This window comes from Brachypodium distachyon, chromosome 3 (assembly GCF_000005505.3).
Source record: "Brachypodium distachyon strain Bd21 chromosome 3, Brachypodium_distachyon_v3.0, whole genome shotgun sequence".
NCBI classification, from domain to species: Eukaryota; Viridiplantae; Streptophyta; class Magnoliopsida; order Poales; family Poaceae; genus Brachypodium; species Brachypodium distachyon.
Genome location: NC_016133.3, coordinates 37,748,683 through 37,814,679, shown reverse-complemented (window position 1 = coordinate 37,814,679; position 65,997 = coordinate 37,748,683). Strand labels below are relative to the sequence as shown.

Sequence of the window (65,997 nt, the reverse complement as noted above, 5' to 3'; positions counted from 1 at the left end):
TAGGAGAATTGAGGCAACGCAGGAGATTCCATTGATGCTCAAGGGTATTTATACCCGTACAGGAGAGGTTACAGACAGTGGCCACGAAGTCAATACATGCACAGGGAGTGGCCACGATCATGCAAAACTGGTTGACTAAGTCCTGTCGCTAACACCCCCCCCCCCCCCCCCCCGCAGTCCGTGCGTCGCCATCAAAGATGCACAGACTGGAGCGAAAGGAGATAAAGGACGCTGTCGGCAGACCCTTCGTCATGATGTCGGTGAACTGCTGGTCAGTGGGCACGTGCAGCACGCGGACAGAGCCGAGCTGAACCTTCTCGCGGACGAAATGAATGTCGAGCTCAATATGCTTCGTGCGCTTGTGATGCACAGGGTTCGCCGACAGGTAGACGGCGGAGACATTGTCGCAGTAGACCACCGAGGTGCGCTTGATGCCGGAGTCCAGCTCGCCGAGGAGTTGCTACCGCCATGAACATTCAGCGACGGCGTTGGCCACGGCTCGGTATTCTGCCTCAGCGCTGGAGCGAGACACCGTAGGTTGACGCTTGGAGGACCACGACACGAGCGAGTCGCCGAGGTAGATGCAGTAGCCCGACGTCGACCGCCGCGTGTCAGGGCAGCCGGCCCAGTCGGTGTCGGAGTAGGCAAGAAGCTCGGTGGAGGACGAGGCGCGGAGCTGCAGACCGTACCCCGGCGTGCCGCGGATCTACCGAAGTACACGCTTGACAAGCGCCCAGTGGGCGTCGTGCGGCTCGTGCATGTGCAGGCAAACTTGCTGGATGGCGTAGGCGATGTCTGGCCGTGTGAGCGTCAGGTACTGGAGCGCTCCGGCGATGCTGCGGTACAGGGTGCCATCGGCAGCGACGCTGCCAGCAGTAGCAGACAGCTTAGGCTTGGTGTCGACGGGGTTAGATGCAGGCTTGCACGAAGTCATCCCAGCTCGATCCAGCACGTCCAGGGCATACTGTTCCTGTGAGAGGAAGAAGCCGACGGCCGTGCGGCGCACATTGATGCCGAGGAAGAAGTGCAGCGGCCCCAGGTCCTTGAGGGCGAACTCCGACCGAAGACGAGCGACGATGTCGGTGAGGAACTGGGCCGAAGAAGCGGTGAGCACAATGTCGTCGACGTAGAGTAGAAGGTAGGAAGTGTGGCCACCGTGCTTGAGGATGAACAATGAGGTGTCTGATCTTGTTGGAGCGAAGCCGAGCGTGGTGAGGAACGTGGTGAAGCGCATGTACCACGCTCTGGGCGCCTGCTTGAGCCCATACAGGGACTTGGAGAGAAGACACACGTCATCGGGCCGCGAGGAGTCGACGAAGCCGATGGGCTGCTGGCAGAGCACACGCTCAGCAAGCACTCCATGCAGGAAAGCATTGTTGATGTCGAGCTGGTGCACAGGCCACTGGCGCGAAGCGGCGAGGTGCAGCACAGTGCGCATAGTAGCGGGCTTCACCACCGGCGAGAAAGTTTCAGCAAAGTCGACGCCTTCTCGTTGGCAGAATCCACGCACGACCCAGCGAGCTTTGTACCGCTCGAGCGAGCCGTCCTGCCGGAACTTGTGACGGAACACCCATTTGCTAGAGATCACGTTCGAGCCTCGGGGACGGGGAACCAACGTCCAGGTCTTGTTGGCGAGGAGAGCCACGTGCTCAGCTTGCATGGCGGCGAGCCAGTTGGGGTCGCGCAGAGCCTCACGAGCTGACCGCGGAATCGACGAGATCCCATCAGTCAACGTGGCAGCATTGGCGTGGCGCTGTTTCATCTTGAAGATCCCACGCATGCCGCGGGTGGCCATCTGGTGTGTCGGAGCAAGAGCGCCGGGCGGAGCGGACACAACATCAGCAGCAGCATGTTCCTCGCAGGCGACAGTAGGTGTTGACGACGGTATTGTTGCAGCAGATGGAGTCGACGGTGGCACTGCACCAGGCGTGGACGGGGAAGACATCTCGCGATCCATAGCTGAAGAAGTGGCCGCGCCGGTAGTGGGGCGGCCAGGCACGTCGCAACGCCGAGCTGGCTGAACCGGTGCTGCTGGTACAGGCACGTACTGGACCTGCACCTGCAAGGATGGAGGTGGCGCAGCCGCAGTCGTCGGCACTGCAGCGAGTAAGGGGAACACCTGCTCATCAAAGTACACATGGCGTGAGAGTATAATGCGCCGAGTCGAAGGATCATAGCACTTGTAGCCGTGATGGTTTGGCGAGTAGCTGAGAAAGATGCATGCTACAGAGCGAGGCGCTAACTTGTGTGGAGCGGTGGCAGCTGTGTTGGGATAACACAGGCAGCCAAAGACTCGGAGATGCGCATATGAAGGTTTTTGATCGAACAACAGCTCCTGGCTTGATGTTGAGAAGGTGAGTGGCTGTGGCAAGCGTGTCAGGCCAGAATGATGGGGGCAGGCCGGCCTGGAAGAGAAGAGCTCGGACACTGTCGTTCAGGGTGCGCAAGATCCGTTCGGCACACCCGTTTTGCTGGGACGTATAAGGGCAAGACAGGAAGAAGTCCATGCCGTGCGCCACCAGAAAGGAGCGCATGGCAGAGTTGTCGAACTCCCGGCCGTTGTCCGTGTGGAATGCGAGGATAGGACGCTGGAACTGAGTGCGCATGAAGGCGTGAAACTGGACAAGCGTGGAGATTGTGTCAGATTTACACCGGAGAGGGAATGTCCAAGCATAATGAGAGAAGTCATCAAGAACGACAAGATAATATTTATAGCCGCTATGACTGAGTACAGGGGAGGTCCACAGATCACAATGAACTAATTGAAAAGGAAATTTAGCTACACTTGATGACAATGAGAACGGCAGCCGAACATGCTTGCCAACACGGCAGGCATGACAAGTGTGCGGCGCAGATTTATTACACTGAAACCCTAAACTGGAAGCAAGACGCGAGAGGACATCCTTGCCGGGGTGGCCGAGACGTCGATGCCAGACATCCGATGAGACACTGGCGGAGAGACTGTGGTGATGACGCAGAGCCGAGGATGAGCAGAGCGGGTACAGATCGCCGATGCTGTTAGAGCGGTGCACCACCGTCCTGGTTCGAAGGTCCTTGATAGAGAAACCAAACGGATCAAATTCCACAGAGACATTGTTATCACGAGTGAGAGCTCAAACAGAAATGAGATTTTTAATCAAAGAAGGGGAAATCAGAACATTGCGCAAATGTAATGGAGAGTGAGGGGAAAGAAGAGAGGAATAGCCGGAGTGAGTGATCGACAGATGGGAGCCATTGCCAACCACAATGCGAAAGGAAGGAGGAATAGAATCACGAGCAGTGAGAATACCCGGGTTGGACACCATGTGGGAGCTGGCGCCTGTGTCGAAGTACCAGTCGCCGCCTCCTCCATACTGGTTCGGCGGCGAAGTGTTCAGCAGCGCCTCGTAGAGCTGGGGATTCGCCCATGCAGTTCCAGCAGGGGGCGCCGGGAGCGGCGGGGGTGCTCCGTAGGAGGTCGGCGCAGGCAGGGACGCGCCAGGGGCAGGGAAGGCCGCCAGTCCTTGGGGCGCGGTTGGCCGAGGACTGAGGATGCCGCGCCCGGAGCACGGAACGGCATCTGCCAGGCGTGGACGTAGCCAGACCAGGGGTGAAACCCGGTCGGTGCAGGTGCGCCAGTTGGTGTAGATGATCGAGGCGCATTGCCGGACGAGCAGTTGCGCCCGTCGCCTTGCTGTTGCTGGCCGCCCTTCTTCTTCCTCCTAGACTGGCCGCGGTCACCACCGCCATCTTTCTCCTTGGCAGGTGCGGACGGGACTGGGGACGATTGTCCCGCTACCATCGCCGAGGACGCTTCCAGCTTGGCGGTGTGGAGAATGCGGCGCTCCTCCTGGATCAGGTACGAGCGGGCCTGCAGAAAGGTTAGCGGCGCCATCGTGGGCAGCGTCAAGTTGGAGACTGCGTTGGCGAAGGGCTTGACGAGGCCGCGCAGGAGGTTGACGAGGAGCTCCTTGTCGGAGACGGGGTAGCCGACGTCACGAAGAGTGTCGGCCAGCGTCTTGAGGCGGGTGGAGTACTCCAAGATCGTCAGATCGCCCTGAAACAGTGAGTGGAACTCCTGCTTCGCGTAGACCGCCCGCTGCATGTTGTTGTCGAGGAAGAGAGAGTCGATCGAGGCCCTGAGGGAGGCCGCCGTGTCGTCGGGCTCGAGGACGAGGTCGAAGATCTCCTTGCTCACTGTGCTGTAGAGCCAAGAGACGATGTACTGGTCGATCTGCACCCATTCTTCATCAGCGACGGTGCGGGCGTTAACGGAACCGTCGATGTGGTCGCAGATGCCGAACTTGCGGAAGGCGTTCATGAACATGATGCGCCAAGAGGAGTAGTTGGAGGTGTGCAGATCGAGGGTCTCGTGGACGTGCAGGCTGATGTTGGTGTGCTGGACAGAGGCAACAGTCGGGGCCACGGCTGGGCGAGAGGCATGGGCAAAAGGGTTCTGGAGAGCGGCGGCATGGGTGACGCCGGCGACGGTGGCAGTCTCGTTGTCGGAGATGGAGCCGTGGCTCGCCATGGGTGCGGAAGCTAGAGGATCGGGAAAGTCTGATACCATGTAAGAGGAGAGATAGGAGAATTGAGGCAACGCAGGAGATTCCATTGATGCTCAAGGGTATTTATACCCATACATGAGAGGTTAGAGACAGTGGCCACGAACTCAATACATGCACAGGGAGTGGCCACGATCATGCAAAACTGGTTGACTAAGTCCTGTCGCTAACAATTAACAATATTGTAACATTCAATTGTAGTAAGATAAACTATGTTTTTGCTACCACGCCCTAAAGCTGAACCCCACTATACCTCAATTGCATATACTTGGTAGGATCTGTTATAACTTCCAGGTGAGCTTGCCAATACATTCAATGTATTGACCACGTAGTGGTTGCAATTAATAATGCAGGTGAATCTGACGAAGAGTGAGGTTTCTCGATGTTCTTTGGGTCATGTGCTTACATTCCAACATGCTCTCTCCTCTGGGAGTAGATGAGACCCATTTTCTCTACCTTTCCGCTGTAGCTTTTATGATACAATGTTATCATGGTTTTGGAACGATATTTGTTTATGCTGGCCTGAGAGGTCATGCAAGTTTGTAAGTACAATTAAGTTCTGGATGATACGATGTAATAAAGTACTTTTGACCTTTGTATCTTGGTATTACATCTTGAACTGTGTGTGCTAGTCAGTCGATCCAGGGACTAGCACAAACAAGCACAGAGATCGAACCCTAGTAAGGGAGCGGTCGCTTCAATAATAGGAGCTGCTCATCTTCTTGTGGGGCGATGAGGATCAATGAGATTGACAATAGGCGCTTCAAGTCAGCGAAGGCAGCACTGGCCTCTAGCGTACATGCGAAGTCGTCTTTCTTCTTTTTCAAAAGGTGGTAGAACGGCAAAGCTTTCTCGCCTAGCCTCCCGATGAATCGGCTCAGGGCCGCGAGTCGACCGGTGAGCTGCTGGAGCTCATGAATTTTAGTCGGCTCCTTCATGGTTAGGATGGCTCTGATTTTTGTTGGGTTTTCCTCGATGCCTCGGGCCGACAGAAAGTATCCAAGGAGTTGCCCGACGGGTACTCCAAAGGTGCACTTGGTTGGCTTCAACTTGATTTTGTACTTGTCCAGATTGTCGAACGTCTCCCGTATATCGTCAAGAAGCGTTTCTTCCTTCTTTGTCTTTATGACTATATCATCGATATAGACTTGGACATTGTTCCCTAGTTGAGACTCAAGGCATGACTGCATGCAGCGCTGATAGGTGGCGCCTGCGTTCTTGAGCCCGAAGGCATTGTTGTGTAACAGAAAACTCCATATGGAGTGACAAATGCTGTCTTTTCCTCGTCTTCGACCTTGAGTCGAATCTGGTTGGAGCCTCAGTAGGCATCCAGAAAGGATAGTCGATCGCAGCCGGTGGTCGAGTCGAAGATCTGGTCAATCCGGGGTAAAGGAAAGTGATCCTTTGGGCAGTGCTTGTTAAGCGATGTGAAGTCGACACACATACGCAACACTTTGGTATTCTTCTTGGGGACAAGGACGGGGTTTTCTACCCAAGTCGCTTGTTTTATCTCCCTGATGAATTTAGCTTCGAGGAGTCGCTTAACTTCTTCCCCGATGGCTTTGCGCTTTGGCTCCGAGAAACACCGCATGGGTTGTCACACCGGCTTTGCATTCTCATCCACTTTAAGCGCGTGCTCTGCTAATTCCCTGGGAATTCCTGGCATGTCAGCTAGCACCCAGGCAAAGATTTCCTAACGCTCACAGAGGAACTCGATGAGCGCGCTTTCCTGCGCAGGAGGAAGGCTTGTAGATATTACAGCGGTTTTGCCGAAGTTGGTCGGATGGACCTAAACCTCCTTGGTGTCCGCTTTCTTGTTAAACTCGGCTGATGAGACGGTTTCTTGGATATTGGTGTTTGCTCTAAGCCGGTTGAGGCTTGTAGCTGCTCAAACTCTTCATGCATGCCGAAGGACTCAGAAATTGTATGGAATTCTTTGTCGCAGATGTCTGATCGCGTGAAATTTCCTGAAACGGTGATCACGCCGTTGGGTCCTGGCATTTTGAGCTTGAGATAAGCGTAATGCAAGACCGCCATGAAGCAAGCCAGCGCGACTCGGCTTAGCACCACGTGGTACTGTGAAGGCCAGTCGACTACTTCGAAGTCGAGTCTTTCACGCCGAAAATTGTCGGATGAGCCGAATACAACATCCAGGCTGATTCTTCCGAGTGGCGTGGCTACTTTGCCCGGTATAATGCCGTGGAAGGTTGTATCCGTTGCAGGAACCTTTGTCACGGAATGGTTCATCTCGCGGAGGGTGTCAGCATAAATTAGATTGAGACCACTTCCGCCGTCGACAAATACTTTGTTCATCATGTACCCACCGATCTGGGCTTCTAGGACCAGAGCAGCTTGTCCGGGTCGTGGGACCCTGGGAGGGTGATCTTCTCGCGAGTAGCTGATTTGGGTTTCAGACCAATCAAGATACTGTGGCACTGCTGGTGGCCTGGCCACGGCCATATGTACTTGACGGGTTATTAACTTCTGGACCCTATTCGTTGGCCTGCTCTTCTGAATCATGCAGACATGGCCTGTTGGCGCTGGATACGACTCGACAGTAACAAGTGTTTGCTCCGAAGAGTGGCTCATTACCTCGACCAAGTTAGCCTGTAGTACGTGGGCCGATGGGGCTCCAATGACCGGAATCGCTGGTGTCGTCATGACGGCCCTATTGCCGAGGTGATGGGGACGACTCATTTGTGAGTTTGTCTGTTGCACTCTGGTGAGCTCGAGGTGCAACTCCTTGAATCTTCTACACTCCCTCAAGGGATGGCTAGGCTAGATGTTGCCTTGTTCGTCTTTGTAAACATGGAACGGGCAAGCAGCCATCAACTGCTGAGAGAGCGTAGGTTGCCCTTCCTTGCGTCGCCCCTGAGGTTTAGACTCACGGATTTCACCGCTGCGGTCACCCTCCGAGTGGGAAGTGGCTGCGATGAAATCAGGCGAGGCTAATTCTTCGTGTGTGCGACCCTTTCGCCTCCTTCATCTCCCGAAGGCGCGCGCTGTTAGTTGGGGACCGACCTCGTTCATTGCGAACTGAGTCTTCTCCATCCGCCCATCAGTTGGCGATTTCCATCAGATATCTGATGGTGGAGGGTCAAACGCGACCCAATTCTTCTTTCAGCTCGACTCGACGAAGGCCTCGTTTGAATGCGTCTATGGCGTTTTCATCTGAGATTTCTTCGGAGGTGTGCTTCGAGTTGGTCCATCGCTGGATATAGGAGCGGATAGACTCTCCCTCGCACTAAACGCACGACCGGAATTGTTCGAGAGAGACTGGTCACTTATACGTGGCTTCAAAATTCTGTGTGAAAGCTTGTACCGTCTCGTCCCACGAAGTGAGCTCGCCGTCGCGCAAGCTGTTTAACCAAGTGCGAGCCGGGCCCCTGAGCTGTAGTTGAAGATACTGCATAGCGGTGGTTCGAGTTCCACCTTGGCATCGAACTACGGTGAGGTAGTCCTCCAACCAGGTTCTGGGCTCCTGAGTTTCGTCATATTTGACTAAGTCAGAAGGTGTCTTGAAATTTATTGGCATCCTGATTCGGCGAATCCGACGACTGAAGCATGGCGCTCCACACGCCTCGTGGTCTGAATCAGGAGAGTCCTCTCTGCGGCCGGCCAGGCGGCTATCGGCTCGATGAGGAGATTGACTCCTTCTGTGAGTGTTTTGCTTGTTTTGACCCGAGTCAGGCACTCGGTGATCATGCTGAGGCTCGCCATCTTTATGAGGCAGGGCGGTCAAGTTTTGCTTGATACACGAAGCTCCCGCTTTAGCTAATCCCTTAAGGATTCGCTCGCGGACGCGCCAGCGCGGGTCATTGTTGGGCAGTGGGATTGACTGTAGGTGAGTGCTCGCAGCGCGTAGTGCCTCTTCAGTAATCCCAAGTGTCGCCTCGTTGCGATCATCTGCTGACAAGAAGCTTGAAGAAAGATCACGAACCGCATGTGTTCTGTCTTCCTCAGGTAATTTATGAAAACGAGACCCGCGATGGGCGTTTCGAAGAGGGGGAGCACTTCTGCCCAAGGTGTCGGATGACACCGATCGAGCCTTTGTGGATGCTTGAAGTTCCTTCTCTATCTTCTTAAGTTTGTCAGCTTCGAACTTCTGTTGCTTAACAAACTCTTCTTTTTCTTTGACCAAGTTGAAGCGGTTCCTGGCCAAGGAGTTCGCATATAATTCCAACTCTGCAGGAGTTGGGTCATTCATGAGAACTCCCGAATCAAGGGCTGCTTGAACCCGCGACTTCTCCGCTGCTGGATGACCACCTTGCGGATTTACAATCGTATCCGCAGTCGAAGGAGTTGAGGTGACAGGATTTGTCATGAAGACTTGGGTGATGGCGCACTCAGACACAGAATTGATGTTGTCATGGCAGCCTTCTTATTCTAGGCAGTCGCCAACGTCGCTTGGGACGGGGCTTTCTGCGTGAGAAGGCGAATTGGCTTCGATCCCGGAGGGAGTCTCGGGGGAGTCCTGCCCTCCGAGTGTTTTTGCCAGATCCGTCAGCGGGATCCTACCTAAAGGTGAAAGAAGAAGCATCTTCTCCTGAGTTGGAACAGTTAGATCTGGTAGTCGAAGGATTCCAGTTCGGTCGGCTCAGAGATGGATTTCCCCGAATACGAGATTCATGCCAGTATCAAGCGCGCTGAATACCGCGTGGCTGGCGGGAGGGTGAGCGGTAAAGTGAAAGGACCCAAAGGTCATCGACTCCGCCTAAGTCGACGACGGGTTTGAAGAATCTGAAACCGCCGAGGTCGTGTTTCCAACACACTTCTTTCCCACAGAGGGCGCCAATGACGAAGATGTAACTTCCACAATGTCCATATTGATGGACTTGTATCAAGGAAAGAGGAGTGTGTGTTGGCGAACTCGTCAGCTAACAAGGACATAGGGGACACGATTTACCCAGGTTCAGGGCCCTCGATGAGGTAGTACCCCTACGTCCTGCTTGTCGGATCTGTATTGATGAGTCGATTAAAATGGGGTGCCGCAGAGTCTAGATGCACTGAGTCGTCGAGTGCGTCTAGGCTACTTGTATCTAAGTTGGTCTCTCCTTGGCTCCCCTTCCCGGTCCTTTATATATGCAGGAACTCAGGTCTCAGGTAGAGTCCAAGTCGGTTACAATGAAGAGATATACTCTAATTAACCTTCCTTGTCTTGAGTCGCAAGATTTGGCATGTAGACTCCTGGAGTCAAAGTAGGCTTCCTTGTGGGGCCCCAGCTGGGCTATACCGAGTATACTCGAGTCAAGTACGTGGTTAGTCATAACCACGTCACTAAGTTGTGCCCGCCGCCTCGCTCGCCACGTGCGCGCCCCAACCGGCACCCTGTGCCGTCCCCGTCTTCGCCCGCCCCGCTACGGCAGTACTTGTCGCTGTCCTCACACGGTAGCCTTCGGCGCCGTGGCTGCTTACTCATCATGCCCCGCGGGTTGTGGGGGGTGTAACAATGATGCTCGCCCACAAGGACGGAATTGTCCGTCGGTGCCGTAGCTGCTTCGTTTTCTGTTCTCGGGCAAATCAGGTTGCTTGTCCGCAAATCGTGACCGATGGGTGGATCGAGCGGTGGTGCCTCTCCTTCAAGGCTTGCATTGGGGAGGAGTTTTCCACACTTGCTACACCAGGCGAGATTCATGGTCGCGGCGATGAAATCAAGCGAATGGAGCGAGCAGTGGGTGCTAGATTTGATCGAAATGGACAGAGTACAATGGTTAATTGTGTTCATTAGAATGTGGCAATTTGTGTTCACCAAAGTTGGCAATTTATCTACATTATGCATGGCAATTTATGTTCATCAAAGGTGGCAATTTGTCTGCATAAGAGATGGCAATTTTTGTTTATCAGAGATGGCAATGAGTGTGCATTAGGAGTGGCAATGAGTGTGTGTCAGTGTAGAAATTTATATGTTTATCAGAGACCGGCAATTAGTGCATTAGATACGACAAGGAGATGAGTTTGTGTGGGTCGTTTTAAATAAAGGTGGTAACTCAATTTGGAGTGGAGGAAATGTGAGATGCAATGGTGGGTGCTAGATTTCAACCGAAATTGATGGACGTACATGGTTATTTCTTCATTAGGGGGTGGCAGTTTCTATCTATTACCGATGGCAATTTGTGTTCATTAGGTGCGGGACTTTATGTGGGGTGGCAATTTGTGTTCACTAGAGGGTGTCAATTTGTGCTCATTAAAAATGGCAATTTGTGTGCATTTGGGTGGCAATTTGTGTGCATTAAGAGAGACATGTATGTAATGTTTGTACGTGGTCGTTTTAAATCAGGATTACATGGTTATTTTTGTTCATTAAAGGGGTACTTTGTGTTAATTAGGGGTGACAAATTATGCTAAGATTTTAAGGGGGTTTTTAGCTTGTGAAGTCTTATCGCGCATTGTGGTTAAAGCACGGCCGTCGTGCAATGTTGCGACTTTATATATTAAAGAGTGGTAACTTTATATATTACACGTTGGCAAATTTATATACTAAAGGATGGCAACTTTTAAGACGGATATTTTTTCTGTCGAAACATATCGATATGAGATCTTGTTTCGAAGATCTAATCGAGATAAAATTAACCATGAAAACGAATCGTAAATAGAATATACTGTTAGAGAGATATAACATTGTAAATTTGCATTTTTGTAAAATAAGACATACATGCATTAGCAAGTTCGTGCATGCGTTGCCACGATGGACCGCTGCCATGCTAGCTGCTCTGCCACGGCTGTGCTAGATGCTCCTGCCGCCGCTGAGCTAACTGCTGGACTGTCTCTGTGCCGTACGCGCAGATACGCTAGCGCGGGCACGCGTTATTCCAGTCCACGGTTACTAGCTGGCCACTTCTTGCACATGACGATCTGGAACTACCCAGATCAGCACTTTTTACAGGGCCGACTAATTCCTCAAGCATTCTTTTTACAGGGCCGAGCACACAGTGACAAGAATGAACTGTGAACAGTTCAAATGGAGTGAATAAGCTGAAATATACAATTAAGGAAATCCATTTAGACACCAGCAGAATAATAGGGCACTTCACATTAATTGATAGACTGGCCTTTATAAACAGGCAGTTTATATACACAAGAATTGCAGAACTCAAAAGAGCCCATTCCCATTGTTCATGATTATATACAGAAGAATCAAGATCACACAAATGGCGCGACGACATTATTTATATACACTCAGTTTCAAATTTCAATGCTTAGAAGCAAATGGAACTAATTAAGAGCACTCTAGCAATTTGTATTATCCAATTGTCATCAGTCAGCAGATCTCAGTAAGCTTCTCAGCAACACACATCTCATGTTGTTCATGACTCTTTAACTTCTCCAGCAGAGTACCATAGCCTTGAAACCTCAGGAAGGAAACACCCATGCATTGCTGCTTTAAAACTTCTGCCACCCCTCTTGTTTTAATCTCTCTCTTTTTTTGTACTTTTGGGTTTTATCTCTTCCTTCATCGATATATTACAAAAGCTGAATACAATAGGTTGGATGGAATGATACTATATACATCGGATCGGAGCCACAGAGAATGAAGACATCATCAGTTCTGAAGGGAAGAAAGCCACTGCTCCACAAAAGTATTGCCACCTGCAGAACAAAGACAAGAAAGGAACTCAATGATAGAAACAGTGATTCTGTCTGACACCATGCAAAGTATTCAACAAAAAAAAAGAGAGGATTAAAGATATAACTATATTAGGAAGCTGACTTCTTGTGAACAGCTTCTTTACGGACACAAATTTAGTTATAGAACATTTGAACTGCGATGGAAGAAATCAGACAAGATGTCTTGTCAATATATTTCATTTCGGCAGGCAGTTATGCACTTAAGGTAACACACATTGAGCATATAATATTATGACACCATAATACCATATCTATCAACGAAGTAAAGATTGCAAGAAAAATGATAACAGCAGAACAAGTAAAAGAAAGAAGCATCATAGGATAGTATAATTAAAACAATCAAGTGTGACTACGCCAAAATACTTGCTCTAGCAAATTTTCATTTGAAGCGATAAGCCTCAAGAAAATCTGGAGTCTTGAATACAGAGAACCGGTAGAATACAGAGGGGAAAATTTTGCTATCTTATAATCTTATAGGTACTGTTTTTTCTTGTTTAACTATCCAATATATGCCTATGTAACTGAATGAAGAATAAAGTGAGAGCATATACCAGATACATTTATTGCTCATGTCATGTTCATCTTTAGCTCTCGTGTTAGGTACATGACCTTTCCTCAATGGTATAGCAATATAATAAGCCATAACTAAGACCTATGGTAGGACCATGCCTGGACCTACAGAAATAAGGTCGAAGCTATCCAGTACCAGAGCAACGTAAGTAGAAATCATGAACAGCTACATCTCTGGAAACAGATAACTCTAGGGCCACTTTTCCATCATTGATAAAAAGGTGAAAATAGGCACATCCTACTGTGCATTTGAGGATTATGATTAAAAGAAATCATGCATGAAGTAAATACAGATTTTAAATCTACAGTGCAAAATGAGCCATCAAACTCAATAGCATGAAATGGTTGGTATGCCAGAGAAACAGAGAGATACTGCAAGCATGATATACTGATATATGACACTTTCAGGCAAATGCCACCAACAGTCACATGTAAGGGAGCAGAAGTAGATCCTATTATAGGATAACAATTACACAACCATTACACAACCATTTTATTATGCCGACGATGATCCTTCAAACATACTTAGTTACAAATTAACAGCCACTGGGATTCTTTTCCTTCCCCTAACAATGCAAGTGCTTCGCCTAATACTTCAATTTCAGCAGTTACTAACTTAAATTATTACTGTCATAGGCATATCAACACTAAATTCGTCAACCAGCATCATAACAAAATTCAAAGCCTGAAACTGGGCATCTCACCTTATCAGGCCCAACCCAAACTATATATGGTAACAGTTCAATTATGCAGTTTAATTCGTTGCTTACGTAGTACTATAAACAAGACAACAAGAGAAGCATACATTAAAGAATGCAGAGTGAGCTCACCGGTAAGACTGTCGTCGGGCAGAACCCTGTGAGCAGGAATGCGGCTGTTGGGTTGCACAGGCTGCTCAACACGGCCATGACGGTAGCAGGGCACAAGGACGGCGAAGCTGCCCTCAGAGTCACCATCGCTCTGCATCTCCGGCGCCTGCGGCTCGAGCCAGCCGATGGACCAGTCGGAGTTGTCAGAGTCAGAGTCCGAAAGGTACCCCCCGCCATCGGATGGAACGATGACCATGTCGTGCTCCCTGTCTATCATGGAGTCCTCTCGGCTGGGCCGGCGGTTCCTGCCCTTCCTCGGCCGCGGGCCGCCGCAGCCTGAGCTCGGGAGCCTGACAGCGTTGGGCTCTCGGAACCCGGAGGGAGAGTCCGGGAACAGACCGTGACTCGCGGCCGTGCTTCCCGCCGGTAGCTCGCGAGCTCTCCGGGTTCTATTCCCCGGCCATATCCAGTGGGAGAAGCGGGCCAGAGACATGGCCATTACGGGAAACAAAGCAAAAGAATTTCTTGACTCCTTGTGATCCGAGTTAAAAAATTTGCGGAAACACTCGTGAGATCTAAGAAGATAGACGAAGACAAAAGAAGGATTCTGAGGTTGATCGTATCTTCAATTAGAAGATGTTCCAATCAAATATCTTTTCCGCCCAAATTAGAGCACAAGGCAGTGGCAGTTTGGGGGCAAGATAGATCGAGGAGGGACAAAATTCTGCTCACAAAATGGGTAAACGAAAAAACGGCTTTTGTTTGTATCTCTAAATCTCTCTAATCAAAGCAGGGAAAGGGAAAGCAACGAAAATTAGAAACCCAACCACTTCTCTCCTCCCTACTCCACAAACACGTACACAAACACCAAACTAGAAAGCGAATCAACTACCCATCAGAGGAACCCAGAACGGGGCTCGAACCAAGAACGGACGGCCCAACTGCCCAAGGAGCGGCGCCGGTAGGATCTCGCGAGGATTAGAACGAGGGGGAGATGGTACAGAAACAACTACCACTACTAGTAGGTCGGTTAAGGAAATAAGGAGTCAGTGCGAGAATCTGGAGAGAAACCCGCTCCCGGATCCGGATCTTAGGTGGTTGGGGGGAGGAAGAAATAGGATCGGAACAAATCGAGCTGGGGGATCCGGTCCAGGAAGGGGAAGAAGAAGAAGAGGAAGGAGAAGCGTGAGGCCAGGAGAAGAGGCTTCTCTCTGTAGGTAAAAGCCAAAGCCCCGCAAACCACCGGCCATATTCGTCGGTTGCCGCACGGCCGAGATCGGGCCCTGCGGTTGCAGGAGGGAGATCTGGGCCGTTGGATGGGGACCGGATCCTAGCACAACTGGTTCATCATCGGGTCCGGTGGGGGATTGGCATTGGCTGTCCGACGTGGCACGTGTCAGGCGCTTGCAAGCCAAGTCTTCGCTTTCGCGTGTTGTCCTTCCTTGTCCATTTGCGCGTGGCTCGGCCGGATGAGCTTGATAGTGTACGATTTGCTTAAGTGCTGTAACTTATTTGGCTTATCTATCCTATCTATCTATCAGGCTGATTCCACCACCACCGGACGCAATTCATGACACCTTTTTAGCTCGTGTATGTGATCTCATCCGCTTGCATTAGACTTGCCCATTTATAACCATATTTTAAACTCAAAGTCCACTTTAAGCAACATCTTCAAAACGAATAGAGATTTTTTTTAGGGACTGGATTGTAACTAGATTAAAAAAACTATTCCTTCTGATTCTAAATTCTTGACTCAAATTTGCCCAAATATAAATGTATATATTCTTAAAAAGCGTCTAGATACATGTAGTATTTCGACAACAATTTAGTATCGGAGGGAGTAACTAACACCATACACCAACGTGATAGCCACTGGGAGAAGAATTCAACAAGAGTCTTTCTGGATTATCTACCGCTTTGTTTTTCTTTGCTTTTGACACGTAAGGAACGAATTTGAATCTGACTTCTCGTGCCACGGTAGATGCATGCCGTGTGAATGTTGCCCGGTTATTTTAAATTCTGTCATGACTTTCTAAAAATCATGAAATAATTTGACAATGTTCAGACAACAATTATCTACCGGGCCATAAATCATTACCTGCGCAGCGCTGACCAAGAATAAGGAGTGTTCTATTTTCAGCAAACACAAAGGGGAATGATACCTAGGTGTGGCTGCTGCCACAATGGATGTTTAACATTCGAATGTACAATTTCAACATTTTTTTTTCTGATGAATTTAAACAATGGGGGTCAAGTCACGTGACTCAGTTTCCTGTTTCACCCACCTCAGAATATTGGCACGCCTAACTATTAAGCTATCTGGGAAGTTCTACTAAGTCAATATTGGGATTTGAAGTCTTAAATTAAGTTTTTTACAGCATGTGAAACATGTGAGAAGAACCTATGTACTGCTCTATTGCTTCGTGTTTGAAAAAAGAGAGAAATTTTCATGTCAATATAAAGTGTCCAAGGGAGTGCTTGTAGTAGAGGAGCACTAATTAGACATCATGAGATATATTTACAGTTTTGGTCCCACAAGGACAGATGCAGAAGTGCAATCTCTAAGAGCAGACCCATTATTGCTGTTCAACCGTTCGTTTCAAAGAGCCACCAGAACTACAATTGCTATCACTAATATAGTATGTGCTGTTTTATAAGTTGATTGTCAGAAAATACATGATGGCATGCACTAATGTCGTGCATATTACGGACGATATGACCCGATCTCTATCCTGTATCGTCTCCATCACGGAGGGGGTGGAACAATTATTTTAACATTAAAAGTTTACAACCACGACACCACATGGAGTTTAGGCAGAGTTTGTGCCGTTTACTGACAGTTCTCCCTTCTCAGTTTCTCCGGAATCAGAGGGCTGAAACAAATGATCAGAGCTGCTCCAGGAATCCCAGCAGCCTACTGATACCAAGAATCAGGACGACGTTGAATTTTCAGAACTCAGGCTAGCGATAGCGCTGATACGTCCTCCGTAGGTCTCTGCAATGTATGCACGTCCAGGGAGTCAGTGGAGGATCGAGGCAGTAAGAGTGTACCCACCGTGACCGGCAGACATGGCAGCTCAGCAGAAGCTCTTCAGGCTCACGGCTGTGGCACTGGTAGCAGGCTCCTTGAGCAGACTGCAACGTGGGTTTGACAGGTGTCAGCACTGCGAAACAGAAGAAACTCAAGCAGCAGAAAGGCAATTGTGGAACAAGAGCTCACCGATGATCCTGGAAGGTCGTAGCCATCATCAGCAAACACGAAAACGTCAGTAGAAGCTCCGCAAGGAATGGTCTGCGAGTATATCTTTTGATCTGACGTGCCGGCCTCATCCACCTTGCTGATCCAGGAGAAACTTGCTTTGCAAAGAGGGCATGTTGAGACCTTTCCCCTAGAAGACTGAAACAGAAGATGCAAGTGTGTAAGCAACAGTTTCTACAACGAACAGTTCTGATTGAAAACTGGTGAGGGGGCAAATATAGCAAAATGCTTCCCTTCTATTGTTAATTGGTTTTGCTCAAAACGTGCCGAGATTCTAGTGTCCAAATATCCACTCCAACACACAAACAACTTGGGTATCTAAACAACAAAAATAACTAGGAATAGCAAACCATAATGTTATATTTTGTATGCACAATAGCATGCAAACTTTAAGCATGGGCTTAGTGGGTTATATGGTAGAGCAAAAGATATACTGCCTCCATTTCACAAAGGTTGGCGTATTTTGTTTCGTTAAGACAAGGTTTTGATCAAGAATTACACTATTAATATGTAACATATATGATACAAAATCATGATTATTAGAAAGAACTTTTAAAGACGAATCTATTGATATAAATTTCATGTATGTAAAAACGCATATTAATAGAGTTATCATTGGTCAAAGCCTTGTCTTAACAAAACAAAATATGCCAACCTTTGTGAAATGGAGGGAGTATCTCCAAAACAATAATGTGCAAACAACCACAGTATAAGCAGATTTTAAGAAATGAAGTTGAATGAAAAAAAATATGTTGACACCACGTACCAGACAATCTGCCCATCCTTGAATGCATGAGTAACAGAACCGATGTCCACACGGTAAGATGCCCCTTGTGGAAGAAAAATCGGTCCAGCAAATGACACAAGAAAGTTCTGCTTGTCTTTGCAGGTTGGATGATTCTTCCATGGTAGGCTTCTCCTCATCTGTCTTTTCATGATCAGCTACAATGTCAAGGTTGCTTTGATCTATTTTCTCTTGAGTACAGAAAGGTGGCTCATCTCCAAACAAGTCACCAGGTTGCAAGCTTCTTGAACTCTGACCAATTTCAACATTTACTTGCTCCTCACTTTCTTCTGATTCATAAACATGTGAACTATTTTCTCCAAAACTGTATATACTGTCCAATGTAGACTGTCGGAATGATGCTGAAGCATTTCTCCTCCCTATTTTTGTTCGAGCTTCTGTAGTCGGAATATCTAATATTTGTACTTCCTCGAAGCTGTCAGTGGAACCATCATCATCAGAGATTTCTGTAAGATAACGGGCATGCTTGCTTTGCGATTCCTTTCTCATGAGATCATTTCTTTCACCCATGCGTCCAGAAATCTCATTGTGCAGGAGAGCTGACAAGTTTCCCTTCTGTCTTGACATGCCCCGAGATGAAGTATGACCTTTTTGGCCAGGAGATGAAGTATAACTTGACATGTGAAGCCCTTCTCTTATCTGTGATCTCATTTAATATATGTGTAAGTTTACAAGCAGTCAGCCTAAGAGGCAAAGCAACAAGGCAACAAGCTGAAACATGAAATCAATACTGCCTCCATTCAGAAATAGATGATGTTCTACAATGGAGTCAAACTTTTTAAACTTAGATAGACATAAGTTAATAAAAAAATGTAGAAGTTTATAAAAGCATAAATATATATATGATATATGCCTAAGTCTACGAAATTTGTTGTGCAAAGTATTGTTATAATATCAAAATTTTATAATGTTCAAATAACATATCCATACGAAAAATAATGGTGAAAATTGCATGCTGGAGATCGTGAGAAAACTTAAGACGATAGGTTTTCTTGAAATGACGGAGTAGAGTACTATCTATTCATCAAATATCACATCAGGATTTTCTCACTTGGGCATGGATAACTCAAAAAATTGAGGTCATAGTAATAACAAAAAGCTTCATACATGTAGACATTATTTCCAGTTTTGGTCGTTAATAGGTCCTTGAGTAGTCGGGACTCTGGACTTCACCATGTAACAAAAAATATTGATAATAAACAGAATGAAGACTTAGTTTTCATTCTGTTTGGAATTGACATCAAAATTTTATCAGGCTAAGCTAGACAATTTTTATATCTCGAACACTTCTAATAGAGTATGATTTGCAAAATACCATGACACTTGAGGCATTGTCTCGCGGATGTAGAATATCTTTATCTGTTGATTTCCGTGCACGCTTTGAACACTTCCTTTTTTGTTTGACATCTCGTGAATCAATCTTCTTAGCATTCCTACGAGTGACAAAATTCTGAAGCCAACAGGGAAACCAAGCTCTGTTAGTAAATTCACAGGATAAGCATACTGCATTACTTTCAAAGGGTAGTTTTTTTATTTACATTAGAAATTCAAACTTAAAAAAAAATCTACATGAAAATGTGAAGAGAAATGGCAGTTTGACAAAATAATCCTTTTTCCTAAGACTGTCATCTATTTGGGGAAATGGAGGGACACCACTCAATGCAATGAAATAACTCATAGTACTTCTAAAAATAGAATTGATAATCACACATAAATTTAGAAAACTTCTGAAAACATTTAAACAATTATTTACGCTATGCATGGTTTCACATGTCGTTAACATGCATAATTCCGGGGAGTGTGTGACATATTCATAGTATCTTTTGTCTAAGATTCTACTATATAACAGTTATATGAAGGAAGAGGCACACTATTATTTGAACTGAATCGACGAAAATAGAATCTGTGAAATTTAAATTATGAAGATTGAATGTAGAATCAAGGGATTGAACACAGAAACCAAATTCAAGTAAAAATAATGGTTCTTACTTCTTTTAAAAGGGATGAATCCAACAATCCCTGGAGCTCAAAATCAGAATCAGAATCACCAATGTTGAGCACATCCTTAGCATATGAAGTATTGCAGCAATCAGTAGGTAACTCTTCCAAACATGTATCCTCCATGAAAGCATTTCTCTTGGACCGCTTGCCTGGCAGAGTGGGTGGCTCTTGGACTGGCCCTGCTTCTTCACCACTGGACATCAAGCAGAACAGAAGATTTCCTGAGAATCACATAGTAAACACTTTGATAAAGAAAAATAGCAGTACGCATATACATCAAATACACTGCTAAAAGGCGTGTTGCACGGTTCAAATCATGCAAACTAGAATCTAGAGCGAAAGGCAATAGGAGGATTAGAAATGCCCACAACAATGTGCATCATTTTGGCACTGCAAAACTTCTGCTGCTGCTGCAAACTTGCAACAGATCCAGTCACAATTTTTATCAGAAACAAACTTTGAATGTCATTCCTAATTTTCGCACTTCTCCTAAAATCTCATTACCAATTCTTCATAATTCATTCATTTGTACAACAGAAGCAATTACCAAGAGTACATGTATGATTGTCTCACAAAGCAGAGGAACACATCGGATACCTTTCCATCATGTAGGGACCCTCGGGGAGGCGCCTCCCTTCCTTGAGGCAGTCCTGGAACCACCGGTGGCTCACGACGCGTGTCCCAAGCTTCTTCGCGATGTCATACTTCTTCCCCTCGAGCCTCCAACAAACCTAACCACAGAAGAATCCGTCCGATTTAAACAACAGAGCAGAACGGGGATCGAGACAAGCAAATAGAAAGTACCAGGTGGGTTATTGATCTGCTCATGGCGCCGACGTAACTCGCGCCGGTCTCCGAGATGAGCTTGACGAGCCTGTGCCGCTCGTCGGCGTGGTAGCCGCTCACCGTCGCGACCACCTTGTCCATCCCCTCCACCGGCATGGTTCCGGCCGCGGGATAGCGGGGCACGGAATTCTTAAGGCGAGGTGGGCGCAGCGAAGGAATCGGTGCCGAACGGTGGCGGGGCGGCGGCGAGATCGCGCGACGCGCCGCCGGTGTGTGTGGGGGGGGGGTGGGGGGGCGGGGGGGCGGGGGGGGGCGAGGAGAAGACTCTAGACTTCTAGAGGCGTCCGAAAATCGTTTCCCTCCCTTCTGCACCGGTGAAATTCAAATTTTCTGGGTACCACTGCCCGCCGTGTCCGTGTCTTTTCAGAACGAGGGCCGTATGGCGTATGCGTAATTGCGTATTTTCTTTGTTGGGTTTGGCGTGGGGTTTGGCTGAGTATGGTCCAAAATTTCTCAAATGCTCCAAATTGAATTGACTCTCTGAAGAACTCAGACAATATGCTTATGGTAACATTTTGTAGCGTGCAGTGACCCGAAGCCACGGTACCTAGGAATAAAAAATTGAAACATTTTTTTTTCAAAGTTTTGGACTAGATTCAACCTGAATTCCTTGCGGTCGTGGTCAAAATACGTCAAAAAACAGAGTAAATTACAGAAAACCTCCAAACCGCCTCCTGCGAGCCGCCGCACGCCGCATGCACGGCGAGGCCGATGGAGGCGCTCCGGGGCGTGGTTCCACGGGCGGAGATGCCCGACGTGTGCACGCAGACACAGCGAGGCCGATGGAGGCGATTGCTAGGCGAGGGGGTGGTTGGAGGTGGCCCGCGACGAGGAGATGCGGCGGCAGAGGAGGAGCACCGTGGCTGGGGCGAGAGCGAGGGCACCGGCAGACGCGCGGGGGTGCTCAAGGAGCAGACCAAGGTGTCAGGGAGGCGGCGGGCGAGTAGATCCGAGGGCGGCGGCGCTCCGCCGGAGATGAGGAAGATGAACACGAGCGAGCAGTTCGGAGCGCGAGCGGCGTCCACGAAGAACGGGGCAACGCTCGTCGGCGCACAGGCGGCGCGAATCAGCGGTAGGATTGGTTAGCACGACAAATGGCCACTGCCGCAGGCGACAAAGAGCTGAACAGAGGGAAGAGGGAGAGAGATGGACTGTGGTTCAATTGAGGATTGCCACGGTGGCAAGCCACGCTGGCATGACCAGTGGGCCATTCCTGCAGTTTCGCGGTTATTCGCTAGCAACCGCACGTTTAGTTTAATCCGGTGGTTTTTAGTAAATAAAACGTAGACTGGCAACAAAGTGAAACCCTAGCCCCTAATATGGTGGTTTTAGTAAATATGTTTTTCATTTTTTGAATTGATGAACAGTTCAGCAGGTACCGGAATATTTGTGTTTTTGAAAATTCAAACCCCTGACACCCATCATTGCCGCCACATGTTTTCTAATTTTTCTTTTCCATGTGACATCTCATAATAGCCCCACAAGTCTGCATTTTGTGAAATTCCCCTAATATTATAATTTGGGTTCCTCGTAAGTAATTTTTGCAGTCCCTACAGTTAAAGTGTTTTCCCATGATTGTGATTTTGTAAGTCTTTAAAAATGAGCAATGCGCTCATTCTGCAGTCGTACCGCGGACTTGTGCTTAGCAAAATTTTGAGGAGAAATACTCCTATCTAAGAGCTTATTTCGTGAAAATATTGGTCGCTCGGTGAACGGGCTAATAGCGGTCACGTGGATGGGCGTGTCTTTATGGTGAGCTCAGGAAGATGTTGGAACGGTTGGGAATGAGTATGTTATGTCGCGAAGGTTGTTTTGATATGATGCAAACTCGTATATGGTTTGTTGCATACACACAGATAAGATGTTGCAATGCTTCTACGAGTTTACGGCAAACATGTTTTTCAATCACATATGTATGTTTTCCTCGTTGAATATGTCGTGACCTATTTTCACGGCATTCTCATGAGAATGAATAGGATTTGCTGCACACATAAAAAATAGACTGATATGTCTTAGATGTTGCAAAAAAATTACATGTTTTAGACAGGGCACGGAAAAAAAAATGCTGTAACGAAGTTGTAATTTTTTTTCGTATACTCTATGCTTCTTTTTTTTGATAGGAGCAAGGACACAGAAAATCAGACTGGCCGCCCGTGAGGCCAGCCGACGCCTGCATTGCCCAAATTCTAAAACCCCTCCTCCCCGTTTGAGTCACTTTCCCCTTCCCTCGCCTCAAAGGCTCAAACCCTCATCTCGTCGTCAGGAGAGAAAGAGAGGCTTTCGGAGCAAGCGGCCATGAATAACCTCATCGTAGCCGGTCGCGCCGTGGGGCTCGCCTCGCACTTCTTCATATGGCTGCTCGGCGCGTGCCTGCTCGCCATCGTCATCGGGCGCCGCGCCGGCGGCGAGGATTCCCCCATGGCGATGGCGGGGAGAGAGGTCGGCCTCGTCACATTCATCCTCTGTGGACTGCTCTGTATCCTCCACATGGTGCTGCTGACGCTAGGCCTGGTGGCGGAGCCTAGAAAGGTATTGCTTTTTACCAAGAAGTTCACCTTCATTGGCCCCAAGAGAAGTATTGCTTTCGAGCAATCATATTTGCATTTATATTTCCCTGTGAAAAAAAGACGTTTGTTTAGGACGAGATTTACAAGTGTACATATACATATTGTGCTAAATAGGCAGCACGACTCTACCAGTGCGCTTGAATCCCCTTTGAGCTTTCACTCACTTTACTTGGGTCGTTACCATTTTACTCTGATTCTAAAATGTTGTGTCATGCTAGCTGTGAATAGTACAAGGATCCTGCTCCTGCAGTGGCGTGGTGGAGGTTATTTTCCAATGTGTGCTGTTTTTGCCGTGCTATGCCTCATTATGCACATCGGTTCTCAGATGGAGGGTGAAAACGGCCAGCTTCTTGTCGATGTGGGGATATCTGGTATTGGGGCATTGTTGGTGTTCATTATCAGCCCCACTCTGGCACTAAGGCTGTACAATTACTGAGGTAGCTGCAATCCTGATTTGATCGTTTAAACTCATCTAAGGTTTGGATGAATGTCTTTTTATCTGTCCAATACATTTTCTTTTTGTGTCAACCACTCAACCCAGCTGCCCATGAATATAACATACTTATGGCTGAGCTGCAAGACCTTTTATGTTTTATCCTATCCTGTGAATTTACCTCTACCATAGATTTGATAGATATGGTGCACTCATGAACAAGGTTCTTGTAAATAGAGTGTATATTGCAGTCGGGATTTTTGTGGTTTCATTAGTAAATGAACTCCATGTTACTTTTGGCTGTTCAGTCATTCAGATGCTTGTGTAATTGAAGTAAGGCACTCTTTTGTGCAATAAAATGAAGGTGTTGTTTCATGCTACAAATGGAAGACCGGTCTTAAAATTGGTCCATCATGACATTTTATCTGCATACCTTCATTGTTATATATAATTGATAACAAATAGAGACACTTGAGGATCATAAGCGTTAAATGCATGTCCTATTCGTTATTAGTTTCTATTTTGTCAAGAGCTAATCAAGAAAGATAAGTATTAAATAAATCATTAAATCATTTGAGTTATTTTCCCTCCACCCACAAAACATGATTTTATTTTTGTGGCCATTGTTCTTTCTGAATATAAGTACTTCTACCTTTTCCAAGTATAACTTGCTACTTCCTTTTGCCTTGTACCCATACGTATTCCGTTTGTGTCCTATCAATATTTTACCTGTTGTTTGTAAAAAAAAGGATTTTGATCAACAAATAAGATTAGGACTGTGCATTGATAGTAAATTAGCTCCATATTACTATTAGTGGCCATGCATTTAGATGCTTATTATTTGAGATATTATTTTTAAAATTTAAAGGGAAGGTGTATCTTTTTTGGAACAAATGGAAAATGGCTGTTGCTGTTTGGCAAGGCAATATTTATCTCTATTTGTAATTGATGCCAAATTGCCAACCATAGGCAGTTAATGAATGGTAGTAGATGTTAAGTTATTCCCCAATTTGACTTGTTAATGTTCTTCCTTATGAATTGTAGTCTTAGTCTTTACTAATGTGCATGAGTGCATCTAACTTTATCCTGGAACTAATTTTGTACTAACTCTAGGCCCAAACCGGGTACATCTTTTGATTTGAAATCATATGTATCTGTCTCCAACTACTATGATTCATGTAACACCTTTGCTTCATATGATGTTGTGCGATAGACTGATGATGAATAATCTTCTGATTGGTGAAAAACAGCTAATTATTTGTACCCTTTCCATTGACAGTTGCTGGGATGTGGAAATATCTTATTCGGTTACGGCAAGAAGATGATGTTTTTTTTGACCAAAAAGAAGATGATGGTTAATCAGCCAACTACTACAAGTTGCTTATTTTCTAAATCTAATCCTGGACGTTCACTTGTCTAACGCACTTACTGCTGCTATGCCTGCGCTGCACACTAGTAGCTGTTTCTGAAGAGGTTTTATCATTGTTGGCAGCGGCGACCGTTTGCCAGTGATTTATGTTTACTGAAGAAGTTTTCTCGATAGTCGATAATGCCTGGAGTTATTTTGGGCTGAACCCTGAGCTGCTTGAGCCAAAACAACAACTGTTAGTTGATTCTTAATGTAGTTTCAAGTGCTTTAAGGCTCGTCCGCTTGTTCATGGGTTTTGTTTTTGTTACGAGCTCTGAAACAGCGTTATCTTGAATACTTCTGATTTTTAGTCCAAACAGCCTATCCACCTCGGGGATGAGTATCTAGTTTCTGGGGGATGTGCTTCAGTCTAATGCAACCTCAACAGCTTTCTACTGTTACGGCCTTGAGTCGAGACGTGACCGGCCCGGAAATTCGTGCACGCCGCATCACAAGGGAAACAGACATGAACCGGGGGAAGAGAACCGACTCGAACACTAAAACCATAGTACTCGCAGAGCTCGGACGGAAGCCGATCGATCGAGAGGGGATTCCATCTGGGACAAGATGGGAAGTTAACGTAGCGATGCCGTCTCGTACTCCCATATGTCGGTACGCCGGGCCGACGTCACGTATATATATTCCACCGCCACATCGCAAAACCCCTCGACTCGAAACTAAACCCTATGCGGCAGACAATCGATCGATTTTAGAGCAGAAGACGCCCGGATCGGCAGAAGCTTGATCGATCTCGGCAACCCTTCAGGCAAGCTTAACTAGATAGGCATGGATCAAGACCAAGAGTAAGCACATGATCTAAACCCACGCTCGCCATATCTTCCTTTTGCTCTATTTTGCAGAGCTTAACTGACAATCGTCTTTCGATCTCAATCTCTTGCTTTCAGCATGGGCAGCAGCGGCGGCAAGAAGGACTACAGCACGGCGATCCTGGAGCGGAAGAAGGCGCCGAACCGGCTGTTGGTCGACGACGCCGAGGGCGGCGAGCCCCTGGACAACTCCACGGTGTTGCTGAGCCCGGGCACCATGGAAGCGCTGAGCCTCTTCAAGGGCGAGCCGGTGACCCTCCGGGGCAAGCGCCGGCGCGACACGGTGTGCTACGCCGTGTCGGACGAGTCGTGCCCGGACTCCAAGGCGCGCGTCAGCCGCGTCGTCCGCGCCAACCTCCGCCTCCACCTCGGCGACCTCGTCACCGTCAACCGCTGCCCCGACCTCCCCAACGCCAAGCGGATCCAAGTCGTCCCCTTCGAGGACTCCGTCCAGAACATCACCGGCGACCTCTTCGAAGCCTACCTCAACCGTAAGCACCCCATCGACCCCCCCCCCCCCCCCACCCCATTAAAATTAACCATCTTCACTAGTACTCCAGTAATTCATTACTGCTTTTTTTGTACAGCCTACTTCACTGATGCGTTCCGGCCGGTGCGCAAGGGCGACCGCTTCGTGGTGCGCGGCAACTTGCACCCCGTGGAGTTCAAGGTGGTGGACACGGACCCCGGCGACCGCGTCATCGTGGCCAACGACACCGCCGTGCACGGCGAGTTCGAGAAGCTGCTGAAGCGCGAGGACGAGGATAGGCTGGACGGCCCGGGCTACGACGACGTGGGCGGCGTCCGCAAGCAGCTGGCCCAGATCCGCGAGCTGGTGGAGCTGCCGCTGCGCCACCCCAAGCTGTTCCAGACGCTGGGAGTGAAGCCTCCCAAGGGCATCCTGCTCTACGGCCCGCCCGGCACCGGCAAGACGCTCCTCGCCCGCGCCATCGCGGCCGAGACGGGCGCCAACTTCATCGTCGTCAACGGGCCGGAGATCATGTCCATGATGTCCGGGCAGAGCGAGGCCAACCTGCGCAAGGTGTTCGAGGACGCGGAGGCGCAGGCGCCGTCCATCGTGTTCATGGACGAGATCGACGCCATCGCGCCCAACCGCGACAAGACCCACGGCGAGGTGGAGCGGCGCGTGGTGTCGCAGCTGCTCACGCTCATGGACGGCCTCCGCCCGCGAGCGCAGGTCGTCGTCATCGGCGCCACCAACCGCCCCAACAGCCTCGACCCGGCGCTGCGCCGCTTCGGCCGCTTCGACAAGGAGCTCGACATCGGCGTGCCCGACGAGGTCGGCCGCCTCGAGATCCTCCGCATCCACTCCAAGGACATGCCGCTCTCGGACGACGTCGACCTCGAGCGCATCGGCAGGGACACGCACGGCTTCGTCGGCGCCGACCTGGCCGCGCTCTGCTCCGAGGCCGCCTTCCAGTGCATCCGCCAGAAGATGGACGTGATCGACCTCGAGGAAGAAACCATCGACGTGGCGGCGCTCCAGTCCATGACCGTCACCATGGGCGACCTCAAGCACGCCATGGAGGTGACCAATCCGTCGGCGCTGCGCGAGACGGGGCTGGTGGAGGTGCCCAAGGTGTCGTGGGAGGACGTGGGGGGCCTGGAGGACGTCAAGCTGGAGCTCCAGGAGACGGTGCAGTACCCGGTGGAGCACCCGGAGATGTTCGAGAAGTTCGGCATGGATCCGTCCCGTGGCGTGCTCTTCTACGGCCCGCCAGGCTGCGGCAAGACGCTGCTGGCGAAAGCCATCGCCAGGGAGTGCAAGGCAAACTTCATCAGCGTCAAGGGGCCCGAGCTGCTCACCATGTGGATCGGCGAGAGCGAGCACAACGTCCGGGACCTGTTCGACAAGGCGCGGCAGTCGGCGCCCTGCGTGCTCTTCTTCGACGAGCTCGACTCCATCGCCGTCAAGCGCGGCCAGAACGTGGGCGACGCCGGCGGCACCTCGGACCGGGTGCTCAACCAGCTGCTCACGGAGATGGACGGGATCAACGCCAAGAAGACGGTGTTCGTCATCGGGGCCACCAACCGCCCCGATATCCTCGACCCGGCGCTGCTCAGGCCGGGCCGGCTCGACCAGCTCATCTACATCCCGCTCCCCGACGAGCCCTCGCGGCTGCAGAGCTTTAAGTCGTGCCTGCGACGCTCGCCCGTCTCCCGCCGCGTCAACCTGCCCGACCTGGCGGCCTCCACGGCCGGGTTCAGCGGCGCCGACATCACCGAGATTTGCCAGCGCGCGTGCAAGCTCGCGGTGCGCGACGTCATCCAGAAAAGCACCCTGGTCGGCAAGGCCGTGGCCATGGCCGGCGCCGAGATCACCCGGGAGCACTTCTTGGGGGCCATGAAGCACGCCAGGAGGAGCGTCAGCGACCTCGACGTGCTTAGGTACGAGTGCTATGCGCAGAAGTTCAGGCAAGGCGGGAGCTTCGAGGAGGCGGCGGCAGCGGCGCCGAAGGTGGAGCCGGTGGTGCCGGAGGGGCACTTGATGCTGAAGGCGGCGGAGGACGCCGACGCTGCCATGGACGATGACTTGCTGTATTAGTCTGCAGGATTTAATTACATTTTTTTACATGATTTAGTTATAATTATTTGCCATCCTATGGCTCACATAGAAAATACAAATACTAATGCATCCATGACGTGCCCACCATTCTATTGTGCAAGCATAATTTACAAGATGAAATCGATCTTGTTCGGCAATTAATCCGGTCACGAGTCACGACTACACGTTGTCACCGTGACGTAGTTTGTCCTGTTTTCATGGTCACATCGGTCTGGCCCTGTTGAGATGCACAAAGTCAAACGCCACGGCGACGCTGCCATCCATCCTCTTGACCGCGAACCTCTCAACAAGAACCGACGACACGCCGGCGGCGATCACCGCCCTCTCGACGCCGTCTTCTTCGTCGGCCCACCCGCCTCTGCGCTCCTCCCAAAGCATCTTCTCCCACATGCTTCCCAACACACCCACCCTCTGCCCAGCCGCAGCCCTGAACCAGACGTATCCATCGTCCTGCGAGCTCCCCGACGACTCCAGATTCCCCGCGTCAACCCCGCCGACGAGCGCCATCTTGCTGCCACGCACGGCATCGACGTTCTCCCGTCGTTGCTCCAGGACGACCTCGTAGAACGTGGCCCGGTCCATCTGCTTCTAGAGTGGCACGCCGTCTTCCTTGACGTAGAAGAACGGGCAGTACCACCTCCCAACCACGCCCTCCGCCGGCGCCGGGTGGAGCGACAGCGTCAGGTCCTGGGCACGCAGCTGGCGCGACCGGAGCGGGTCGTTGAGGCCCAGGGCCTCGCCGAGGTCGAAGTTCTTGGGCCTGGACGCGTACGCCTGCCAGTACCTTGTCCGGTACAGCTCGTAAGGGTGGCCGTCGGCGGCGACCGACCTCGCCTTGAAGCTGCCGCCTTTCCTGTGCGGCACGATCTCCATCTGCTGGTACACGTCGTCCGGGTCGAACGCGCGCGGCGACGCGTCCCGGATGACCCGGCAGCAGAAGCAGCTCGTGGCCACGTCCTGCTCCCTGGAGCACGGCCGCACCATGCCGCGGTGCTTGCCACGGGCGAGGACCGCGTAGTAGCGGTTGAAGGAGAGCGGCTGGCCGGGCACGGGGATGAACACGACGTCTTCTTCGTCGTCGCCCTCGCGGACCGTGATGACACGGTTCTGCGGGAAAGGGAGCCGGCGGATCTGCGTGTCGTCGCAGCAGCCCCAGCAGCACGTCTCTCCGCCGGCGCCGTCGTCGTCGTCGGTGGTCTTGATGACGAGGTAGCCGGGGCTGCCGCCGGAGGGAGGCGGCACGGACGCGGCCTCCTCCGGGTGGCTCCTGAACGCCGAGAGCGGCTTGGTCGTGTACATCGCAAAGTTTAATTTGGGATTGGATTGAGATGATCACTTCTCTTGCCGACTTAACTATGGGGATTATGCGAATACTGTTGTATTTATACAAAGGAGGTCAAATCTTGAACGCTGAGTAATACGTTTGGCAAACGCCTATACAAGTCGTGCAAATACGCGTTCCATTAAACACACCGGGGACTTTCGATGCAAGTAACAACAACTCAGATTTTTCTACCCAAGTCGCAACCATGCATGTCTGATTTCTCTTGAATGTGTGTTATATCTCCATCACATCTTAATTGGTACTGTTGACATTTTGTATGTCGATCAATTCATTCACTGTCACCCAGTGTGAGAACATGGATATCCTATTCCGTGTTAATTGAACATATATTTTAATGAGAATTCCTGCAGCGCGGGCCTGTCTGGGGTCTTGGCCGGGGAGGCCGGCTGCGCGGGCTTGATAAAGGAACGAGTTGTTTCTGTCAGGACAGCCTCTTTATTGTTCCGGTTATCGAAGAAGCATAATTCTGTCTATCTTTTTCTGGCACATGGATCTATTTCTTGTTCGGCGTCGTTGGAGCGGGAAGGGTTTCACTTTTTCGGTTGTAGCTCGTTTTTTTGGTTTTGCCTTTTTCGTAACCAGGGTTTTCGCACGGTCTTTGTAGAATAAGTCGTGCATTCTATCGAGTTTTTGTCCGGCTTTTTCTAATTAATCGGACAATTCTATTTCTTCTACAATGAAATGCAGAAACTCCCTGCACCTTTGAAGTGACCTATTTTTTTTAATGAGAATTGACTATTTGTGGTTGGCCTGAAAGAATATTTCTAGTTATATTTAATGTGACCTGACTCAATATACAACACTCAACACTGTATCACAATGTAATTTTTTAAAAATTAAGCAATACACCTGGGTACCATGCCAGTTAACACCAAACTATGTGAAGATTCTGATCAGATGTACACTCTGCAGTGCAGTAATGAAATCTCAGATTCTCAGACCTGCTTTCCCCTGACCTTGTTGAGGTGCACAAAGTCGAAGGCCACCGCGGCGCTGCCGTCCGTCCTCTTCACGACGAACCTCTCTGCCAGCACCAACTCTCCAGCCATAGTTACCTTCCCGGCCTCCTCCTCCTCGTCGACCCACCCGCCCCTGTACTCCTCCCACAGCATCTTCTCCCACACGCTGGCGCAAACCCCGACCCTCTGCCCGGCCGCCGCCCTGACCCACACGTACCCGTCGCTCTGCCGCGAGCGGCTCGGCACATCCAACCTCGCCTCCAGGTTCCCGCCGATGAGCGCCGTCTTGCTGGACAGCTTCGTGCCGTCGTGGACCGGCTCCCAGCGCTGCTCGAGCACCACCTCATAGAACGCGGCGCGGTCCATCTGCGCCGACGGGGACACGCCGTCTTCCTTGACGAGGTAGAACGGGCAATACCATCTCCCGACGGTCGTCGGCGTGATTGGGGAGGCGCTGTCGAGGACGCGCGACCTCTGCGCGGCGTTCAGGCCCGGTGCGTCGCCGAGGGCGAGGGCGAAGCTCTTGGGCTTGGTGGCCTGCACGGTCCAGTACTTCTGGCGGTAGAGATAGCTCGGGAAGCCGTCTGGCGCGACGGCCTTGGCCGTGAACTGGCCCCGCCGGCGCCGGACGACCTCCATCTGCTGGTAGATATCCGTCGGGTCGAACGGCCGCGGCTTCACGTCCTTGATGCACCGGCAGAAGCAGCACGCGGACATGTCCTCCTCGCGGGAGCACGCCCTGACGAGGCCCTTGTGCTTGCCGGAGGCGATGACGGCGTAGTAGCGGTTGGACGAGAGCGGCTGGTCGGGGACCGGCACGAACACGACCTCTTCGGTGTAGGAGGTGCTCTCGCTGTGGTACGCGGTGCTCCTGCTGGTGCGCTTGCCGTGGTACGAGGTGCTCTTGCCGGTGCTCTGCGACTGCGAGTACTGGACCGTGAGCACGCGGTTCTGCGGGAACGGGAGGTCGCGCACGCGCGACTCGCCGCACTGACCCCAGCGCCAGCAGCACGTCTCGTCGTCATTTTCGTCCTCGCCGGCGCCCTGTACCACGAGGTAACCTGAGTTCTGGCCCAGCGGCGGCGGAGGCCAGGAGGACGCCTCCTGGTTGCTCTTGAAGACGGAGAGCGGCTTGGTGGAGTACATGGCTCTGCGCCACACCGTCCGTAATTGGAATATTTAACAGTTACTTGAAAAATCGTCGAAGGATCGTAACAAAAATGTCTCCCTACGGAAAATAATATGAGCAGTTAATTATGTACGTGGCGCGTCATAGCGGCGGAGCTACCCAATGAACAGTTAATTATGGCGGCCGCCCTACCTAGAATTTTCCGAAGAAACTATAGCCTGGGCATCCTTCAAGCTCAGCCATGTGGCATGGTCGCCGGACTGCAGCTTCAGAGATCGAACCAATGAGTTGGGGCCTCTTGAACTTAACAGTTTTACAGAACTTGGGCGTTCAATACAAGCAACGCGTCTTTGATTTGTCTAATCGCGGCTCGTCATTGTGATCTGTTACTGGTATTGATGATACTCTAAAAAACCAGTCTATCTGTTACTGGTACTTGCCAATTGGGGACGCTTGTACTGGTTTTCTTCGGCCGTTTTGGATGGAGCGCCAACCGTAGGCTAGGAGAGTGATTTTTTCTAGCTTATTGTAATCTCGCGTTGTAATAACCGACGTTTGAATTCTTCAATAATATAAAGGTTGTGTGCATCCTTGGATGTAGAGGCTAGGGACATGTCCTCCTTTTGAGAAAAAAATGCGCTCTCAAAAATTTCTATGCAATAATTCTCATTTTTCTGATTAGTTCGGGAAAACAAAAGAAATAGAATCTACTCCGTAAGAGTTAAAAGACATTTTCTCTCCTTTCTCTAGTTATTTTTTCCGAAGACTACAAGTCAATGTATGTTTCTCATTAACATTTGCAGATACATTCCAATAACTAAATGTGATGAACAACGAAGCCTAAAAGCTCACACAAAGTCACAACCTTAATTTCTCAAAAAAAAAAGTCACAACCTTAACGGATTTATCACTAGCATCTCACGAATTTATTTATTTACCATGGCATCACACAAAATCACTGTCCGGAAATTCCGTGATGTCACACTTGCTTCGCCCTGACCTTGTTGAGGTGCACAAAGTCAAAGGCCACCGCAACGCTGCCGTCCATCCTCTTCACCACGAACCTCTCCACCAGCACCGATCCCCCGAGCCCCTCCCCGCCGGCCTCCTCCTCCTCATCAACCCACCCGCCTCTGTACTCCTCCCAACGCATCCTCTCCCACACGCTGGCGCACACCGCCACACTCTGCCCGGTCGCCGCCGCCCTGAACCACACGTACCCGTCGTCGTTGCTAGACACCTCCTGCCTCGCCTCGATGCTCCCGCCGATGAGCACCCTCATACTTGCCATCTTCGAGCTTCCTCCTTGCGGCGACGCCGCCGGGACAGGCTCCCAGCGCTGCTCGAGTTCCACCTCGTAGAACGTCCCGCGGTCCATCTGCTCCGACGGGGACACGCCGTCTTCTTTCACGAGGTAGAACGGGCAGTACCATTTCCCCACAGCCGTCGTCGCCATCGCCGTCGGTAACGCGCCGTGGAGGCTGGCGTCAACGAGCTGCCGCGACCGGAGCGCGGCGTTGATGCCCAGCGCCTCGCCAAGGTCGAAGTTCCTGGGCTTGGACGCGTAGACGCGCCAGTACTTCTTGCGGTAGAGGAAGTGCGGGAAGCCGTCGGGCGCCACGGCCCTGGCCGTGAACCGCCCGCGCCGGCGCTGGACGACCTCGATCTGCTGGTACACGTCGCTGGGGTCGAACGGCCGGGGCTCGGCGTCGCTGACGCACCGCCAGAAGCAGCACGGGGTCATGTCCTCGGCGCGGGAGCAGGCCCTGACGAGGCCCTTGCGCTTGCCCGTGGCCACCACGGCGCAGTAGCGGCCGGAGGACACGGGCTGGTTGGGGACCGGGACGAACACCACGGCGTCGGTGTACGTGGTGCTACTCTGCCCGTGGTGCTCCGTGTAGCGGAGCGTGAGGATCCGGTTCTGAGGGAACGGGAGGTCCCGCACCCGGGTCCCGCCGCACTGGCCCCAGCAGCAGGTCTCGCCGTCGTCGTCTTCGTCTTCGTCGGCGTCCTTCACGACGAGGTAGCCTGAGTTCCGGCCCTCCGGCGGCGGCCGGGATGCCGCCTCTGGGTGGCTCTTGTAGAGCGAGAGCGGCCTGGTCGCGTACATGGCTCGGTTGGTTGGTTGTCTGGTTTTGCTTGCATTGACATTTGACAGCGATGAGCAATTGACTGTACGGATATTTGTAGTAGTCCATGTGCGACCTGTAGCATCTGAAATCGTTTGTTCAATGATTACATTAGAAAAATGTTTCCTGTCAAATCCTTTGATTAGTAAAATGAGTCAGGAAGGAAGTCGCGGGTTTGTTCACTGGACCAAGAAACGCGTCTTTGATTTTCGATTAGTCGCAGCGCGCACGTACTTAGCCGTATACTGCAAGTTTACAGATGTTAATTAACTACCAGTATACCAGTTATATATTGTTCTTCATAGGGCTTTTTTTGGCAGCTCTCTATTGTTTCTTTCGGATTAATTTTGGCAGCTCTGTTTTTCTTTTGGATTGTAGTGAGAATAAAACATTGGTGTGGAAGATCGTTGCCCCTCGCTGAAGCTAGACAGAGAAAGGCGTCGATGATTTCAATATACAGTACAAGTTTGATAAGCTAAGCCTCCTTCCGAGAAATTTACCTTTGCAGCCTGTTTGTCACCCATCATTTGGCATAGAATTCTGGAATTCAATTTCAGAAACCAATTTGTTTGGCTGGCACGGAATTGGTCATAGAAATCCAATCTCAAATTTCATGGAATTACACTATAACTAACCATAATTCTTTTCTAAAAGCCATCATTTCTCTAAAATTGTCTCTCACTCTACAATTCCATGTGGTAGACAAACATGATTTTTGAACCTGAAATTTAAATTCAACCAAATGAAATCCTATCAAAAATTGAATTTACGAATGAAATGAATTTTTGCTTGCCAAACGGGCTGTTATTTAACAAACGGAATCTCCGCGGCATTTCTCATTTTGCGTATTGACCGAGAACCACGACTTGATCGGCATCACGGCACTAGGTACATATACATCCCGAATTTTGCTGATCCGATGTGCCACCGCGTTGGTTTTGACCCGTGCACATATTTAGTGTTCAATAGTGGAACATATTTTGTGTTACCTTTATTTTCTGTTTAATGGAACATATTTTGTGTTACCAGTATCACTTCACTAGGTTACATATACTATTAATATACTCTACTTTTATTACCGGAATGAGATATAAATAAATAGAACACAAGATGTTTAAATACTCTAATTTTACTCAATTCCAGTAATTCATGGAGGGGCCCATGGAAACCCCGAGGCCTGTCCGTAGATTTACTGTTCATGAATCAAAGTTCTACTTTCCGTATCCCTCAAAAAAAGTTCTACTCTCCGTATAACCATCGCAGAAATTAGAGACAGAAATTAATCGACGTTCCATAAGGAAAATAAATCTTCCTATTTCATAAATCTTTCGAAGATATGTGGTCGCCCACTACAAGCAAACTCTTGAGAACAAATCCGTTTCGTAAATCTGAGAATGGGACGCTTGGAACGACGACCAAGCATGGACGACGAGAAACGGCCTTTTTTAGTGCTCGAAACGCAGCTAGTTCTAATAAAGAATACGAAAAAAGAGACGCGTTAGCCACGTAGGATCGAGTCAAGGCCCCACGTCTAAACTCTCTCTCTCAGATCCACCCCCGCCTGGCCGAACCTCCTCCGCTCACCGCCGGCCGTTGGCCCCAGCTACTCCCATCGTCGCCCCGCGTCCGGCCTCCGCGGTCCTAAGCAACCCTCCGAGCCTGCGGCCGCCACGCATCCTTGCTCCTTAGCCGGGGGATCCTCACCCTAACCCCTAGCCAGCCGGTCACCGTCGCCGGGGAAGAGTAACCGCGGTCGGAGTTGGTAGCGCTACCGCGGGCAGCTCCCTCCTGTCTCTCAGGTTCCCTTAATCTCTTCATCAAATCCAAGCCTTTCTCCTGCATTTGATTCTCCTCACCTGTGCGATTTCGGCCTCTATCACCTCCCCCATCCCGCGCATTCGTCCTAGGTAAGGAAGCCCATGTCCTGCTTGGATTGAGATACTAGAATTTTCTTCTGGTATTTTCGTTGCTGTGGGTAGTTAATTCCGGACGGAATTCTACCTTACTTATCTATTAATTCAACAATCCACGGTTTGTTCGACCTCAGCTGACCCCATCATGCAGGTGGATCCAGCCCATGCCCATGTTCACGCGAACATTGAGTTTGAATGAATCTAATACCGCTAACCAATAATTTTTCGCCAAAAACACTAATACTGCAAATACCAGCAAGTTCATCCTCAAAGTTTGAGGGTTCAACTGAACCCCATGCCCACATTAAACCAACCGCCGGTGTAGATAAATTGTTTGTAGGAGTTAACTTGTCGTTTGCAACAGCTTTTTTGTTTTATACAGACGGTCATCAGTAGGATAACTCGGTAACCGTCATGCATCTTTTGATTTAGCTATATGAACTTGTGAATATGAACGTTCATTTTACAATTACTTGGTGATTTTTCACCATTGGTGCTGACACTGACAATTAATTCACGTGGTGTTTTATCCTATCAACTTTATTTAAGATGTTATTTTATGGTTCATGTTATGCAAACTCAACAACGTCAGGTAGAATTTACAGTTTACGGTGATGGACTGTTATTGAATATAAATGGCAGGGCATCTTTCTTGAAATACAGCAAAGGCTCCCCCAAGTACTCAATAAAATGGATAAGAAGAAAGGGGTCGATGACACTGAACCTGGACCAGCTCCTTCTCGGCCCGTGGATAGATTTGGTTTTATCAAGACGGAACATAGTAACTCCCCTGAGGGAATTCTGAAAAGCAGATCCACACATGAACATGAAAGGTAGGTATGCCATACATGAGTCTCCTGTCATTTGTAGCCCCTGCTTGTTTGACTATTCGAGAAGTTGGAGCCTTGGAGGCTTCTTGACTAGTTACCTTATGCTATTTATGTGAATAAATTAGTTCATTCCTATGCGTTGCGGTATAACCATCTGAGTTTCTGGTGTCTGATACATCTTAAATTTCTGTGTTTATACATGGACCCTCGCTGCTCAGCGATTGCTTGAGAATTGTTCTCATATATTTTGTCGCTTGTGTGATAAAGCATACTTGTTATTTACTATGTTGATGTTACTCTCATACCTTGTTGCCATTTATGTGACATATCAGGCTAGTTTACTTATGGAAATTAGCTGCTTTGTGCTACTTTTCTTTTCTCTAAGCAATCTGCCTCGCATGCATTTTTTGGGGGTTGTTGTAGGGAGGAAAGGAGGATAAGAAAATGGAGGAAGATGATCGGAGTTGGTGGTAGTGACTGGAAGCATTATGTTAGAAGGAAACCTCATGTGGTTAAAAGAAGAATAAGGAAAGGAATTCCTGATTGTCTTAGAGGACTTGTTTGGCAGTTGATTTCAGGTAGCAGGGACCTCTTGCTGATGAACCCTGGAGTTTATGAGGTACTCATGATCATCATTTTGTTTGAGTTCGGCCTTTCTTAGGCCTCGCTGGAAATTTACGTAGTGACTAGTGATAACAACAACATTTGCTTTTAAATCTGTTAACCTATCTGAAGCGAAACATCACAGGATGCCTTGGGTATAGATTATGTATGCTCCATTTATATAACCTTCTGTGTTGTGGAGAAAATAAGGTAGCTAAAACTATGCAGATTATTTATACTGGAGTTATTCACCTTGGATCATATTTAAGCTAATCTTTCTTTGTACTTGCATGTGTCTCTATTCTAATTATTTCATACTTAGTGAAATTTGTTATTAGTTTCAAGGATTGCACATCTGCAAGAACTTATTTCCTTTGCTTCCACTATATTTCCCTGTAAAACTTGGTTTTCTGTTGTATTGATAATTGTTTCTTGAAACGATGAAAATACGGTATAGAGATACTTTATTTAGTTTGGTAATCTTATTTGTATTATGTTTTCTTTGAACAGACCCTGGTCATATACGAGACATCATCATCAGAACTGGAAATAATTCGCGACATATCACGTACATTTCCATCTCATATTTTCTTCCAACAGAGACATGGCCCAGGTCAAAGATCGTTGTATAATGTTTTAAAAGCATACTCTGTTTATGATAGGGACGTCGGATATGTGCAGGTTTGTGTTCACTGTTCAGCCCACCAACATAGTATATGAGAATGAAGTGATAAACATATTCTTTGGAGTAATATGCTGTTTCTTTTGCGTAATCATGATGCAGGGAATGGGATTTATAGCCGGCTTGCTGCTTCTTTATATGAGTGAGGAGGATGCATTTTGGTTAATAGTTGCTTTGCTGAAGGGAGCTGTCCATTCACCAATGGAAGGCTTGTATCAGGTAAATGAACTTCGGCGAAATACCTTTTTTTTTTTTCTGCGGGCATTCAAATGGCTATTTAGTTTTTAATACTTGAACTTCAGAGTGATGGATGAGGTTGAGATTTCACTTTCAGATATTTTCTTATTTGGCCCAATTATTGCAATACCGTTGCTTGATAATGCTTGCTTCATGATTATCATCATGGTCTGCTACTGTATTTTCCCTCTTATTTCTATATGTTAAACTACTAAACAAAATTTAATTCATTCTCCTACCTGCATGCCTACATGTTTTGCTACTTGCTCAGCAATGCCTGTACTGAGTTTGAGCAATTAGGGGTGAAACACATGCAGAACTTAGGAAATATTTTCTTGAAAATTCTAAACCTTTATATAACAAATATTACTGTGTGTGCTCTTGCAACAGGCTGGTCTACCTCTTGTGCAGCAATATCTGTGTCAATTTGAGAAATTAGTTACAGAGCACATGCCAAAATTGGGACAACATTTTCAGGATGAAATGATAAATCCAAGCATGTATGCAAGTCAATGGTTCATCACAGTTTTCTCGTATTCCTTCCCGTTTCATCTAACTCTCAGAGTTTGGGATGTCTTCCTTTATGAGGTTACAATCTTGCCCATCCATATATTTGTTACCTGTTCAGTGTTTATGTAAGCTTATGAGTTAATAGCTGTTGTTGACTTCTGCTAGTGCTTTCAATACTTCTGTTTTAGAAGACATTTAAACAAGAACAATCTGCAGCGGCTTATGTAACCATTATTTGTTCTAGTAGCCCCTATTATAAGATGCAGTAACTTCAGGGGTCTGATGTAGATGTTTAGGTAAATATTATCATTGTTGGAGTTCTTTTGTTGTTCCTTTGAATGACTGAATGCAATCCAATATGGCAACCAAGTAAAGTCATTTTCAACCAGTTTTTAGCACCTTTTATTGTTAAGTTCCTTGCAGACAAGCACTCAGGAGAACATCTCATCTATTTTAGTTCAGAGTACTTATAATTGTCCTGTTGTTGATTGTACTTAACAAATAGTTCAAGTTATAGTCTTATGGCTTCCTGCTCAGCACACGATCTCGTGTTTCCATTCTTATTATACTCTTTTCATGTCCAGTCAAAACTGCAACATAGTGTTCCTGTTTCATTCTTGCAATTATATCCTTGTAAAAATGCATTTAACTCATTTAGTAATTCTACCAATCTTCTAAATCCAAGTAAGATAAATAAAGTACTGATTGTATCTGGTTTACATGCTGCTTACTACGTACAGGGTATTAAGGTTGTGTTTCAAGTTGGATTGGCTCTATTGAGATTCTGCCATGATGACCTGGTGAGTTTCTTGGTGTCTTTTGCTGCTTTATCTTGAAGACATATGTTTTTAGGAATTGCTAAAGGTTTCCTTTCTGTCAGGTCAATTTGCCTTTCGAGCAACTTCTACATTCCTTGAGAAATTTTCCAGAGGAGGCAACTGATCCAGATACATTGTTACCGCTTGCCTTCTCATTTAAGGTGACGAACTGTTTCATAAAGCAGTTATGATAGCATGACCATATTGTTGTGAGTTATTGCTGTGCGAGAAGCTTATTTTTGCATATACCACTATGTGTTTTCCTTTGCTTTATCTTATTATGGCGAGATTAAAGTTGTTCTCTGCTATTTATTTGCATTTATGTGTTTTCTTCTTTTGGTTCCAACAATCTCCTTTATATGCTAATCTTTGTTCTAGGTCCTCTACAATTTGATACTGTGCGGTCTTTTTAGATCTTTGGATATTTAATTGCACTTAACATGTTAGCTTTAGTAAGTTTATGCATGTCCTTCTTTCTGTCGAGGCTTTTGTTTACCACCCTCTTTTTTCTGATTGATGTGTCTGAAGACTTCTGCATCTTTCAGTATGCATCATTGGCTGTGTGTATCTGCTAGATGCAGAGGCCAGGAGAGAAATGAAATCTTCTGTTTCAAAAAAACTGAAAATGAATATGTATCATTACCTTGAAGAGTAAATTGCACTGTGGGTCTTGTCCAGCTGGTCCAAATAGATAATTGAACTCCCTAACTGCGTGTGCATACGTCAATGAACTTGCTTAAGTTGGTCAACTCTGGGACATTAGCATGTTAGCCTGGCTTCATGACTGAAGGTTGAGGTAAGGACATTGCATTGTGAACTCGTGCCACTGTGTGTAAGGTGCGCATGAGTGGCACATGAAGGCAGGTGCGGACATTATGATTGTTGCTAAGTGCAAGGAATTGCGACTGAGCGAAATCGATGGAAATGATGCGGGTCTCAATCACAGGTGGTGGGGAGGCTCAGGGGCAGAGGCAGCCTAATGCAAGGGTATGCAATGCATACCCATTACTTTCTACAAAAATGTTAATACTATATACTACTCCTACATATGTGTGGTATGTGTATAAAATTACCAGGGTGTTAGTGCAAAACAAGCTAATTCTTTGACACCAACCAATATTTCTTGCCTTCAAGACCTCTCACAAGCCAAGTGACCAACTCGACCCACACTAGAAATATGGAGATTTCAGAGTTGGATCATAACTTTTTAAGGGAATTTGGCTCGTAACTTCACTCCTGATGAAACCTAAGCATTGACACAACTGGCAGATTGAACTCAGAGCCCTCGATGACCAACACTGTCACTCCATCGCTAGACGTCTACGATTGTCCACCTAGCACCCTGTAGTGCCGCCCTTATTCGCTGGTTTGTTGTCACTGCAAAAAAATGGCATACCTATAGTTGAAATCCTGGCTCCGCCACTGGCTCTGAAGGGAGGGCATACCTCTGTTACATTGTTAGTGACACTGCGACTAGATCAGATGCCCATGTCATGGTAGCATGACCCAACGTGCCATGTCATCGTTCATACCCCGCTGGCATGCCAATAGCCTAGTACAGTATATAAGAACCCACTTAAACGAGTTTGTGACCCAGATAGTTTAGGGCTCTGTGTTGAACAGTCAAATTAGTTTGGTGATCCACATAACAGCTTACTCTTTCTTTCTTTTTTGAAAGATGGATCACTATCCTGCATTTCATGTCCAGTTTTTGTTTTGCCGGAGAGCTAGGCTTGTAAAACTTAGCTAATTACACCAGCGCACCAATCCTCTTGGTTGTTTACATTTACACAAGTTTTGTCAGGGATAAGATATGTTTACAATTACATGTGATTTGTTGGGAATAAAAACACCATCAAACTTCATGCTTTTCGTCTGGATGGATGAAACATCATAGTATTTTGATGGAGGTTGTGATCTTCTGATGATTAGAAAACAGTTAGTAATTTTTTGCATTACCAGATAGATACTGATGCACACTTATTTTCAGGTGTCCAGTCGCCTCGTGGAGCTTGATAAAGAGTACCGGAAAAAATTGGAGGGACCCAGTGCAAGCTCGAGTAGTAAGCGGTTTCAGCCTCTCAAATCAAGAGTGATGAGCAGGGCGAGCAGCCATGTCTCGTCTAGCCCTAATGTTAGTAAAAAATAACAGACAGGTCTTGGGCTATAAAAATGGGTCATCTTGTTTCGCATGTACATTGTATGTTCTTTGTTTTCATTTCCTTTAACAATATACCATGCTTCCCCCACAATGTCAGTTTCATGAATTTCCCCTAGTCAGCCAATTGACAGTTCTCCATGTTGCACCTTGCTCTCAATGCCGCAAAACTGTAAATGCAAAGATATTCTCCATGCTGCACCTCGTTCTCAATGCCACAAAACTGTAATGTACAATGTATATTCTCCGTGTTGATCAATATGATGGAATAATTCTTCAATGGTAATGATATACTTCCTCCCTTCACTTTATGAGTGCAAGGATCTCTCCAGGCTGACAATGAGAGAAGATGAAGATGACGAGGGCACTAAAAGAAATACTACTGACCCATATTACTTGTCTCAAATTTGCCCAAATATGTATGTATCTATGTTTAAAAAGCGTCTAGATATGTGTAATATTTTGGCAAGTAATTCTGGCCGGAGGGAGTAGAAAAGTTCCCTTTTGGTTCATGAACTTCCACTAAAGTTTCTTTTCGTCCTAATATTTTCTCTAGTTCAAAACAAGACCTAAATTTTCCAAATCGGTGGTTTGTTTGGTTGCCTAGTTGTCCACAGGGACCTAACTTGCATTGCATGAGGGAGCTTGAAGTTGTACTTAGGGGCATGCATCTAAAAGGTGCATACCCCAGTGTGTTGGTTGCCTACTTGTCCACGTCCGTCGCCGTTGCACCTTGCGTCTTCGACACCAGCCATGCCCGCCACCGCACCTCCTGTCTCCTCCAACGCCCCCCTTAGCTGTGTCGTCGTGCTGCTGGACAATCGGGGAGCCCTGTCGCGCCACTGCCTAGCCTGCTGGCCACTACGGAATGCAGCGGTAGGGGAATCAACATCGATATAAGTGTTTGACACACCATGGGTACCATAGAACATAGTGTCAAAGAGGAATCATAAAAAAAAAAAAATCATAAGGATTTCAATACTACAAATCGAGGAACCAAGGTAACAAAAAATTCTAAAGATTCACTCTAAAAGAGTTTTTATCATATATTTTTGTGTATCCCATTCAAATATTTGGAATGATAATTAAAGACAATGTTTAATGGATGATACGCCTGCTTAGGCGTATTCTTGAAAGAACAAATTAAGTCGATGTTTTAATATTTCTATTTTTTTTTGCTATGTCCATGATTAATTTAGATGACTAGAGGAACTAGAATTTTATAATGAAACAACAGGCAAAATATTTAGGCAAATGCAGGTGTACCTATGGTGGATTAGATATTTTATCTCAACCGTCGGATGGAGAAGTAGTAGTCGTCATTCTCCAACTACTCCACCAACCAAATCATCTTCATCCTCCCCAAGCTTCTCGCCGACGCCTCCGCCCTAGCCCGTCAGCTCGTCGGCCTCCCTCCCCGACCCGCCGCCGTCGAACAATCGAGGTCTCTGCCCCTCTATGTTTGTCGATGCGTGTGGATCTGCCCACGGAACCCTACCCTACTGTTCAAATTACCACCCCCGATTTCCTTCTGCTGCAGCCGAAATCGATTCGGTACTGATGCGACAGCTTGTGACTTCAGCAGGTGATTTGCGCGCCGGCGAGTTCCTCTATGGCGACGGCGTTCAAGGCGTTCGTGAACAGCCCCGTCGGCCCCAAGACCACCCACTTCTGGGGCCCTGTCGCTAACTGGGGCTTCGTCCTCGCGGTACGCACTCCATAGATTATGTACCTGAATTGGTCGCTAAATGTGTGCAATTGATGGGTAGCATTAAAATATACCAGTCTGGCCTTGATGCAAGTAGTAGATTTTATCTAGGCGACCATGTTGCACTCTGTTGAGAGGATTTGAATCTTGCCCCCTTTGTGGGGTTTGATACAAATATGTTAGGAAATGATTGGGACTGAAGAACATTTGGTTGGTTACTTCATTGGGAACTAGTGTGGTGACCCGCGCAGATTGCGCGGCTAGACTTGTATACTAAAGAGTATTTTGTATATACTTTTTGTTTTTCTAATAGACTGATTCTATATGCAATTTAGGTGTATGTATTTGTATGCATTTGATTTTTGAATATTCTGGTCCATTATATATTTTATTTTATTTTACCTAGCCAAAATACTAAGCTTTTTTACTTATGTTTTGGTGATATCATTTTCTGATTGATTGGTTTAAACTCATAATACATTATATTGTAAATTAGATAGTCAATAACATATTTTAGCAAAAGAGTTGTATTTTATTGACATGCTTGGCAATACAGAAGTCTCGAACTTTATTAAATCGAAAGTTGAGTTGAAAAACGTATGCAAACTAACTGAGAGGGTGTAGACATATTGTTGCTCGATTTTGTCGACTTCGTAAGGCTAGGACTTGATTCAATTTCTTCCAAGTTTTATTACAGAGAGGGAGTAGACACATTGTTGCTCGATTTTGTCGACTTAGTAAGGCTAGGACTTGATTCGATTCTGTTCAAGGTTTATAGTTTCCTCATTGTGGCCAAATAGATGGTGTCAAAATATTATGATTCTATATTAAACGTTGTATGATCGGTCGGATGGAGTATAAAATTAATACATTACTATCTTTGTTTTTGAACCCGTTTTCGTTCAACTTTTCATACCGAATTATATTTGTGTTTGAATCCGTAAATAAATTATGAGGCAGTTTGAATCAGTATTTTGGCTCATTTGCCCATCATATGGTCGCGGATGTTGCTGAGTACGGAAGTGTTGAGCTTGTAAATATAACACATGATTTTCTTACTGCAATTTTTTATTATAAGAGTTAGACATCGACAGCAGACATATATTTTTAATCGATGATTACTATTTTTGTACGGATGGTGCGGTAAGCATTGCGTTTTAGCTGCCGTTTGATACAAAATCTCACTTAATTACTATGGACAATGGGCTGGTTTGAACTTTTTACTAATTTGTATTACCGGTTTTATTTTTACTGACAAATTGTTACCTTTTTTTAGCAGTCCATGCCTCGATAGACGGTGTGGTTTCCCAGCATGCCCTAGGTGCACCAATCCTAGGATCAACAAAAATTGCCCTAAAATTAGAAAGGGGGTGTCTATTTCTCAGACGACTTAGAAATAGTTATTTCTTAGTTGACGATCATAGGGATCCAATTAAGATTTTCTCATCATTTTATATTTATATGAATCTCGCACGAATCTCAGATATTGGATTGGATGGTTGTTAGTACTTCCTCCGTTCTATATCAAGTGTCGAAATATTACATGTATCCAGACACGTCTTATTTTTTAGTTTGTAGAAACATCCATATTTAGACAAATTTAAGACACTTAATATGAGATGGGGGAGTAGCTATTTATTTATCATTTTTTCTTTCCAAGTCGGTTTGTTTGATAACTAAAAGCATCCATATTTAGACAAATTTAAGACACTTAATATGAAGTCGTGGGAGTAGCTATTTGTTTATCAATTTTTTTTCCAAGTCGGTTTGTTTAATCTTGATGTATTTAACACTGTTCGGAACAAATTCAAAGACTTTGTGCATTGTTCAATTCGTGGACCCATGCACAATTGCACACAGTACAGTAGTGGAGGAGGAAATCAGGCAAGTAGTAAGTATTGACCTGGTGTCACGCCTTATGTGCGGCGATGTGGTGTCCGTGAGTTTGAGTAGCGAGGGGCCAGCTTGGAGGAGTACTTCGCATGCAGAGTGCTGCTCGGACTCCTTTTAAGTTCTGATATTTTTTTTCGATTGCTTTCCGATCAGACATGGCACTCAAATCTGATTTTTCTTTGAGTTAGGGCAAATTTGGACCCTACGATAACTTTGGGTAAATCTGATCCGTAGATTTTCTGCTACTTCAATTAGATATTAGATGCTAAAAGGAAAACTGCTAATGATGAGGGTCTTTCTTTTGGATTCCTTAATTGCGTGTAAACATTTTCCCTCGAGAGTTGAGAATCAAATGTCTGATGGTATCATTGATAAGGAAGTTTCCTCGAGTAGTGTACTGCTGGTCATGTGATTTTCATCCACTGAAACGGAGCAGTGTATTGTGGGTTAATGTAATGCCTATACTGACAGCCCTGCAGATATTATTGCATGATAAATTAGGCTTGGTAGTTGTTCATGGAGCTAAGTTTGTCACATGGATGCAAAATTTGTTGGTAACAAAGTTGACAAGAATCCTATTGTATCGGTAATCATTCTGCTAGTTACATCCTGCCCAATTCACAAAACGTGCCCTTCTGTGTTCGCATAGCAGCAGTAGCAGTCAAACATTACAAACTTTAGCTATCAATATGTTTTTGGATATTTAAGTTGGGAGCATGACAATAATATGGGTAAATTTGTCCTGGAAAGCACTGTCATAATTTATATTACTAGGTTTTGTGAAAGTTGCATTTTGGGGACCATTCCGATGTCCAAAATGCCATGTTTTTGTGAATTGGACAGACTAGTATATTAACTTGTCTAACTGCACAAGAATACCATGCCATTCATGCATGTCAGCATGTGTATACCTTACAGAGTTTTGCACAAATGGCAAGGCAAAGTTGGCTACAAATTCTGGGCCAGCTATTGCCCTGAGCTAAAGTGACGTGTGATTAGGGATCTTAATTCTGGGGCCTAACACACTGGGGCAGATCTACTTGGGGCTAGGGGTGCCTGCACCCGGGTTGGCTATTTTTTGTTAGCAATCTATACTAAAAAATAATCAGTTTCTGCACCACCTTAGCTTATGTAAAGTGCACCCTGAGGATTCAAAATAGTACTAAACTTAATCACTTATATCAGTGTGTGTGTGTGTGTGTTTATCCTTCATTAGACCACATCGGAGTTCATGATTTATCTTTATCTGAAAGGCCATCAAACTTCAAGCAAAACCTCTTTCCTACCAATTCATGTACCATACATAAATGAATAGCCTTCCCCATTTGATTCCACCTCACCTTAATTTCTTGTCCATACACTAGTCAAATAATCCTGATTTTATTTTTCTTACAGGGTTTGGTTGATTTGAACAAGCCACCTGAAATGATATCTGGCAATATGACAGCAGGTAGGTGAAATACTCTGGGATTTGGCTCACAAGTCACAGTTCCTTGAATAAATTACAAATTATCATTAATGCCTATGGGCTTTTTGCAGCCATGTGTGTGTATTCTGGACTTTTTATGAGGTTTGCATGGATGGTACAGCCGCGCAACTACTTGCTTCTGGCATGCCATGCCTCCAACGAAACTGTTCAGCTCTATCATTTGTCTCGATGTGCTAAGGCTCAGGGGTAAGACTTCTGTCAGTGAATATGTTCCTGCCCACCAGAAGGTCCAAAATACAGTTTTCTGCTTCTTCTTTTTTTGTTTGGATTTGTTGTTTTCTTAGAACCCAAATTCTTATCCTCCCTAACACAATCATGGTACTCAACGGAATCCAATAATAAAATTGACTGAATGTTTATTTTGAATTTGACAGGTACATAGGGAAAAAAGAGCCAGAGGCTCAACAGTAAAGAAGCCCCAGAATGCTGCAGACACTCAATCAATAAGGATTATTTCTTTCTGAAGATTGATAATGCTCAATCTGTGATCATGCATTTTTCTCTGTACTGCATAAAGAGTACGCAAAATGGAAACCTCTATAAAACCTATGTACCGAGCATCACAATTTCTTGTTCCTTAATTCTGATGCTTTGCTACGCATCTATCAAAAAACATGACATTTTCTCAGTGAACATAGCTGGGTTACAAGATCCCTTCCAGTTTATTGAGCCGGCCACTGTTGTTTCATTTTATCCTCGATTTCTCCTCAAGTCACTGGTTTGCATTGTTCTGAGCCGTGATGAACGGTCTGAATACTTCCTGAGAAAAAGGCTGGTTCACTTGAAGAAACGGCAAACTACGAAGGGCAATGGAAATAAGAAGAGGGCCTGATATCATTAGTCGTCTATTTTGGAGTATCCTGGCCCCTGTCTAGAGTTCCACAGACTCGACTATGCAGCCCTATGCTCAACGACGTGCAACTCGGTCGACTGAGAAATAGTAAAAAAAAAGTTTTCCCATTGATAGTGCTCTTAATTATACAGTTAGGCTGTCTGCTATCGTTAGTCAACATGGTTTCCAAGGATCGGGCGCAGCCGTGGTCGACGTCGTTGTCACTGCCACGACGGCTATACGTGGTCTTATCTCATCTCCCTTCCTCAGCACATCTCGGAGTCTCGGGTCCTCCCTCGATGTCCCACACAAGTGGCATCTAAAGTTAAAGTTCCCCATTTGATCAACCAATCATGCGTGTTGGACAGCTACTAAGTTAAGCACTTCCGTTTTACTACTCTATTAGCAGTATTGTGCTTGTTTAGTTAGTTGCCTCACCGGTCATTGCTCGACACATAGCGTCCGTCATCGGATAGTTAAAAATGCGACCAATTAATCTAGGACAGTCTCAAACAAGCAGACAATTGTTGGGGACAAATCCAGCTAAACTACTCTTGGAGTTGGAGATGTATATACATCGACGACCTAGGATAACCTGGTGTAAGTGTAACCCGATCGAGTAGTTGTAAAACGCGCGAATCATTGCATTGCTGGTTGCCAACTGATGCCACTCTAGTCTTAGAAATACAGAAGATAGAGCCAGGATGAGCATCTAGTTATTGTGGTAGTAGGAACCAGGTAAATCAACTCCCCGCGTTCGTCAACGACTCCTCGGCCTCCATATCCTACCTCAAACAAACCCGAGGTACATACATGCTCCCACACTCCCGCTCTCCGTTTTTCCAAGCGCGCTTGCTGCTGCTGAAATCGATTCTTGTCACTGAACTAACTACTGATTCGATATGGCGTGGCCGAGATAATCGAGCAGGTGGTCGATCTTCACTGCCGCGGGTTGGTTAAGGTTCCGGTTCCGCCATGGCGACAGCGTTCAAGGCGTTCTTGAACAGCCCCGTCGGCCCCAAGACCACACACTTCTGGGGACCCGTCAGCAACTGGGGATTCATCCTCGCGGTACGCGCTAGCTCCATGGTTTCTGCTCCTCGTTAATCTTCTCTGCCTCTGGTTCGTACGTCGATAGCAAACTAACGGCGTAATTTCCCAGTCCATCGTTTCCTTCTCTGCTACTCTTCTATAAAATTGGTTCAGCCCGGCTGTTGCCGGCCGTAGCACCGTCAAACACACAAAAAAACGTAGGGAACGCCGGATTTTGCCGCATTCAGCCCAACTGACCAGCCAATCAGGAGCTGACGGCTGTCCCATTACGCCCAAAATCCTACAGGAAAACTCTAGAAAATACAGTAAAAACTGTCATGAATTTTTAGTCTGTACTAGTTCATGGTACTATACATCACTGACGCAGTCAGTATCCTTTCTTCGTTTACCCTTTGTACAAATCTCCTGGGATTTCACTTCTGGGATGGCCTCGTAATTCTTCATACTCAATCATCTGTCCTTATTCAAAAGATTATTGTACTTGTAGCAAAATATCTTTCCTAGAAATTGATACACCATATGACTGAACAATCTTTATACTACTCAAGTTCCCCTCAATTCCCCCCTTCCTTGCTGTTGTACCTACAGTATAGTTCAACAATCCTCCTATCCTTTTTCCAGGGTATGGCTGACATGAACAAGCCACCTGAAATGATATCCGGCAGGATGACAGCAGGTAGGAGATTGAGCTAATCGGTTACCATGTCTCACAAGGCACAGTTCCTATCTACTCCACTTTTGATTAATGACTGTTCGTCGTCTTATGCAGTCATGTGTGTGTATTCTGGCCTCTTTATGAGGTTTTCATGGGTGGTGGTGCCCCGGAACATCTTTCTTTTGGCGACCCATGCCTCCAACGAAAGCGTTCAGCTCTATCAGTTATCTCGCTATGCTAGGGCTCAAGGGTAATGACTTGTACAATGAAATTTGTTCCTGCAATTTCACCAATATGCATGGTCATTCTCCGCCATTTGTTTCAGTCATATTAACTGGTAAAATCCCCATATGGCTCGTAACATGACATGAAGTTATCAATGCAGTAGTAATAAAGAGATATTGATCATGATTCATCAATAAGTTGGGATCTTGCAGGTATCTACAGAAGAAAGAGCCGGAGGCACAACAGTAACGATGGTTTGGCCAGGAAAGCCATTGCAGCCATTCGGTCAAAAAAAAAAGCCATTGCAGCCACTCACTAAATAAGGAAAATTGGCCCCGGAATCTTTGCTTTTGACGCAAGTCTCTGAAGCTCTGTAATGTTCTACAAGTCGTATGGTTTCTGTATCAGATCGCATGAACAGAATCTGATACGGCAACCTCTATGACGATATACCCGTGTAGACTTAAGAACTTCTGTCAGAAGACTCAGAACTCATTTGCTCTGCGGAAAAAATGCATTAAAACACATGGCCTACTTTCAGTGCACATGTCTGGACTGCAGGATCCTTCTAAACCATTGAGCCCATCATTGCTGTTTGAGTTTTTTTTGGATCAACAGGCTATGATATACGCCCTGCTCCAATTTTCATTGGAAACTGAAACAACATTCAACTTTGCTGGTTGATTTGTCCTCCTCGATATTTTGATTTTGCATCAACTGATAATCTGATATCGTTTTTCTCCTTAAATATCGGGTTCTTGTTGTTGTGACAGTTGATGGACGATTACTTGGAATGTTTTGATATTTTCCTTCAAAATTGGTGATCCTTTGACATATTTTCTGAAGTTAGTGAGCCCTTTGATCATGTTACATGTGAGTCTTTTTTGCAAAGACAATTCTGACGGGACCCTGCCAGTGGCTGGCCAAGAATTTTCAGAGTGGGTGTTCAATGCATAATGTAAGATATTCAGAATAGAAAGAATAAAAAAGTGTTGATGTCGTGGTGGTGTCACGGCAGATGCCATATGATGGCTTATGTTGGGGCCGATGGACGAAGGTGGATCCTGAGGAGGGAGGACGTGATGAGAAACACGCACAAACACACGAGCACACACAGATTTATGCAGGTTCGGAGCCCTCTTGTCGAGGTAAGACTTCTACTCCTGCTTTTTTGTATAAGCCGAGATACCGAGATCTACAATGGTGCTTTTTGAGCAGTTTACTTGAGGAAGAAGAAGAAGGAGAGAACCCTAGATGTCTAAGTGTGCGGATCCCTCTTCAGTGAAGGGTAGTGCTCTATTTATGGACCGTCCATGTCACACTGACATGTGAACCAAAGGCTAACGTTATCTTCTAAGAGCCCCGCTGAGCACGCGCCTTGGTTCCTTCCGGATGGCACCTCAGGGGACAAGACAACTTTACTTTTCCTGCCGTCCGGCCACAAGTACTGCAGCCTCCTGCCAGCTTCCGTCATCGATTCTCTTTCGGTGCTTCTTTGCGCAGTCGTCTGACACTACAACGTAAGCAGCGACTGCTTTTCCGTGATAAAGATAGCGTTGTTTTACTTTGCGCCATGCGATGAGGATAAGACCGTTGAGACACTCGGCGCCGGTCGAGATTAGAATACTCGTCCTTATCCTGCAATTACATAAGACAAGATAGATTTGTCGGCATACACTTGGTATGCCGGCTTAGTATCAGTTCGGCTTAAGGATGCCGGCGTACAGGCTTTGTCTTCGTCATCTCGGCTAAAATGTGTCGTCATGATCCCCCGACAGTTGAGATTGTGGCATCTGGGCTTAGAGTCCACGTGAAAAAATAACTCACATGACTTTAGCCTTCACCAGGTTCTGCCATAGCCCATAGCGCCGTGGACGCTGCTCCTCCAACGAGCCCTAAAGCGGCAACCAACGAGACAACGCCGCCTCTGCCTCGCCCTACGCAGCGCCCTCGCCAAATCGGCCCAGCGGCAACAGATCCCGGCCTCTGTTCCTCTTCCAGGGGCGTTGTACATGATTGAATTGAATTGATGGAATTTAATTTTGTTCCGCAATGGAACCCCATCTCTCATCTGGCCTTGTGTTCAGGATCCGATGGTTTGGGTTCGAAATTCTCATATTTGCACCAAATCAGTTTTCTCATCGGATACGCCGATATGTACCTCGTGCCGGACCGCTTTGAAATAGTCTCGGGTGACGCGATATTCTAGCTTCCAAACAACCCCGCTCGATTGTAGGCTTTCCGACGAACACAACTCGCGCGAAACCCTAGCGACCGCCGGCCATGGATCCCCCCACCTCCGGAGACGAACCAATGCCGCTAATCAACGACGACGGCGGCGGCGGCGGCGACGACGATGACGACATGATGGAGCTCATTCCGGATTTGGCGATCTACACCATCCTGACCCGCCTGCCGCCATCGTCGGCCACGAGGTCCAAGCTCGTCTGCAAGAGCTGGTCCTCCATGGTCTCCAGCCGCTCGTTCGCGCGTGACCTGCACGCCGCGCGGCCCGGGCCGAGCCTTCTTCCTCCTCCCAGCCCCAGCATCCTCCTCTTCGACGGCGCCGCCCGCTTCCCCGCCGCGGTCGTCGACGAGCGCGGCGCGGCGCGGCTCGCGCTGCGCCGGTGGCGCGCGGAGGCGAGGGAAGGGTACTCGGTGCAGAACTGCTGCGGCGCCCTGGCCTGCCTCCGGAGCGGCCAGGGCAGCGCCGAGCTCCTCAACCCGGCCACCGGCGGCTGCCTCCAGCTGGGCGGCGACCGCGCCCAAGACCGCGACACGAGGACGGCCGCCGAGCAGCTCCCCTGGTACTGCCTCGGCCGCTGCGGCGGCGAGCAGCAGTGCTACAAGGTGGTCCGCCTCGACGTCCGGCTGCCGTACAACGGGCGCCCGCACGTGACGTGCGAGGTGTGCGCCCTTGACCGGGACGCCCTCAGGCGGCGCCAATGGCGGTGGCAGGAGGTCGCCGTCTTGGACGTGGCCTGCTGCCCCACCGGCCGTGGCGTGCACATCGGCGGCGTCGTCTACTACCTCGTCGATTTAGTCTACAGCTCCGTCGTCTCCTTCGACCTCTCGACCCACGTGTTCGGCCACATGGACCACCCGGGGACGGCCGACGGCATGGTGGCGTCGCTCTCCGAGCTCGACGGCCGGCTCTGCGCGTCGATGGTGCCCGCCGGTGTCCTGGACTCCTGCGGAGACGGCGGGGCGAGGAACATGGACGTGTGGGTGCTCACCGGTGATGACGAGAACGGCGGAAAGAGGTGGACCCACAAGTACACGTTTGAGCTGGACGGCACCGCGCGGCACGTCCCGCGGCCGCTGTTCGTCACCGGCGACGGGATGCTTGTCATGAAGTGCGCCGACGGCTCGCTCTGCCACTACGACGTTTGGGCTAAAAGCGGCTCCGGCAGCTCCATGGACGACGGTGAGGTCTTGGTGTTCCAGCACAAGAGCAGCGGGCGGCGGATGACCGGAACCACCGCCGACGTCTTCGTAGAGAGCTTGCTCCCCCTGCGCACCATCCTCAAAGGCAATTAGAAGTTTGCAATGTGGCCTTGTGATGACAGTTTAATAGCTCTACCTAATTGACTCCCCAGTTTTTTTTTTGACGGGGAAATTGACCCCCAGTTAAAATCGAACGTTTCGTCCTAATTTTAGCAATTTTGTTCTTCATCTGTCATTTAATTTCGTTGCTTAATTATTTTGTTTGATAGCTTATAACCGCAAAGACAGATCTTAGAAAAATGAACAATTATTCTGTCATTATTTTCGTCATCATTTATGTAACTGATATTGTCCATTACATGATATAATTGGTATAGAGGTGATTTCATGATCTTTTTTTGCTGGTGCTAGCCAAAACTAACCTTCAGATGGAAATGCAGACTTGAGATGGATTTGTTTTCCAGATTTTTGGGAAATCTGAAATTATTGAATAATTATAATCTAGGAAACTGAGAATTACTACGATATTGTCCATCGTTGTGGGATGAATTACGAGCCTGAAATTTCAGGGAAAAATTATAATCTATGAAAGTGAGCATTGTGATCTGGTAGAACAACAGCACTGCTGCATAATGCTCCGAGAAGACACTCCAGGAACTAGCATATTCTATATGCAGATTGCATGATGCTTTCTGGAGTATGTCGGCGTAAGTCAATATGCCAAGTCAATTGAAAAGAAAACATATAACATCACAAGTAACATACGCAGGCGACAAAAGAGACATCGGCAGGTAATTCCATCGACAAACAGGGAATCGTAGTATGGAGTAGAATACAAAGAATACATACAGGCAGGGATTGCATCATCCATCATGAGAGGTATTGGCTTTGTCAGATTCCTGGGCACTGCCTATGATGCTCAGGCTAAAAGAATATCTCACAAACAAAAATATTGTTTTTATGTCAGGAGTAATACCATTGTACATAGGCTTCTTAGGAGGTAGCTGACGCCAACGTAGCTGAGTAGCTGTACAGGAATATCACAATCAGGGCGAATTAGCATTACCGAGCAGAATCATCTCATCTTTTAGCTTGTGCCACGATCACACATGAAATACGCAATATAGTTGTTCCACAAGTCACCTGACCCCACCCCAGTAAGCCGCAGGCAAATTGCAGTTTTACAGACCCATTACATCCATTGATGTACCTTCATTCCCCATATAGCTGCTAGAATATCTGTTTTCGATGGTTGGTTGCCAATTTGATTAATCATTGATCAGACCACTATATGAATCCACCCTCAAATGATTTCATTTTGATGCCTGTACCACTCCCTTCTGTGTATGCTGCCTTGCCTAGTTAGTTAGAATTTCAATTCCGTATTGGCTTCCTCAAGATAAGCTAGGAAATAACCTCTTCAGTTCATGAAGTCGCATCCTCCAGGCTTGCTTCACACATGCATTGAGCTTGGGAAGAAGGAAAAAGAATAACCTCAAGATGACAAAAGTGCTGGCAAATGCCAGACATGTGTCCTGATGAAGTAATCTGTCAGGTGATCTTGCCCATAAGAACAGAGAATCCTCCTGTTCAGTCTTTTTCTCATTCTCAACTATATTCACTATGTCTTGCATTCTCTCCAGAGATATTGCATCCAGTGACACAGGATTTATACCTACACCATATTTTAGAAAAGAAAATGAGGTTAAATACTGAAAAGGACAAATGTACACTAGCAGCAGCTCAAACTGGGAAGTGAACAGCATTTCATGTTCATAACAAGATATATAATTATATTACAGTGCAGCAGATTTCATAGGAAATTAACCTCACCATAATTACATGAGCATGATGCTGATTTGTGGAGCAAAATACATGTGAAAGGTAATATATAGTAGGGCCAAGTCAGTTTTGATTTAATCAGACAAAAAAAGAGATGTCAAATTGGTTTCACAGAGTTAAAAAAACCTATGGAATCATACCTGTAACATCTTTATAAAACATAACAAGAGAATTCATGGCCCGAGATCCATGATACCGCACACGCACTGTAGAGTTCACGAGGAAAAGTGTAGGGAACGCACGGACTCCATATCTTGATAACATTCTGCAATTTACATATTCAAGTGAATATCATGCCAAAAATTAGTCAAGGGAAACTAACACATAAGTTTTTTCAGTAAATTCACACCTTGGTTTGATATGTGACTCTTCAAAGGAAAAGTGGGCAATTGTGGGAAAAAAGGATGACAGCTTTTGAAAATCGGTCCTGAAGATCTTCGAGAAAGGACACCATGAAGCATAAAAAAGAATAGCAACAAAATCTTCCCTATTCTGCAGAACAAGAGTCACTGCCCTTTGCAGAACACCATCATCCCCCTGGAAAGCAAAACATGGAACATGAAGCAACAGAGGCTAGAGTAATCCGCTCAAGATTGAATTTTGAAAAATATAGATCGAACATTCGAACATACTTCATTAGTTGGCACATAAATCTGAATGTACCAGTTAACAAGGAAGGAGCATCTTGCATTTACAGCCATGCTCGTACAAAATAGATATTTCACCTCTTATTTGTTGGAAGGTGCTTTGGCCTTAATGGTCCTAACTTTGAGTCCATTCATAACGAAGTTCAGTGCAACCATTCCACTTCTTACAAAGAGGCTTTTATGAAACATATAATCACTACACAGGCATCAGCCATGGAGATGTTCCGCAGCAACATTGGCAAGCATGTGGACCCACACAACCATTCTTCTGTGTGAGGACCTTCGGCTTTTGCTGGTTTGGATATTTTGAACTTTGAAGGCTGATATGAAATGCGATTCGCAAGATTTTGAAAGGGAGCCCAGAGGAACAAGCAGAATCTTCATCTTGAGCTTATAGGATGTCACGTGGTCGTTCGACAGCATCAGAGAAGGAGAGAGCCACCATGGAATAAGGCAGGAGAAAATCTGAAATCTAATCTAGAAAAAATGGCCTAGAGCCTACACGTACAAGTGTCAAGCTTAATTACAGAAGAAGAGCTTAACTGGGGATGAGAGGGACTACCTGGCTACCTGCATCCCACCGCGGTGAGATCGGTGACAGGAGGGGTCTTGCAGTGTGTTGGATGCAAAGGGCGAAGTTATGCCAGTGGGGTGCACAAGGGAGGGGAGGAGTGGAGGGGAAAATGAAACGTCACCCAGTTAATTGCGACACACTCTTAGTCTTAGTCTCTTAGAAGGAACATAGGCTCCTCTATGCAGAAGGATCGAACCCACAAAATAAATCCAGTTGCTTAATCATTATAGTTCATTACTTTTGGGCAATTGCTAAGTCATGCATAAATAGCATGCCAGGCACTTGACATGTTTATTAGATGGATTGCACGTACCAAAAGAAATACATCCATGGTCAACTAGCTCTTGTGTAGAACACAAGGAAATGAAAGTCAAGTTCTAAAGGTGGTCCACACAAAGATTAGACAAATAATTCTCATACCGAAACCAGTGCCAATTATTGATTATCAGATCAGGGACAAGTGACTCTGAAGGGGACAACTGGCCTAGCATATAGTTCAGCACCAGCATTCAGCAAGATTGGTATAAACCTAAAGGTATTTTAAATGTACAATCAGTGACAACCAATTTCCACTAGCTCCACACAGCATCATCACAACCCAATACAGGAACAAAAGGGGTTCTATACCATAGAACTTTAACATCTCCACAGAATCAGGAGTATCATTATGTCAATTGGAAGCCATACAAAGTTAAGCTTGGACACATGCAAAGGCAAGCTTTGACTGCGTCCATGCTTAACAACTTCAAGAAGGTGGGTGACACTAGATGCTCAAGTTTTCATGTTTGTAGCCTCCCAATTGTGCTCTCCTTCAACTTGGAAAAAACTAAGTCATACAGTCCTAGTACTGTTGGAATTATGTCAGGAAGCCATAGAACCCTGGGCCTTCCCGCATATTGTCCCCCGTCTAATTGACATACTAACCAAAGCTCCAATAAAAAAGTCAACTTAACGATACCATAAAATTGAATTGTTTCCCGGGAAATTATCTTGGACAGGTCATTTCACATTAGATCACAGACTATGAACAGTTTTAAAGAAACCCGCTCCCCGACCCTCTGCACCCGAAGATGTCCCATAAGCTATGAACAGTATGATATGATCGAATCAGAAAGCAAAACGGAAGCACATCATTGATTCATTCAATCCTAGTGGAAACTCCGACACCTAGAAACATCACACGCTATTTCTTTCATGCAACAAACGCTGAATTTAAGCGGGGGAATGAAAAGCCAAGCTGACCTCGACAACGCCCACGTTGTGGCCCCGTAGCCCCGGCGAGTCCGCCGCGGGGCAGGAGCCCGAGGTCTGGCGCAGGATGGCGGCGGCGGCAGGGGTCTTTGGGCAGGCCCCCTCACTGGCGGCGGCGAGGAGGGGGAGGGCGAAGAGGAAGAGCGCCGCCGCGGAGGCCTTCGCCGACATGGCGCGGGTAGGCGGAGGGCCAGAGGGACGGGACCCTACCTCACAGATCGCGCGGGCCCCGAGCTTGTGAGCCGCCGCGCGCTCCGTGCGCCTGGGCGCGAGCGGAGGGGAAGGGGGCTCAGGGGAGTCGGCGTCAGCAGCCGCGAGCGGAAGACGGGATGGGTCGATGGGAGGGACCGAAGGGGGGAGGGAAGGTCAGAGACGGATGCTGCTATTGCTGCCTCGTTCCGGTTGGGGAAGGTCGTCCCCGTTTCTCGCGGTTCCCGTGTGGATTTCTGCCTTTCTTTTTTGGCTGCTATACGTGTCCAGCTTTCCTCGAGGATGTCGTTTTTGTTTTTCAGTTCTTTTGATAAAGAAATATTTATTATGTGAAGAAAACATAAGATCCAAAAGGAAGATATCTTACGTTTCTCATAAGTCAAACTTTGACCAAGTTTTAAAAAATTCTATCAACAACCCTAAATTACTTTTGTTAAATATATATCATGATATATACCTTAATAGAATACCTCATTGATATTAATATATTTTGTATAAATTTGGTTAAATCTACAAAACTTGACTTAGCATAACTAATCATAAGCATATTGATCTTCGATGCATATGTACATATATTAAATATTTTAATTTTAAGTTTTATATTGAAAACATGGGTTCTAGCTTCGCCTTAGGGCTAAATCTTAGAACCAACCCTGCCTACTGGCACCATCAACCCCATACCCCACGCTCCATGCCCACTTTCCTCATCTTCTTCATCATAGGGAGCGCCCTCTACTTTGTCCATGGTGACAGGGACCCACACTCCGCTCCTCCATGGATGAACAATCGCGCCAAGCTCGTCTTCGTTCTCACATGTGTCGTGTTCAAATTGTGCCACCTCCTCCTTCATGTAGAACATCAATGGTTGCAGTACATGTTCGAGATGAGGCATTGAAAGATGTCTGTGAGAAATTTTATTACTATGATATGAATATGTTCTTGGTAGATGTAATGTTTCTGGATTACTTTTTTGTGTACGTAATTTCTTTGCGAGACAACGCTTATTATGACAAAGAAGCAACAAAGTGGGGTGGCTACATCGGAGAGAGGAGTAAATAGAGATGAGATACTGACATGTAGGGCTACATAGATGTCCACATTTACGTCCACGCAAGTAGTGTCAGGACTTGGGTCGTGTCAAGCCACAGGCCGCGGCACGGGGTGTGGTTCGAACATGATAAGCACACAAAAGAAGTTCATATTTCATCCATAAATGCATGTCTCCGGCCGTATGATTTGAGCTTGATAAATCACCCCATTAAGGGCCAGTTCGGTTGTGCCCATCTCGACAGGGATCGACAAGGAACGATTCAATTTTGGTTCAACTTCCCTCAAATCTTTTTCAATCCCCCGGAAAATCTTACAACCGAACAAGGCCTAAATGGTATCACTGCTGATGTGCCATTTCAGGCCCAACATGGTTCGACACCGGAGTCCATGCTGTGAATTCAGGGCACAAAAAAGGTTGGCCTGAATCCGCGCACCATGTATTAAGCCCCGACATTTAACCCTGGGCGGTTAGAAACACCATCAACTAAACCACATTTTGTAATTTCGTGATTTTGGGCTCGTGGTTGACTAGTACTCTACATGGTTCTTTCACTAAAAAATCTCGAAAAAAAAAGTTGTTTCACTAGAAAAATAATACTTTCTCTGATCCATATTACTTGTCGCAGTGTATGTAGACACGTTTCATTGTGTAGGTACGTGTGTATATCTAGACAAAGCTGCGACGAGTAATATGGATCGGAGAGAGTAATACAAGTGGTTTTTATGTCTTGTCTTTTTAAGTCCGTCCAACAGAATTTACTCTGTTTATTTCATTAATAAAATCGGACCAACAACTTAAAAACAGAGGATTGAGGGAACCTTATGAAATGCGGATAAAATCGATGGAGCTGAAAAGCAACCACGCGACATCCGTGACGACGATGAAACGGAAGATTTTCATGGATCTTCTAGGCGCGCGCTTATTTAATTAATTAGCAGAGACGAGACGGGCGACCATGGATGGATTCATGGACACGCAAATGATTGGAGGCGGCACTAGCAGCGCCTCTTTGGGATGCAGAGGTGTCCGGTCATGTGCCAGCTCTCGCCGCCGTCCGGGTACGCGTAGGGGCAGGCCGGCGTGTACGCGGCGTCCTTCTTGATGAGCACGTTCCACTGCGCGTTGGGGTCGTCCGTGGCGAACATGGTCCACTCCGGCGTGGAGTACTCGTAGCGGCTGTGCGTGATCCGGTGAAACTTCCTCCTCAGGTCCTTGATCTTCTTGAGCTTCTCCGCGTCGTCCCCAAGCTGGAGGATGTCGTCAATGTCGACGGCGAAGATGTCGCCGTAGGGCCTTACCGAGTGCAGGAACAACGGCAGCGAGATTGGGTCGGCCGACACGGCGGCCAGGTCGGACGTCATGGTGATGCTCCTGCCGTCCAGGCTGAACACCGGGTGGTTCACGTGGCCGCTCAGGTCGTCGCCACTCCCCACGACCCGGATCACCACGGATCTAGGGTTCCCCCGAGCCGACGACGCGGGGGTCGAGATGTGTGATTCATACGCACAACGGATTAGCTAGCTTTGCTGAATCATGACCCACGTTGCTGTTCTTGGACTTTTTTGGGCCACTCGGCTGTTAGGTTTGTTAGATTTGTTAATTGTTAAGAAGCATCTCTCAGTATTACGGTGGAGTTGTGAATGCATGACAGCATTCAGGTTCAAGTCATGTACTGACAATTATGCTGTTTCTGTGTATGAACTCTTTATGATCAATTTCGGCACATATTTTAACCTGCCGAAGCCAGACGCTGGACATCTCGGCAGACCCATACGTGATACGACGGTCCAAAAACTGAGTCACCCGAGCGCAAATCAGGAAATTCTCATTCTTTATTTAAACAACATAGCTTATTCCTGGTAAAAGAAAACAAAGCTTATTCCACCACAAAATCATCAAGGAGTAAGAATAAAGAGTAGAATGCACGGTTGGTATTAAACTATAGTTGTCCGTACAATTTAGTCTCGTACTTATTTTTTAGTCCGATGACTGAGACCAGCGTTTTAGGATTAAGATGACTAAACTGCACGCACAACCCCAGTTAAGTGACTAACCGTGCATTTTACTCAAGCCAGCGATGAAACGTGTACACTGGAAGTGCGTGCGAGACTCGACGGTATCCGATGAGATGTAACATGTGATCGATCAGTTGGGCTTGGTTCCGTTGGTGATGATCTTCTCGATGGCCTGCAGCGCCTGGATGGCGGCCTGGATGTAAAAGGCGATGGGCCCTGCGATGGGTGCGAGCGGGTTGGCGGCGATCTCCTCCTTGACGTCGTCGTCCGCGGACGGCAGCGGCGTCTCGGGGTCCTCGTCGAACTTCTTGGCCTGCTCCAGGTACTTGTCCATGCGCGGCGTGGCGAACATCCTCATGCTCTCGATGTCCCCCCTGGCCGCGAACCTCTGCCGCGCGTGCGAGGTCTCGGACGACATGGCGTAGGGCCGCCCCTGCTTGTTGTACACCTCCTGCGTCCTGAAGAGCTTGAGCAGCTGCTGCAGCTCCGTCCTGAGCATCTCCACCACAGGGTTCGACTGCTCCAGCACGTCCTCCAGCCCGTTCTGCGCCTCCACCAGCTTGTCCCTCGCGTCGCCCAGCTTCTGCCCGTCCGCCATGGCGCGCGCCTCTGTGATCATCGTCACAGTCTTCAGCCGGGCCACCTCCGTCTGCACCACCGGCGGGTCGTCCGCCGGCGAATCACCCGGGACCGCGCCCGTGCGGCTCACGGTCACCGTGGCGGGCGGCGCGTCGAAGAGCTTCCCGTTGGTCTTGTAAGAGTATGTGACCTCGAGGATGTCGGCGCCGCGGTCGCTTTCGATGGCTGGGAGGAGCAGGTCCACGATCACCTTGCGCACCTCCTTGCTGTAGAGGTCGCCGAAGCTGACTGTCACGGACCCGGCGTCCTCCTCCTGTGGGTAGTTCCCGGCGGTCACTTTCTGGATCTCCGACTCGTCCTCCACGCGGGTCACCGTCAGCTTGAGGTCCTGCACCACCACGGTCAGCAGCCCGGCCAGGCACTGCGAGAAGGCCATGCTTAGCGCGCCGACGTCGTCCACCACGGAGAACGTTCCCCCCATGCTGTTCTTGGCCACCGCGTTGAGCACCGTCGGGTCGTAGTCGGAGCCAAAGCCGAAGGTATACACGGGCACGTTGCCGGAGATGGCCACCTTGGCCGCGTCGCCGCCTCGGTTCTGCTGGCCGTCGGACATGAGCATGACGCCCACCACGCGGCCGCTGCTGAGCTTGCGGTCGGCCAGGACCTTGAGCCCCGTGACGAGGCCGTCGGTGATGTTGGTGTTGCCGCCAGGCTTGAGCCCGTCGACGATCCCCTGGAGGTCCGCCTTGGACGCGTCGGTGATCTGGCGCAGTGGGCAGAGCCTGGAGGCGGCGTCGGAGAAGGTGACGATGGAGAGGCGGTCGATGGTGCTCAGCTTCTTCACCACGAACTGCATCGCGGTCTTCATCTTGTCGATCTTCTCGCCCTGCATGCTGCCGCTCACGTCCAGGACGGCCACCAGGTCCAGCCCGGACCGGTCGGCGGTGGAGTCGCCGCCGGTCAGCTCCAGCATCACCTTCTGGGTGTTCTCCTCCAGCGGCGCCTCCCTGTTGTTCTTGCTCACCAGCTGCACTCTCCCGGCCACGATCGGCGTCGGCCGAGGACCTGCAATGGCATCCAATCCATTGCAACACATGCAAGATCTCGATCATGAGTAAAAGTACTCCTAGCTAGGCCAATTAAGCAGGATGCAAATTGCAAGATTGGGTTGCGTTAATATGAATTAATGAACCTGAATTTGGAGGGGCAACGATCGGCTCGTCGTCGTTGAAGGACATGGTTGCGAGAAAGGGATTAAGCTGCCGGTTACTGATTAATGTTCTTCTCGTGTCTTTGCTACTTTCCTTTCGATCGGACCCCGATGACAACAAGTTGATTTGAGAATAGCTAGCTCGTCCCTCCTCTGTTATATATAGGCGTAGCAGAACATAACGCCCGTGGAACATAGCGCGCGCGCCAGGAACAGTACCCCCTCCGATCCATATTACTGAAAATATTATATATATCTAGACGCTTTTAAACATAGATACATCTATATTTAGACAAATTTGAGACAAGTAATATGAGTCCAAGGGAGTACTAAATTCTTGCGAATTTAATTTATCTGCACCTCTCACTTGCAAACTAATATTCCTTCGATCCATAATAAGTATCAGATTTTGTACTAACTTAGTATAAAGTTGTACTACCTCTGTCCCAAAATAAATGATGTGAATTTATATAGATTTTTATACAAATACACGTCACTTATTTTGGGACGGATGGAGTACTAAATCTGAGACACTTATTACGATGGATTGTAATTATTACTATTGAAAAAGATTTGGATTTGTTCAAGATCAACAAACTTTCTTTAATCGAAAATCAACCTACGACTGCCTCGGATCAAACTATAATAAAACCATCGTCCGTCGTCGAACAAAAAAGATACGAGTTCTCATATCTAGAAGGAATTTGGCTCTCTTAAAAGTGTCATGTAGGGAATTTTCTCTTCAGAGTAATATCAGAAGAAAAAAGAATTCTTACAAGAGTTCCCTAAGAGCATGTATAATGAATTAGAAGGCTCAAAATTTCCCTGAATTTGTTCCCTCCATTCTATTGTCCGATTAGGAAGGTCAAAATTTTGTTCATTTCTTAGTACGTAACACCCAGAGAATGCTTTAAGAGCATGTATAATGCTAGGAGGGAAGCAAATCAAGTCGCGCATGATTGGCCCAAGTGGCGAAGATATTAGGATTGCCTACCGAACCCCAGGAGCACCTAATTGGCAGGACCACTGGAACAAATCCCGCGGACGAATTCTGACAGCCCATTTTGTGGCTGTTGTTTTCTTTGCCATTTTTGGCAACTTTTTATTTTTTGTTTCTTGACTTTTTAAAATTTACTTTTTTCAATGTTTATTTTTAATTTTCATATTTATCTTTTTATTTTGCACTTTTAATTTTCCAGAAAAAATAAAAACTTGCCTCTGGGGGAGGCCGCCTTCGGCTCGGGTGGAGGGCCCGACCGAATCCAGCCTGGGTCAGCAGGGGGAGGCGGCGGCCCGGCCAGATCCGGCCCGGGTCAGCGGGGGGAGCGGGGCGACGTCAAGGCAGCGCACAAGGAGGGGGCGGCACGAGAGGGGGAGGCGACACACGGCTTGCTGGGGGAGAGGGGCGATGCACGGGAGACATAGGCGTCGGGGAGGAGAGGAAGATGGGGAGGGGGTTCGGGCCTCACGCAGGGGAGGGGATCGGGGGAGGAGGAATCTCTTCTTAGAGGAGAATTCGTTCGGGTTCGGCAACCGACAGCTAAAGAGGAAATTTTATGTGTAAACAAACTCAAATTCCGTCTGTACACTCCCACTGTTGGATTAAAGTATCGGATTACAAATGTGACACCGAAGCGGGTGTATCATTCATTAAAGTAGAAATATGGCGATGCAGTTACAAACCCAAACGGACCAGAATAAGAACAACTCTCTAGATGTTGTCTCTCCCACTTCACCCTTCCACAAGGTAACCTAGTGAAAACCGAATCTTTCACCAAATTAGCTTGCCTCCGGACCTCCCCCTCACGCACTGCAGATTTCGGTTAACAGATGACCGAATCTAGGCAAAGCCATCAAAGACAATCTTATTCTGGTATTTCCACATCTGCCAAAAGACCAAGGCAATGACAGTAGCAATCTCCTTGTGATGCGTTCTTCTGGCATTTTTTTAGGAACCACACACGAATGTGTGCCATTTGTATTAAGAAGAGGAGGTCGAAGCCAATCCACGAGTCCACAAACGCATACAGGGGAGGCGGCCAAGTGGCCACAAAAGAAAAAGCTACTCTCTCAACAAACCCATTGTTCGTTCGGCATTGATCGCATGCATCCCACTAATTTGCAATCTTCGCTTCTGGATTGGGCATCCAAACCTCCCTATCGTCCCAGCCTCTTGGAACCCTCGACCAGACTCTCTCTCCAACACACAGCCGAGGAGCAGGTGAACAATTGTCTATAGCGCCTAGTCACAGAAAGGACAACTATTCAGGTGATCATCAAGACCTTGGCGCTCCAACCAATCGGCGGTCCACAACAGCATCTCTGGCAGGCAAATGAGGAAAAAAATTGTACATAAGGCCATCCATGGTGTAGGTAAAACCTAAATCAATACAACATCTTAGAGCATCTCCAATAGTCAACATCTCCATTACTAAAAAATGTGACAACTGCATTTTGATGATGTGAATGAGAGGAAAATAAGAGAAAAAAATAGTTACTCTAGGAATGGAGAAACCACTTGACTTTTGTACCAAGATGTTAGAAAGAACCCATTAGTCAATTGGACATACCATTGCTACTAAAGACCTCATCATGTGGGTTTCAATCAATCACAACAATTTTATTTAAAAGTTTAGTAACAAGTCTTAGAAATAACTTGTTGGAGGGTTGTTTTTTTCGAAAAGGAGGATGTAACGCCCAGCCTCTGCATCGGTTGATGCACACAACCATATATTATTAAACCCAGACAAAGCCGGGTGTCGATGCTGAATAAATCGACACAAGAAAGAAAAAAGAAAACAAGAAACCAAATACCTCCTGACAAGGACTTCACCAGACTACCACTAACCCTATGGAAGAGACCAGAACACCACTCCTAGGCAAATCTCATGAAGGAACATCGCACGAGCGCGGATGATGACGAGTCCGATCGTAAGTCGAACTCGGGATTTTCATCTCCAAAGACGAGCTTCGAGCCACCACCTTAAACAAGGACACGACGTAAGCGCACTTCGACATTGCCTGATCAAAGATCATGTTTTGCCACAGGAATGCACAGACTTGTCGTTGGATCTGCCAATACCATCATCACATCACCTAAGTAATCATTGTTGATACATTCTCTCTCATCTAAGTAATCACTTTTTGATAAATTAAGAGATTTCATTGGATCTGCATCTGGCCGTGCTATTACAAATCAGAGGGGAGACCGGGGTACCTTGGTTGCAATCGATTGGAGACAGTCAAGACTTGTTGAACTGGTTTGGGAGACGGCCTATTTACCGGCTTTGTGATGTGTGGGATGGTCGCTTTTGGCTTGTAATCTGAATCTTATTCGTTGATTGTAGCTCTATATATCTGGTTTAAAATATAGAGCATATTATATTTGTATTGAAAAAAATACTTACTTATCGTAGTAGTTAATTACTGTATTACATAAGTCACGCACTAATGGTGTATTTTTTGTCAAATTGCTGGTTTGTTAAAGAAAATAAAACACAGTTTCACTGCTCCGGAAAAGGTTAGCAGCAGCGGTCCGGATTACACATCGGTGGCGGTAACCTGGACCGCCACTAAGCCTGCGCCACGGGTGCTAACGAGCACCGGTGGCGGTGATGATACCCGCCACCGGTGCTAGCCAGCACCAGGGGCGGTTTGCACAACCGCCGCTGGTAATCCGTAGGGAGCTTCAGAAAGTGCACCGGTGGCCGTGGGAAGGACA

At 47.5% G+C, this 65,997-nt stretch overlaps 14 protein-coding genes across 24 annotated transcripts; 6 read left to right on the top strand and 8 right to left on the bottom strand.

Annotated features, from left to right (window-relative positions):
• Positions 1-11,542: 11,542 nt before the first annotated feature.
• Positions 11,543-14,780, bottom strand: LOC100841052. Its single transcript, XM_003574432.4, has 2 exons — positions 13,571-14,780; positions 11,543-12,131 (listed from the first exon to the last, which is right to left on the bottom strand). Exons 1-2 carry the CDS (start codon positions 14,046-14,048, stop codon positions 12,085-12,087), a joined length of 525 nt encoding a protein of 174 aa, XP_003574480.1. The 5' UTR covers positions 14,049-14,780; the 3' UTR covers positions 11,543-12,084.
• Positions 14,781-16,098: 1,318 nt separating this feature from the next.
• Positions 16,099-20,685, bottom strand: LOC100840339. 2 transcript variants are annotated; one of them, XM_003574429.4, is made up of 7 exons: positions 20,419-20,685; positions 20,212-20,345; positions 19,603-19,807; positions 18,929-19,063; positions 17,575-18,252; positions 16,770-16,946; positions 16,099-16,684 (listed from the first exon to the last, which is right to left on the bottom strand). In XM_003574429.4, exons 1-7 carry the CDS (start codon positions 20,554-20,556, stop codon positions 16,511-16,513), a joined length of 1,641 nt encoding a protein of 546 aa, XP_003574477.1. In that variant the 5' UTR covers positions 20,557-20,685; the 3' UTR covers positions 16,099-16,510. The 2 variants fall into 2 exon arrangements, with proteins under 2 accessions (XP_003574477.1, XP_024318196.1); XM_024462428.1 differs by lacking the exon at positions 20,419-20,685 and having other exon boundaries at positions 19,603-19,835; positions 20,212-20,346.
• Positions 20,686-22,650: 1,965 nt separating this feature from the next.
• On the top strand, positions 22,651-25,185 carry LOC106866301. 4 transcript variants are annotated; one of them, XR_001406585.2, is made up of 3 exons: positions 22,651-22,989; positions 23,256-23,464; positions 24,740-25,185. XR_001406585.2 is itself a non-coding variant. In XM_024462429.1 (3 exons), exons 1-2 carry the CDS (start codon positions 22,756-22,758, stop codon positions 23,461-23,463), a joined length of 345 nt encoding a protein of 114 aa, XP_024318197.1. In that variant the 5' UTR covers positions 22,651-22,755; the 3' UTR covers position 23,464; positions 24,740-25,185. The 4 variants fall into 4 exon arrangements, 2 of the variants coding, with proteins under 2 accessions (XP_024318197.1, XP_014755543.1); XR_002965634.1 differs by having other exon boundaries at positions 23,246-23,464; XM_024462429.1 differs by having other exon boundaries at positions 23,353-23,464.
• A 165-nt stretch (positions 25,186-25,350) lies between these two features.
• On the top strand, positions 25,351-28,280 carry LOC100821720 (cell division cycle protein 48 homolog). The gene is made up of 3 exons (XM_014900543.2): positions 25,351-25,671; positions 25,774-26,186; positions 26,283-28,280. Exons 1-3 carry the CDS (start codon positions 25,655-25,657, stop codon positions 28,259-28,261), a joined length of 2,409 nt encoding a protein of 802 aa, XP_014756029.2. The 5' UTR covers positions 25,351-25,654; the 3' UTR covers positions 28,262-28,280.
• Positions 28,268-29,845, bottom strand: LOC100821414. The gene has a single exon (XM_024462430.1). The coding sequence runs from the start codon at positions 29,579-29,581 to the stop codon at positions 28,871-28,873; it is 711 nt and encodes a 236-aa protein (XP_024318198.1). The 5' UTR covers positions 29,582-29,845; the 3' UTR covers positions 28,268-28,870.
• On the bottom strand, positions 28,484-28,864 carry LOC112271687. The gene has a single exon (XM_024461441.1). It carries the CDS (start codon positions 28,862-28,864, stop codon positions 28,484-28,486), a length of 381 nt encoding a protein of 126 aa, XP_024317209.1.
• Positions 29,846-30,378: 533 nt separating the features above from the next.
• Positions 30,379-31,732, bottom strand: LOC100821116. Its single transcript, XM_003572139.4, has one exon. It carries the CDS (start codon positions 31,730-31,732, stop codon positions 30,563-30,565), a length of 1,170 nt encoding a protein of 389 aa, XP_003572187.1. The 3' UTR covers positions 30,379-30,562.
• A 700-nt stretch (positions 31,733-32,432) lies between these two features.
• On the bottom strand, positions 32,433-34,021 carry LOC100840034. Its single transcript, XM_014900666.2, has one exon. It carries the CDS (start codon positions 33,823-33,825, stop codon positions 32,695-32,697), a length of 1,131 nt encoding a protein of 376 aa, XP_014756152.1. The 5' UTR covers positions 33,826-34,021; the 3' UTR covers positions 32,433-32,694.
• A 1,315-nt stretch (positions 34,022-35,336) lies between these two features.
• On the top strand, positions 35,337-41,881 carry LOC100846928 (ecotropic viral integration site 5 protein homolog). 4 transcript variants are annotated; one of them, XM_014901647.2, is made up of 9 exons: positions 35,337-35,643; positions 36,421-36,590; positions 37,011-37,206; positions 37,701-37,871; positions 37,975-38,091; positions 38,500-38,697; positions 39,360-39,419; positions 39,500-39,598; positions 41,428-41,881. In XM_014901647.2, the coding sequence occupies exons 2-9, from the start codon at positions 36,448-36,450 to the stop codon at positions 41,584-41,586; spliced, it is 1,143 nt and encodes a 380-aa protein (XP_014757133.1). In that variant the 5' UTR covers positions 35,337-35,643; positions 36,421-36,447; the 3' UTR covers positions 41,587-41,881. The 4 variants fall into 4 exon arrangements, with proteins under 4 accessions (XP_014757133.1, XP_010235122.1, XP_014757132.1 ...); XM_010236820.3 differs by having other exon boundaries at positions 36,400-36,590; XM_014901646.2 differs by having other exon boundaries at positions 35,337-35,751.
• A 997-nt stretch (positions 41,882-42,878) lies between these two features.
• On the top strand, positions 42,879-47,378 carry LOC100839728 (mitochondrial pyruvate carrier 1). Of its 2 annotated transcripts, none has more exons than XM_010236818.3 (5): positions 42,879-43,039; positions 43,181-43,303; positions 46,592-46,646; positions 46,736-46,871; positions 47,060-47,378. In XM_010236818.3, the coding sequence occupies exons 2-5, from the start codon at positions 43,208-43,210 to the stop codon at positions 47,094-47,096; spliced, it is 324 nt and encodes a 107-aa protein (XP_010235120.1). In that variant the 5' UTR covers positions 42,879-43,039; positions 43,181-43,207; the 3' UTR covers positions 47,097-47,378. The 2 variants fall into 2 exon arrangements, with proteins under 2 accessions (XP_010235120.1, XP_003574476.1); XM_003574428.4 differs by having other exon boundaries at positions 42,880-43,039; positions 43,178-43,303.
• A 530-nt stretch (positions 47,379-47,908) lies between these two features.
• Positions 47,909-50,134, top strand: LOC100839425 (mitochondrial pyruvate carrier 1). Of its 2 annotated transcripts, none has more exons than XM_024460874.1 (5): positions 47,909-48,322; positions 48,434-48,588; positions 49,192-49,246; positions 49,340-49,475; positions 49,663-50,134. In XM_024460874.1, exons 2-5 carry the CDS (start codon positions 48,493-48,495, stop codon positions 49,697-49,699), a joined length of 324 nt encoding a protein of 107 aa, XP_024316642.1. In that variant the 5' UTR covers positions 47,909-48,322; positions 48,434-48,492; the 3' UTR covers positions 49,700-50,134. The 2 variants fall into 2 exon arrangements, with proteins under 2 accessions (XP_024316642.1, XP_003574475.1); XM_003574427.4 differs by having other exon boundaries at positions 47,924-48,322; positions 48,446-48,588.
• Positions 50,135-51,763: 1,629 nt separating this feature from the next.
• Positions 51,764-53,813, top strand: LOC112271686. Its single transcript, XM_024461440.1, has 2 exons — positions 51,764-51,933; positions 52,147-53,813. The coding sequence occupies exons 1-2, from the start codon at positions 51,764-51,766 to the stop codon at positions 52,988-52,990; spliced, it is 1,014 nt and encodes a 337-aa protein (XP_024317208.1). The 3' UTR covers positions 52,991-53,813.
• LOC100839118 (5'-adenylylsulfate reductase-like 4) lies at positions 53,678-57,628 on the bottom strand. Of its 2 annotated transcripts, none has more exons than XM_003574426.4 (4): positions 57,203-57,628; positions 55,089-55,276; positions 54,880-55,004; positions 53,678-54,572 (listed from the first exon to the last, which is right to left on the bottom strand). In XM_003574426.4, the coding sequence occupies exons 1-4, from the start codon at positions 57,380-57,382 to the stop codon at positions 54,292-54,294; spliced, it is 774 nt and encodes a 257-aa protein (XP_003574474.1). In that variant the 5' UTR covers positions 57,383-57,628; the 3' UTR covers positions 53,678-54,291. The 2 variants fall into 2 exon arrangements, with proteins under 2 accessions (XP_003574474.1, XP_010235118.1); XM_010236816.3 differs by lacking the exon at positions 57,203-57,628 and adding an exon at positions 55,372-57,162.
• Positions 57,629-60,375: 2,747 nt separating this feature from the next.
• Positions 60,376-62,425, bottom strand: LOC100838814 (uncharacterized protein sll0103). The gene is made up of 2 exons (XM_003574425.4): positions 62,259-62,425; positions 60,376-62,131 (listed from the first exon to the last, which is right to left on the bottom strand). Exons 1-2 carry the CDS (start codon positions 62,302-62,304, stop codon positions 60,618-60,620), a joined length of 1,560 nt encoding a protein of 519 aa, XP_003574473.1. The 5' UTR covers positions 62,305-62,425; the 3' UTR covers positions 60,376-60,617.
• Positions 62,426-65,997: the final 3,572 nt, after the last annotated feature.

Coding starts and splice junctions, on each gene's coding strand:
- LOC100821720 (XM_014900543.2), top strand. Junction 26,187..26,282: donor CTTCGAAGCCTACCTCAACC/GTAAGCACCCCA, acceptor TTTTTTGTACAG/CCTACTTCACTGATGCGTTC.
- LOC100840034 (XM_014900666.2), bottom strand. CDS start 33,825: ATGTACGCGACCAGGCCGCTCTCGCTCTACAAGAGCCACCCAGAGGCG.
- LOC100838814 (XM_003574425.4), bottom strand. CDS start 62,304: ATGTCCTTCAACGACGACGAGCCGATCGTTGCCCCTCCAAATTCAG. Junction 62,132..62,258: donor CGTTGCCCCTCCAAATTCAG/GTTCATTAATTC, acceptor ATGCCATTGCAG/GTCCTCGGCCGACGCCGATC.
- LOC100821116 (XM_003572139.4), bottom strand. CDS start 31,732: ATGTACTCCACCAAGCCGCTCTCCGTCTTCAAGAGCAACCAGGAGGCG.
- LOC100839728 (XM_010236818.3), top strand. CDS start 43,208: ATGGCGACGGCGTTCAAGGCGTTCGTGAACAGCCCCGTCGGCCCCAAG. Junction 46,647..46,735: donor ATCTGGCAATATGACAGCAG/GTAGGTGAAATA, acceptor GGCTTTTTGCAG/CCATGTGTGTGTATTCTGGA. Junction 46,872..47,059: donor CGATGTGCTAAGGCTCAGGG/GTAAGACTTCTG, acceptor TGAATTTGACAG/GTACATAGGGAAAAAAGAGC.
- LOC100846928 (XM_014901647.2), top strand. CDS start 36,448: ATGGATAAGAAGAAAGGGGTCGATGACACTGAACCTGGACCAGCTCCT. Junction 36,591..37,010: donor TCCACACATGAACATGAAAG/GTAGGTATGCCA, acceptor GGGTTGTTGTAG/GGAGGAAAGGAGGATAAGAA. Junction 39,420..39,499: donor GATTCTGCCATGATGACCTG/GTGAGTTTCTTG, acceptor CCTTTCTGTCAG/GTCAATTTGCCTTTCGAGCA.
- LOC100839425 (XM_024460874.1), top strand. CDS start 48,493: ATGGCGACAGCGTTCAAGGCGTTCTTGAACAGCCCCGTCGGCCCCAAG. Junction 49,247..49,339: donor ATCCGGCAGGATGACAGCAG/GTAGGAGATTGA, acceptor CGTCTTATGCAG/TCATGTGTGTGTATTCTGGC. Junction 49,476..49,662: donor CGCTATGCTAGGGCTCAAGG/GTAATGACTTGT, acceptor GGGATCTTGCAG/GTATCTACAGAAGAAAGAGC.
- LOC100821414 (XM_024462430.1), bottom strand. CDS start 29,581: ATGTACACGACCAAGCCGCTCTCGGCGTTCAGGAGCCACCCGGAGGAG.
- LOC112271686 (XM_024461440.1), top strand. CDS start 51,764: ATGCCGCTAATCAACGACGACGGCGGCGGCGGCGGCGACGACGATGAC. Junction 51,934..52,146: donor TCCATGGTCTCCAGCCGCTC/GTTCGCGCGTGA, acceptor CTGCCTCCGGAG/CGGCCAGGGCAGCGCCGAGC.
- LOC100841052 (XM_003574432.4), bottom strand. CDS start 14,048: ATGGCCATGTCTCTGGCCCGCTTCTCCCACTGGATATGGCCGGGGAAT. Junction 12,132..13,570: donor GCCCGACGACAGTCTTACCG/GTGAGCTCACTC, acceptor TTTGTTCTGCAG/GTGGCAATACTTTTGTGGAG.
- LOC112271687 (XM_024461441.1), bottom strand. CDS start 28,864: ATGGACCGGGCCACGTTCTACGAGGTCGTCCTGGAGCAACGACGGGAG.
- LOC106866301 (XM_014900057.2), top strand. CDS start 22,756: ATGAATAACCTCATCGTAGCCGGTCGCGCCGTGGGGCTCGCCTCGCAC. Junction 22,990..24,739: donor TGGTGGCGGAGCCTAGAAAG/GTATTGCTTTTT, acceptor TTCCATTGACAG/TTGCTGGGATGTGGAAATAT.
- LOC100839118 (XM_003574426.4), bottom strand. CDS start 57,382: ATGTCGGCGAAGGCCTCCGCGGCGGCGCTCTTCCTCTTCGCCCTCCCC. Junction 55,277..57,202: donor ACAACGTGGGCGTTGTCGAG/GTCAGCTTGGCT, acceptor TTTGCTTTCCAG/GGGGATGATGGTGTTCTGCA. Junction 55,005..55,088: donor GAGTCACATATCAAACCAAG/GTGTGAATTTAC, acceptor TGTAAATTGCAG/AATGTTATCAAGATATGGAG.
- LOC100840339 (XM_003574429.4), bottom strand. CDS start 20,556: ATGCCGGTGGAGGGGATGGACAAGGTGGTCGCGACGGTGAGCGGCTAC. Junction 20,346..20,418: donor GCAGATCAATAACCCACCTG/GTACTTTCTATT, acceptor TTCTGTGGTTAG/GTTTGTTGGAGGCTCGAGGG. Junction 16,947..17,574: donor AAGGATGGGCAGATTGTCTG/GTACGTGGTGTC, acceptor CTTCTGTTTCAG/TCTTCTAGGGGAAAGGTCTC.